The 72,089-nt window shown below is 40.6% G+C and overlaps 2 protein-coding genes, 1 non-coding gene and 1 pseudogene across 3 annotated transcripts; 2 read left to right on the top strand and 2 right to left on the bottom strand.

Moving 5' to 3' along the window:
• The first annotated feature begins 2,327 nt into the window (after nt 1-2,327).
• Nucleotides 2,328-4,586, top strand: LOC145164110 (uncharacterized). The gene has a single exon (XM_079082834.1). The coding sequence runs from the start codon at nt 2,328-2,330 to the stop codon at nt 4,584-4,586; it is 2,259 nt and encodes a 752-aa protein (XP_078938960.1).
• Nucleotides 4,587-31,511: 26,925 nt separating this feature from the next.
• On the bottom strand, nt 31,512-32,797 carry LOC145164108 (DNA polymerase-like). The gene is made up of 2 exons (XM_079082833.1): nt 32,104-32,797; nt 31,512-32,059 (listed from the first exon to the last, which is right to left on the bottom strand). Exons 1-2 carry the CDS (start codon nt 32,795-32,797, stop codon nt 31,512-31,514), a joined length of 1,242 nt encoding a protein of 413 aa, XP_078938959.1.
• A 1,938-nt stretch (nt 32,798-34,735) lies between these two features.
• Nucleotides 34,736-35,224, bottom strand: LOC145162641 (putative mitochondrial protein ymf1; annotated as a pseudogene).
• Nucleotides 35,225-43,139: 7,915 nt separating this feature from the next.
• Nucleotides 43,140-43,213, top strand: TRNAW-CCA (transfer RNA tryptophan (anticodon CCA)). Its single transcript has one exon. It is a non-coding gene; the product is annotated as a tRNA-Trp (tRNA).
• Nucleotides 43,214-72,089: the final 28,876 nt, after the last annotated feature.

Here is a 72,089-nt window from a genome sequence, read left to right as displayed (position 1 = left end):
GATTTTACCGACCCGACCCCGATCCAACCCGGGTTTTAGACCCGTGCTTTTTTTCGTATGTGACGTCATCAATGACGTCACTCGAACCAGATCCATGCCCAGTTCCGACCCGTTCCGATCCGAGATCTGATTCGTTTTATCTCACAGCCAAACCCGCGCCTTAACCCGTTTCCGACCCAAAATTCGATTCGGAACTATTTAGCTTAAAACGACGTCGTTTTAGGCCCCAGATTTGCAAATTCCGATTCCATTACGTTTTTAACCATTTTTTCCCCACTTTTTCCTATTGTAAACTCATTCCTTTCCAACCAATACTCAATAATTCACCACCTTTAAACTTTCCAACCATTTATTCCCATCTTTTTATTTCTTTTGAATTCTTTTTCATTAGATCCAATCTCAATTCATTTCTTTTTGGTATTTAGTTCTTCCAATTTTTACTATAAATACCACCATTTTTCACCACAAAAGAGGAGAGGACATTCAAATACACACTTTGATACACAAATTCCTCCATACAATTTCTTACCATATCACCACTATACCAAATTCCATCCAACCTTTGAACCACATTTCTACAATTGGGGATTCAAGAGTCAAAAAAGCTAAGGAATTGAAGATTGCAGTGGCATTAGGGACTACATCGGGTTTGTTTTATCGAAATGTTTAACATTCTCAATATGTTTTCTATGTGTGTTGTAACTTTAATTATGGGCTAAATTCTCTTTGCTTTCACTTGGATAATGAAACCTTGAAAATATGATTTGATTTATATTATTCCAATATTAATTGTTATTTATTTTATCATGCATATTTGATCATTTATTTTTATATGTTGAATTTTTGTAATTAATTTTCCTATAACTAAGTTAATATTTTTAAAGGATCAATTTAAATATATTATCTTGAATCATAAATTTTTCATGACCATTGATATTTATGACTAGTGATGGACAAAATCCTAGGATTAGGCAAAATAAAATACTACAAATTTAACATGTATATTTTGTATCGTATGACCAACTTACGATTCCTATTAGTTTTACTACCACTAAAATTAATAGTTTGATCAAATGTTTGCATGATTCGAATTAATTATTGTTAATAAAATTGGTAATTGCATGACAATTGTTTTTAATTATTTTTATTATCAAAACGGTAAAAAATTAGATCATGATTTTTAACCAATTTTAGAAATCGGTAAATAACTAATAATATCCATTGCACTTAATATAAATCATTCATTGCTAAAAGGTGGAATTAAATCTAAGTGAAAACATCCTTATCATTCTTGATTTTTTTTTAAAAAGCAGTTCTTGTTCTATATTTATTTTACACTTTAATTGTTAAAATTCTCATTATTGTCTTGTTACTAAAAATTCCCTCAAGTTACTTATCTTTTAAGTTAATTAGCGACAAATAGTCTAAATGTAAATCATACTCGTTTCCCCAAGTGTTCGACATCCGTTCTTACCATTGCTATATTACAAATTCAATTAGGTACACTTGCCTAAGTCGTGTAGTAAATTCTAGCATCGGTAATTTCAACCTTATAAATTTAAGACTAGATAAATTTCACATCAAGTTTTTGGCGCCGTTGCTGGGGAAACGGTTTTATTTGGTTTAGTCTTACTGTTTGTTAGTTAACGTAAAAAAAAAATTTTTAAAAAATTTTTAATTTTTTTTTAAAAAAAAAAATATATTAAAAACAAAATTAATAAAAAAAAGACGAATTTGATTTAAAATATTAAGTTTACTTATTAACAGTTTAAAAAAAAATTTTAAAAAAATTATTTTTTTAAAAAAAAAAATTATTTTTTTTTCTTTTAATTTAGTTTTGCATAAATTTCTTTAGTTGTAAGTTAATTATAGGTTGTTAAATTTCCTTAGTTAATTATAGATTGTTAAATTTACTTATTAAAAAAAATTTAAAAATATTATAAAAAAATATTTAAAAAAAAATGGTATCAGAGCCATGTTTATATTGCATGAATAACCTTATTTAATTCGCGTGTAATACGAGTAATTCTACTTAACAGAACGGTGTTTGGATTTGGTACGTTGGCTTTGGTTGTTGGATTCCAGAAAAGTTATATTTATAATATACACCGAAATGATCCTGCCTCCCGACTGCCTCTCTCTGTCTGTTCTCTATTTGATAGTCAAAGTATTACACAAAAATTAAATAAATAATTCATGCAGTATAATCAATTCACTTTAAGATAGAATTTCCCTAATAGATGACCCGAAGTTCAAATTTCACTTTCTTTCCACCTTTAGAAGAGCCCGAACGCACGTTTCATCAACGAATCCGAGAAAACCAAACAATGACCGATCTAGCCCTCCTTTCATTAGAGGAATATGCAAGTCGTACTAGAGACGGAGATGATCATGGAGTCATTCGTCCCGCGATACTAGCCCAGACAAATTTCGAATTGAAAGGACAATTTCTTCACCTTCTACGAGAAACTCCTTTTATCGGAAGAGAAGATGAAGATGCGAACCAACATGTCGAAGCTGTACTCGAAATAGCTGACTACTTCAACATTGTTGGAGTAAGCAAAGATGCAGTCATGCTTAGAGTGTTTCCAATAACACTACAAGGAGCTGCAAAACGTTGGATAAAATCTGAACCTACGATTACCACATGGGAGGGTTTAAGAACAAAATTTACAAAACAATTTAGCCCACCATGCAAAATTGCTAGGATGAAAATGAAAATTCAAAATTTTCAGCAGCTTGAAGATGAGATATTGTATGATGCTTGGGACCATTATAAAGAAATACTGCAAAATTGTCCGCAACATGATCTTAATCCACATCAGGTCGTGCAGACTTTCTATAACGGGATCGATGTTTGTACCCGTCAGTTAGTTGACTCTCAAGGACCCATTCCTAAGAAAAATCCAGCTGACGGGAAAGCAATAATCGAGGAACTCGCCCAACACTCACATCAGTGGCATTCTTCACGAGATTCATCTTTCCGAAAAAGATCAACAGGAGAGAGCTCAGATGGATTGGCAGCATTAAATGCAAAATTGGATGCATTAGGAAGAGACATGAAAAAGGTCAATCAAACAATTCATGCTATGCAAGTCGGTTGTGACAACTGCAGTGGACCACATCTCGAAAGAGATTGTCCATTAGATCATGATGGGAATCAAAAGGTTGATGTATGCTACTCATCTGGAGATAGATACGATGAAAGGAAGCCTCAGAACAACTGGAAACCATTCGATGAATACAAGAAGGAAATGGAGATGCAAGGGAAATGGAGACAAAGCGGTCAAGGTTTCTACCAAAAAGACCCACCATTGGAGCAAATTGTGCAAGAAAAGAAACCAAGTTTCGAAGAAATGATGGCCAGAATTGCAGAAGCATCTGATAAAAGACATCGAGATACAGAAGAGTTGGTGCAGAGAATCGGATCAACAACTGAAACTGCTCTAAGAAATCAGCAAGCTTCGATTTTGAACATCGAAAACCAAGTCGGGCAAATTTCGAGAGTACTACAAGAGCGATTTCCTGGAACATTACCGAGTAACACTGAGACAAATCCGACTGCTCATGTCAAAGCAATAACAACTCGAACTGGAAAAATTCTTGAGCCGTTAGTTCCAGTTCATACTAACGAACCTTCTACTATTCCACAATCCCAAGAGAAGGAAAAAGAACCAGTTCCGGTTGAGACAACTCCATCCACTCCAGTTGTCAAACCATATAGGCCACCAATTCCTTTCCCTCAACGCTTGAGGAAGGAAAAAGAGGAGGAGGACTATCGCAAATTCATCGATCACATCAAATCCTTGCATATCAACATCCCATTCATTGAAGCTATGGCTCAAATGCCCAAATATGCAAAATTTCTGAAAGATTTGCTTGTTAACCGAAAGAAAATGGAGGAAGCTTCAAGTGTAGTATTAAACAAACAATGTTCAGCAGCCATGTTGACCAAACTTCCTCAGAAAATGAGAGATCCAGGAAGTTTGACTTTACCGTGCCAATTTGGTAATTTGGGTCTCACCCATGCTCTGGCTGATTCAGGAGCAAGTATAAATCTTATGCCATATTCATTTTACAAGAAACTTGATTTACCTGAACCAAAACCAATTCGAATGGCAATCCATCTGGCAAACAAATTAGTGACGTATCCAAAAGGGATAGTGGAGGACTTACTGGTGAAGGTTGACAAGTTCATATTTCCTGCAGATTTTGTAGTGCTTGATATGGAAGAAGACAATGAAGTTCCTATTATTTTGGGAAGACCATTCTTAAGCACTGCAAGAGCATTAGTTGACATTCATGGATCAAAGTTGACACTAAGAGTCGGAGCTGATGCTATCACCTTCGGTCTTGATAGAGCAATGAAGCATTCCAAGGTGAGTGATGATGAAGTTTTCTTTGTTAATGTTTTTGATATCTTATTGGAAAATGAGATATTGGAAGTAAAAGATAAAGACATAGAAAGCATGATGCAACTTGGAGAAGATACGTTTGATGCTGAAAAAGATCTGGAAGAACTGGAAAAGCTGCTGGCGGAGATTAATCAAAATAAGAAAGAAGACTACACGGGTAGTGAACCATAAAAAGAGGAAGCACACCACAAAGAAACACCTCTTGACTCCGATGTCAAAAGTGAGTTGAAAGTTTTACCTGATCATTTGGAGTACGCATACCTAGTAAATAATGAGCAATTCCCTGTGATCATCGCTGCAAATCTCTCACCGCATGAAAAAGAGAGGTTGATTGAAGTTTTGAAAAAGAGGAAGCAAGCTATAGCATGGAATATTTCTGATATCAAAGGAATAAATCCATCCTATTGCTCTCACAAAATTTTGACGGAAGAAGGATCAAAACCAGCAGTCCAACCACAAAGGCGATTGAACCCGAAAATGCAAGAAGTTGTGAGAAAATAGATCGTAAAACTCTTAGATTCGGGAATGATCTACCTTATTTCGGACAGTCCATGGGTAAGCCCCATTCACATTGTCCCAAAGAAGGGAGGAATGACCATCATAATCAATGAAAAGAATGAGCTGATACCAACAAGAACAGTTACAGGGTGGCTAGTGTGCATCGATTATCGAAAGTTAAATGATGCCTCCCGCAAAGACCATTTCCCCCTTCCTTTTATCGATCAGATGCTAGAACGTCTTTCTGGAAATGCTTACTATTGTTTCCTAGATGGTTTCTCAGGATACTTTCAAATTCCCATCGTTCCTGAAGACCAAGAAAAGACAACATTCACTTGCCCATACAGAACTTTTGCATACAGACGAATGTCATTCGTACTTTGCAATGCTCCTGCAACCTTCCAAAGATGCATGACAGCCATTTTCCACGACATGGTGGAAAACTTCATGGAAGTGTTTATGGATGATTTTTCAGTGTTTGGAGATTCTTTTGATGCATGTTTAGCTAATCTAGACAAAATGCTTGCTAGATGCGAAGAATCAAATTTGGTTTTGAACTGGGAGAAATGCCACTTCATGGTGCAAGAAGGCATTGTACTCGGGCATAAAATCTCCAAGGAGGGGATTGAGGTGGACAAAGCGAAAATATAGACAATATCAAAATTGCCACCTCCAACCAACGTCAAAGGGGTCAGAAGTTTTCTAGGTCATGCAGGATTTTACAGAAGGTTCATAAAAGATTTTTCAAAAATCACACGCCCTTTGACTCAACTTCTGTTAAAGGAAACAAAGTTTAATTTTTCTTCAGATTGTTTAAATGCTTTTAACAATTTAAAAGAAAAATTAACAACAGCCCCGATCATGGTCGCTCCAAATTGGGATTTGCCATTCGAGTTAATGTGTGATGCTAGTGATTTTGCAGTGGGAGCAGTCTTGGGACAAAGAATTGAGAAACATTTTCAGCCAATCTACTATGCCAGCAAGACGTTAAACCCCGCTCAAGCAAATTACACCACAACTGAAAAAGAATTTCTTGCTGTGGTTTATGCTTTTGAGAAATTTCGCTCTTACTTGATCTTGTCAAAAACTATTGTCTTTACTGATCATGCTGCCTTGAAGTATTTATTCAGAAAAGAAGATTCTAAGCAACGATTAATTCGTTGGATCATGTTACTTCAATAATTTGACATCGAGATTAAAGACAAGAAAGGCATGGATAATGTGGCTGCTGATCATTTATCCAGATTAGAGAATCCCAACATCGAAGAACTCAAGGAGTTTGAAATAAATGACAAATTTCCAGATGAATCCTTGATGATGATAGGTGAAGAGGTACCTTGGTATGCAGACATTGTAAACTACTTGGCTGCAGGAATTCTTCTTAAAGGAATGACACATCAACAGAAGAAGAAATTCTTTTCTGACCTCAAGCACTATTATTGGGATGACCCTTACTTATTCCGAAGTTGTGCGGATAATGTAGTAAGGAGATGCGTATTCGGAAAAGAAAGTCGCAAAATCATGAAAGGATGTCACGCTGGACCGACTGGGGGGCATCATGGTGCTAATTACATAGCAAGAAAAATCTTTGATGCTGGATTTTACTGGCCTACGATTTTCAAAGATGCTCACATCTTCGTGAAAGAATGTGATGCATGTCAAAGGGCCGGTAACATCTCTTCCCGAAATGAGATGCCCCAAAAGAGCATCCAAGTATGTGAAAATTTTGATGTTTGGGGAATCGATTTTATGGGACCATTTCCTTCCTCACGAGGAAACAAATATATTTTGGTAGCTGTTGACTACGTATCAAAGTGGGCTGAAGCGAAAGCTTTACCCACTAATGATGCTCGTGTAGTAGTCAAGTTTTTGAAGAATCTGTTTTCACGTTTTGGTTTCCCTAAAGCTCTGATCAGTGACAGGGGTACACACTTCTGCAATACCCAACTAGAAAAGGTTTTGCAAATATATGGTGTTCACCATAGAATCGCAACGGCCTATCATCCACAAACCAGTGGGCAAACTGAAGTCACAAATCGAGCTTTAAAAAGAATTCTGGAACGATCAGTGGGAAGTAACATGAAGGAATGGGCATTTAAGTTTAATGATGCGCTGTGGGCATTTCGAACTGCATACAAAACACCTATTGGTAGTACACCATATAGGATGGTCTTTGGAAAAGCATGTCATTTGCCAGTCGAAATCGAGCATAAAGCATTTTGGGCATTGAAATCATGCAACTTTGATCCTGTGGAAATTAAAACTAACCGTCTTATGCAGATGAATGCTCTGGAAGAATTAAGGGATGAAGCTTATGGAAACTCTCAAATCTACAAAGAGAAATCAAAGAAATGGCATGATAAAATATTGAGCAGAGACAAAAAGTTTACCCCTGGAGAAAAAGTATTGCTATTCAATTCCAGTTTGAAACTTTTTCCAGGTAAACTGAAGACGCGTTGGTACGGTCCATTCACAATAAAAGAAGTCTTTTCACATGGTGCAATCGAACTAATTGGAAAAGATGGAGAAAGCTTTAAGGTAAATGGACACCGAGTGAAGCATTACCAGGAAGGAATGCTAGAAGAAGAAGAGAAAGAGGATATACCCCTCCAACTCACTGAAAACAATTAAGTGAGGGGTAGAGTCTGGCTCATGACTCAGTTAAAAAGAAGCGCTTGCGGGAGGCAACCCGATGTTTGTTTTGATTTTTGAATTTGGTGTGTTTACTTTCTGTATGTTTGGTGTGAATTTTCTTTTTAGTTTGTGTTTTTGTTTTCAATAAAAGTGCTTTTTAATGGTTTTATTTTTCTGTGAAAGTTAATTTTCAGCTTAGAAACAGGTGATGGTCAGAATGGTGTAAAGTAAATTTCTGAAGTGCAAATTACAATAGGAGCAGTGGCATCACATAAGTATGGGGTGATTCCCCACAAAGAGCAGGATGGAGAACTGAAGCTGATACTGACCAACGGGAGAGCATTATTCGAAGGATGAAGCAAGTGTTCGGCCGACACAAGTCAAATCCAATTCACTCAGCGAAAAGGAGTAATTGATCTAATAACGCAATGTGTACTTGGCCAGTATACAAAGCGTTAAATTCGAGAATTGCGAAGAGAATCCCAACAATTGCATTACGCGACGCGTCCAAATCTTATACGCGACACGTAAATGCACATGTTCAGAGAAATTGTGCGGAAAAAGATTTAGATGCCACACTTGCCTAAATCTCCAGCTGGTTCAAAAAGAAAAGATTTACATGCACTTCAACATCACAAACAGAAAAGTGCACTCAACACTTGTCCCACGCAAATCAGGATTTCGACCTCATATTGTAATACCCCAGGGGAGTCTGTTCCTTTTTCTCCCTTTTTACTTTTATGTTCTTTAATTTTGCATACAATGGGGACATTGTATGATTTAAGTGTGGGGTAGGGGGTCGAATAAGGAAACCAAGTATAAAAAAAAAAAATAATAAATAAATAAATTGAAAATTTTTGCTAGATTCACATTTATTGAATAATGGTTTAATTCAGAAATCTAGTAAAAATTAAAAAGTTTTATTGTGTTGAAACTTAAGTTGCTAACGTTGTGTGAGATGATCCAATAGGAACTCAAATGTTTAATTGAACCAATAGTATGTTATAGTACATTTGTGGCTTCCCTATCCTAGTGAAATCATGGAACAAAAACACAACCTTGCTTAGTTTGAGGGCCATAATATGTTTAGCATCGTGTACCAGAAATATATCCAGGAGAGCTTATGTAGTCATTGCACTCTAGACTAATATCTCTAACCAATAAGAGTTGAAGTTAAGTTCCCTTGCTTAAGCATATGTTTTTATTTTTAGGATTTTTAGTTTGAAAAAAAAAAGTTACAAAGTTTGAGAATAAGAGTCTACAAAGCTATGAAGATCAAGAAATATCATGAAGAAAAGTTCCAAAAATCAATGAAGACTCAAGAATAAAGGCAATTTGCCAAGTTATTATTTATTGTAATTTTTATTTGTAGGTTATTTTTCCATATGTATGCTTGGGGACTTAGTCAAAAATTACCTTGAGGTTAAGAAAGATTTCTGAGGATATATTCGGAGGGATGCATAAAATAAATGTTGTTCAAAAGAAGTGGACAAGTGTTTATGAAGATTGTGAATATTTAGGATTGGGGAAGTTTTAAGAATCATTAGACACAAATGTATGCATTGAGGTTTCGATGTAATGGTTGGGTTCAAGTTTGATTGTTTTGTGCGATGTTGATGATGAAGGTTTTGATATGATGACATGCTAAAGTCATTTTGCTTGAGGACAAGCAAAATTCAAGTGTGGGGTATTTTGATATCGCAATAATTATACATATATTTCGAGCGATATTTATGTATTTTTAGCTATATTTTGGTATGATTTAAGATAAAAGGTATTTATAAAGTTTGAAATACCATTTTACAGCTAAAAAGCATTTCTGAGGAAAAAGGACAAGAAAACGTGCAAAAATCCGCAAAAAGAAGTGAAAGAAATTACACGAAGAAAAATGAGATCAAAAAGTTAAATAATTCAAAGATAGCCGCGTTGGAAAGACGAGAAAACAAAAAAAAATATAAAAAGAATTTAAATTAATTAATGAGGTTTGATTAAAATAAATTATTGGGAATTAATTATTTAATTTCTAAATAATTTATATTAATTAAATCAATTTAATTTAATTTAATTTGCAAAAAAAAAAAAAAAAATTCGGATTTAGCCCAAAACCCGGAGCCCAAAAACAGGCCTGATCCGTCCACCCAGATCCGGAAGAACCGAATCCGAGACCCGATCCGAGAACCGCTCCACCCCGTGATCCATTTTCCCTCACAAGCTGATCCGATTTTACCGACCCGACCCCGATTCAACCCGGGTTTTAGACCCGCGCTTTTTTTCGTATGTGACGTCATCGATGACGTCACTCGAACCCGATCCATGCCCAGGTCCGACCCGTTCCGACCCGAGATCTGATTCGTTTTATCTCACAGCCAAACTCGCGCCTTAACCCGTTTCCGACCCAAAATCAGATTCGGAACTATTCAGCTTAAAACGACGTCGTTTTAGGCCCCAGATTTGCCAATTCCGATTCCATTACGTTTTTAACCATCTTTTCCCCACTTTTTCCTATTCTAAACCCATTCCTTTCCAACCAATACTCAATAATTCACCACCTTTAAACTTTCCAACCATTTATTCTCATCTTTTTATTTCTTTTGAATTCTTTTTCATTAGATCCAATCTCAATTCATTTCTTTTTGGTATTTAATTCTTCCAATTTTTACTATAAATACCACCATTTTTCACCACAAAAGAGGAGAGGACATTCAAATACACACTTTGATACACAAATTCCTCCATACAATTTCTTACCATATCACCACTATACCAAATTCCATCCAACCTTTGAACCACATTTCTACAATTGGGGATTCAAGAGTCAAAAAAGCTAAGGAATTGAAGATTGCAGTGGCATTAGGGACTACATCAGGCTTGTTTTATCGAAATGTTTAACATTCTCAATATGTTTTCTATGTGTGTTGTAACTTTAATTATGGGCTAAATTCTCTTTGCTTTCACTTGGATAATGAAACCTTGAAAATATGATTTGATTTATATTATTCCGATATTAATTGTTATTTATTTTATCATGCATATTTGATCATTTATTTTTATATGTTGAATTTTTGTAATTAATTTTCCTATAACTAAGTTAATATTTTTAAAGGATCAATTTAAATATATTATCTTGAATCATAAATTTTTCATGACCATTGATATTTATGACTAGTGATGGACAAAATCCTAGGATTAGGCAAAATAAAATACTAAAAATTTAACATGTATATTTTGTATCGTATGACCAACTTACGATTCCTACTAGTTTTACTACCACTAAAATTAATAGTTTGATCAAATGTTTGCATGATACGAATTAATTATTGTTAATAAAATTGGTAATTGCATGACAATTGTTTTTAATTATTTTTATTATCAAAACGGTAAAAAATTAGATCATTATTTTTAACCAATTTTAGAAATCGGTAAATAACTAATAATATCCATTGCACTTAATATAAATCATTCATTGCTAAAAGGTGGAATTAAATCTAAGTGAAAACATCCTTATCATTCTTGATTTTTTTTAAAAACCAATTCTTGTTCTATATTTATTTTACACTTTAATTGTTAAAATTCTCATAATTGTCTTGTTACTAAAAATTCCCCCAAGTTACTTATCTTTTAAGTTAATTAGCGACAAATAGTCTAAATGTAAATCATACTCGTTTCCCCAAGTGTTCGACATCCGTTCTTACCATTGCTATATTACAAATTCAATTAGGTACACTTGCCTAAGTCGTGTAGTAAATTCTAGCATCGGTAATTTCAACCTTATAAATTTAAGACTAGATAAATTTCACATCAATATCTATCTCAATCTTGTGGAAATTTTATCTTCAAATAACATTTGAAGGAGTAGGGAAGGCTACACTTGGAATTAGGATTATAGTGGGGTCATAAGAGATGGAAAAGTGCTGTCATGTGGAATTGAATAGAGATCCCTTCTAGGGATCAAAGATGCAAACTTTGCTGAAGCAGAAACTCTCCTGCATGGCCATGGTTTTGTCCAAACTCTTGATTCTTTTCAAGTCATCATATCAAACAAAAAGGGGTTCTCTTAACTTAGATGGACGAATGGTAATAATCAAGAACCTGGGCGCCTATGCTTTATCCTGAGAAAACATTTCTCAATAATTGTTTTAAGTTCAAATTCATCATGTGAAGAAGGAAGGGACTCATTTAGCTGACCGTCAAGCTAACTTGGGTGTTAGGCTGCAGTCTTGTAGTCAGTGGACGGGAAGTCTTCCATTCCAGAAGAGATTGTAATTTCACTCTTTCCCCCACTTCTTATCTCTCTGTGGGACTTGTTCCCTCTTCAACTCAGCGCTTTATAGATAGGAATTTTTATTGATAATGTAAAGATCCCACCTTACCTTAAAAAAAAGTAGCCGAGCCGAAGGAGCTGTCACAAATAGAATTTGAGTACCACGGGGAAAAGCTAGCTGGATAAACAAGACAGGGATCGCCCGCTCGGCAATGCTACCTTGGGGAGGAGACAAAAGACTTTAATATAACAATGGAAACTCATATTCTAAAGCTTTTTTGATATATGAACAAGATTACTATAGAAGAGTTGGTGAACATTGTTCTGACTCATAGCTCTAAGATGACTAGCATGAATGAGCCAGCTTCAACACCACCTAGACTCTTAATCAAAGACAAACTTGCGACATCAACATAAAAGGATGAGCCTGGTCTGTCTATTTGTACGCATTGGCTTAATTCACTCCTAACCTCCCGTGAAGAACACATAATGAAAACAGCCTGCCTGGTAAGGCTGTATAAGGGGAAGGGCTTTGATAAGAAAGAGTTTGGGGGTGTCCCGCTTAGTTAACAAACATCGAGTTTAAATTAAAGTCGAGGCAGCATGGATACGAGACTCTTTAAGTGAAGTTTGGAAAAATTATGGTTTTCTATCTTCATATTTCAAAATGGGAGAATCACCAAGGCCTTTCAGGGATTCAGCGCCCCCCCCCCCCCCCCAAGCTAGACACTTCACCTACCTGGCCCCAGATAGAATGAGGTTTCCTAGCCCTAGTCTTACTAAGAGGTTGAATTGCTCTATAGGATAGTAGGCAAATGAATCGCATTAGTGCGATTTGGCTCGCTGAATCGCCCAGCGAATAAATAACCTCCTTGCTTTCTTAAAAAAAAAAGCAGACCCGTGCGAATCGCTTCTTCGATCTTGCATATAAATAAATGAAAAAAAATCTTTATTTATTTATCAACCAGGTCAACTGACGCCAGCATCACCACTACAAAAACTCAATTTCATTAGTCCTTTTTCTGTGAAACAAAGCCAAGCCTTTTCCGCCTTCCATCCTGCGTTTCCCTGCTTGAGACTCTTTTTCTTAGCCCAGTCATGAACCACGTGGTTGGAGCCATGGTCTACCCAGCAGTGCTTCATATCCTCCTTGCTCTTTGTATAAGATTGGACTAAAGGTACCAAAGAAGGCAGACTGTTTTCTTGTTTTTCTTTTGTCTAAGAAGCCCGTAGGCTATACGCCAGCCATACGTAGCTGGAACTGTGATGGCCACAATGCTTAGCTATTGCCGATCCCCAAGACGCCTTTGGTTGAATGTTCACACCTGATCCACCGTCTGCACTTCCTACATTCACTCCTGGAAATTGAAACAGGAAAACAGGAATTGTAACCTCCCGGTCTGCTGTAGTCAGCCTCACGGTGTGCCTGACTGGCGAGTCTGCCGTCTCCACGACTTTTCCTTTTTCGGGCTGCTCCTTAAGCCTGCGAGTGCCGATCTTCGCTTGCGCCGGCTTCGAGGCTCTACCCTGGCTTTTCATTGGTTTCTCCCAGGGGCCTTTATCGTAACGTGCGCATCTTCCAGCAATCGGGGGAGGCCCCGAGTACATAGACGGGGCGGTACTGGGGATGAAAGTACATTCCCTCGTGTTCTGGAACTCCTTTTCTTCGATTGAACAAAGAAGGTTCAATCTTGTGAAACCGTAGCGTAGGCGAAACCTGGCATCCCGCCCAGAGTTTTACCTTCTCCGGTCCTGGAAGGAAACCCTACTTTCCTTCCTTCCCCCAGTAGCTACAAGATCTAGCCTGATCAGATCTATATATCTCGTTAATGTCATAGTTATATTCCAGATCAACCAAATTTTGCCGTTCTCGGCATCATTCTCCACAGTAATGGCTTTACTACAATCCTTTCTCAAGCATCTGGTAATTCTGGCCGCCTTTCCACTCCTCACTTTGCTTTCCACCAAGCCAATAAAATCTACCTCTTGTGCTCTAAAAGGCCTCTCTAAGCTTCTCGACCTTACCGATCTTTCTGGCATTCCATATAAGGACCTTAATGTGGAACTATTGTTGTTTTTACATTCCCTTCGCACCTTAGCGCTGCCTCTGGTTTTTAGTCGTGTGCAGCCCTTATTTGTCTTTTTGTTGAGTCTATTTGTGTTGCGTCTTGGGCCATAAGTTTTGTAACCGGATTGGGCCTGTCCATCCGTGATTATCTAGATTAGTTTCGTTGTTATCTAGATTAGCTATTAGGGTTATACTATAAATATGCATGCATGTATGCGTATATCAACAGTTGTTCATCACGTTGATTACTTGTAACCCTAAACACCTCTACAGTTGAAGTTCTTTATCGAGCTCTTCTGAGGTGTTAAAGCATTAATCATACGACATATTCAGTGCCATTCTTGTGTTCTTTATTACGATCATAATCAATAGCTTGCATGGAATCATACGATCCTAAAAGAACTTAGTTCTAACAATTGGTATCAGAGCAGGAGACTGTGTGATCAATACACATTCCTTCTGTATTCAGAATACTTTAGGGTTTCCGCTTTTATCGTATAAATAGAAGTCGTCTTCTCCATATCGACGACTGCTCTATTTCTGATAAAACCCTAATCTCAAAGATTACAGGTTTGATCCTAGCAGCTCACCATGTCTCACGATGATTCACATACAAACCCCATCAACATCTCAAACAGCATTGGATCTACAACTAGAGTACCCATACTCTATACTCAAGACTACGAAGTGTGGGCTCATCACTTTGAAGACTACGTGTTTGGATCTGAAGACAATGGCTATCTCATCTGGGAAGCTATCACTCTTGCACCGTTTGTACATTCGGGAACAAACACGACTGTTAAGTCTCAAACGGATTACAACAAACTGGTGACAGATGTAGAGAAGATGCCACATGATGAGAAGGATAAGCTCTTGTGTAACGTGAAAGTCATGCGAATGATAAGATTCGCCCTGCAATCTGACACCTTCCGGCTAGTAGGTTCATGCACAACTGCTAAAGAGATCTGGGATAGGTTGACGGAACTTTATTCAACTGATGAAGATCTGGAACACTCCATTCAAACTCTGTTACTGTCAGAATTTGGAGTTTTTGAACAGAAACCTGAAGAAAAGCTTATACAGACTTTTGATCGGTTCAATCATCTCCTAAGTAAGATGATCAAGCATGGGATAGAGAGGAAGCTGATCGAGCAGAAAGTGACGTTCATGAACGGGCTGAGACCAGAATGGATGGCTGTAGTTTCCACTGTGAAAGCGCATGAACAGTTCAAGTCGTACTCGCTGGCGAAACTAGTGGGGATACTAAAGTCCCATGAAAGTGTAGTAACCAAGGAAGCGAAAGTGGTCTCTGGTTTGGGAACGTTGGCTCTTATCTCTAAAGGAAAAAGTATTGTAGAAGAAGAAGAAGAGTCAGATATGTCTGAGTGTGACCTTACAAGTGAGGAGTATGCCTTGATGGTCACAAATCCAAAGAAGTTTGTAAGGAGAAAATTTTCTGTTAGCAAGAACCGAAACTGGTAGGGAAGTTATAGTTCTGAGAAGATGAAGGATGAACCGAAAGTCTCTTCTCAATAGGATGAAGAGAAAAAGGAAAGCAAGCTTGTAGGAGACTCTGGACACGACTGCAACTACTGTCATGGCAAGAATCATTTTGCCAAAGATTGCATGTTAAGAAAGATGGATGAGAAGTGAGAGGGTGAAGATGATGAGGCGTACTATATGCACAAATTAGAAGAATTCAAGAAGAAAAAGGCGACTAACAGCTCAATGAATGCCTTAATTGTACAGGAGAATGCTGGGGAAGATGAGTTCGGTGGCGTAGAAGTTTGGTCGACCGACTCTGAAGACGAAGAGGTTAGAAGGCCCACTCATGGAAAGCCTTATGTGGCGAAGGAAGAAGGTTCGGCTGGAAAGTGTTTTGTTGTCACTACTGGTCCATCAACCGAAAGTGCAAACAAGGAACCGAACCTGACCGAGAACAAGTGTTTTGCGGCCAAGCCGGTGAGTGAGAAGATCAACGACTGCAATCGATTGATCAAAAAGGTACAATCTATTCTTGAAACTCTTAAAATTTCAAAAACTGATTATCAAGAAGAATTAAATGAATTAAACTTTAAATTTTCTAACCTAAGTAGTAGCCTCATGCAAACTCGCTTAGCGAATTCTAACCTAACTGACCAACTCAGCAGGGTGTCTTCAAAAAGTGAGGAAAGAAGAATGTGGATTGAGCTGAAGGAAGCAGAGTTAGTTAGAGCTAGGGACGAAAGTATTTATTTGCAAAGAGACAATTTAAAGTTTTTAAAACAAAGAAATGTTTTCTGTTTAATTGCTAAGCGTCTTTATACAAATATTGCTCCATTACATTTAAGCTGTGAAATAGGAAAGCAAATTCATAAAATGATATTGCCCTTTCTTGAATTTAAGGAAGATGAGATCATAGCAGAATGTGAATCAGAAGTGTCGTCTGAAGAGACATCCATATCTTATAGGCTAGGTCTGGAAAAGATAGAAACCTTCATCGATTCTAAGGAACACAAAAGCATGCTAAAAGATATCTTAGATGAAAATGATAGGCTAAAAATTAAATCTGAAACTATTCAAACATTCGATCTGTCAAATGCTAAACTTGTAAATGAAAATAAAATAAACTTAGATAATTCGTCTGAATTTGATGCGGAAAGCGAGATGAGTGAAATCTCAGTAGAGGATGAAGTTGACTGCTCTAAGTTTATGAAAAGAGAAACCAAGAATGAAAAACCACTAATATCAGAAAAGTCGGTTGAATTTGCTCTTCTGTCAAAAGAATAGAAATCGAAACTCATGGAAAAGGCCATGGTTTATCAAAAGGGTCAGACTGTGTCAAATCAGGTTTATGCAGTTACCGGAGTCACTCAAAGGCAAACAGCAGAATTAAGGATCTTGGTCGACAAAGATAATGCTGAAGGATGCGAAGACTACTTCTGGTCTGCTCCTATTGATAACACAGACGAAACCGTAGGCCTGTCCGAACAGACTACGTGGAGGGTTAGAGGAAGATACATTCCAGAACCAATCAACAAACCCTCAAGTTTCGACAAACCGAGCACAAGTGGAACCAAAGACATCCCTGAAGAACCAATGGAAGAACCGAAAGTTCTACTCAAGAGGGAAGAAGAACCGAAAGTTCTACTCAAGAGGGAAGAAGAACCGAAAGTTCTACTCAAGAGGGAAGAAGAACCGAAAGTTCTACTCAAGAGGGAAGAAGCACCGAAAGTTCAAACTAAGAACAGTGCAGAATCTAAAATGGCGGGTAAGACAACTGAAATTCAAAAGGAGAAGCCAAAGGCCAGCTTCAATATCCACAAATCTCAGAAGGAGCTAGTTGAACAGAAACGCATGAGAAATTAAAGATATGCCAAGAATCTGAATGAACGAAAAAGGCATTGGAATTTACAAAACTCCAACTTTGAACCTCCCAAGAAAGGAACAATGGACAAAGGAAAAGAGAAATTGAAGGAAAATTTCAGTCCAAGTTCTTACTATTCCAAGTCCCAGAACCGAAAGTCTAGTTTCGGTTCCCAATCCAGTTTCGGTCCTAAACCAAGTTTCGGTCCTAAACCCAGTTTCGGTCCTAAACCCAGTTTCGGTCCTAAACCAAGTTTCGGTCCTAAACCTAGTTTCAGTTCCTCCGAGCATAAAGGCAACACAAATTCTTTGAAGGACATCAAAGGAAAGGGAAAGTTAGTACCAGACTCTGAGTTGGAAAATAAGAAATCCCCTACTAACCCTAGGAATCAAAAGAAAAATCCTAAACCATCAAAAACAACACCAACTGATACACCAAAATTTAAAGAAGATAAAACTAAAATCAAGGTGTATACCATTAAAAGAAAAGATCAAACAACTCTTATTAAATGAACATATTTGGTTGATATTTCTTCTGTTATTCCCTTCTCTGTGATAAACTCACCAGGACCCAAGAAACTTTGGGTTCCTAAATCTGCTTGAATTTGCAGGTAATAAGTGACGAGCAGTTTGACGACGAATGGTATATAGATAGTGGCTGCTCGCGTCACATGACAGGGAGGTAGGAAGAGCTAAGGGAGTTTCGGTCCCTGAAAGATGGTGGTTCTGTAAAGTAAGGAAACAATTCCTATGGAACGATTAAGGGATATGGAATGATAACCAATGGAGACTTCTCAATAAGGAAAGTGGCCAACGTGGAAGGATTGCAACACAATCTCATCAGTGTGTCCCAATTAGTTGTGGGCACAGGTATGAAGGTATCATTTGATGATGAGGGGTCTGAGATTATTGACAAACAATCCAAAAAGGTTCTGCTGAAATCTGCACGTAAAGGAGAGATGTACCCTCTGAATCTAAACCCAATTCGAGATACACCAGCAATTTGTCTGCTGTCAATGGCAAACACTGATGAAAGCTGGTTATGGCATCGACGTCTATCGCATCTAAACTTCAAAGACATCAACAAATTGGTGCTTGGTGATCACGTTCGAGGCCTTCCTCTTCTCAAGTTCGATAAGGAGCATCTATGTGATGCATGTGAGATGGGCAAACAGAGCAGAAGAAGCCACCCTAAACGCATCAATACTAAGATTGTGGAAGCACTTGAACTATTACACATTGACTTGTGTGGACCTTCTGCTATAGAGAGTATCGGTGGAAGTAAGTACATTCTTGTTGTAGTAGATGATTTTTCACACTTCACTTGGGTTTTCTTTCTTAAGCAGAAATCAGATGTCACTCCCAAACTGAAGGCATTCATCAAGCAAGTGGAAGTGCAACTGAGGAAGACGGTGAGAAACATCAGAAGTGACAATGGTCTGGAATTCAAGAACAAGGATTTTGAGGACTTTCTGGCTGATAAGGGGATAACTCATAATTTCTCCGCCCCTTATACACCACAGCATAATGGGATTGTTGAAAGACGAAACCGTTCGTTATGTGAAGCAGCTAGAACCATGCTTAGTTTCGCTTCCTTACCATTATACTTCTGGGCTGATGCAATTGCCACTGCTTGCTATACTCAGAATCGGTCCTTGCTCAACAAGAGATTCTCCATAACTCCTTATGAGATCTTAAACAATAGGAAACCGAATGTCAAATTTTTCCACATCTTCAGTTCAAGGTGCTTTATTTTTAATTCTAAAGAGAACCGAAATAAGTTTGATGTTAAGGCCGATGAGGGCATATTTCTGGGTTACTCTCTGTCATCAAAAGCATACAGGGTGTTGAATAAACGCTCCAAAAAGCTTGAAGAAACTTATTATGTCACCTTTGATGACAATTATATGAATAAGGTTCAAAGGACTAAAAGTGACTTAGGTGATATATTCCCAGAATCTGGACAAGTTTCGGTTCCAATATCCAATCTGTTCGAAGAATACATTCGGCTGTTTGATGAACCAGAGAAAGCGATTCATTCAGAAGCGAAAGCAGCAGATAACAAAATCGATAATCTCAAGAAGGTCATAGACGAAGCTGCTAGAGAGATGGATAGTGAACCTAAAGAAGCTACGTCATCAACTGACTCTCCAACCAAAGATTCAACGTTCAAGGGGGAGAGCTCGACAGCATCAAAGGCAACTGAAGTCTCTGTTGAGGGGGAGAATCTGATTCCCACCCCAACTCCTAAAGATCAGGATGAACGGACAAGTACTGATCCAAAACCAACAAGTGCTAGTTCAATCGAGGGGGAGAAACCAACTTCCACAGGAAATGCTGACTCTAATGCTGAAAGAGATTACACTTCGCCAGTCTAGGGGGAGAAGGAGAAAGAGAGTGAAAATTCTACTGACGAAGGCGAGGGTGATCTATCGGAAGTTGAAATAGAAGTAGAAGCTGAATTGAATCCAGAATATGATCCAAACTATCCTCCATTAGTGAAATGGACGAAGGACCATCCCAAAGAACAAATTATTGGTGAATCTTCAGAAAGTGTTCTTACTCGATCTCAACTGAAGGCGAAACAAACTGCATTATTCTCTAAAGTTGAATTTTGTATGTTTAACTCGTTTATTTCCAAAATTGAGCTGAAAACTGTAAATGCTGCACTTGATCATTCTGATTGGGTTCAAGCAATGCAGGATGAGCTCCATGAGTTTGAACGCAACTGAGTTTGGAGGTTGATTCCTAAACTGAAAGATGCTTCTTTTGTCGGCCTGAAATGGGTGTTTAGAAATAAGTTAGATAAAGAGGGGAATGTCATTCGTAACAAGGCTCGGTTGGTGGTAAAAGGATATTGTCAAGAGGAAGGGATAGATTACGAGGAAACCTTCGCTCCAGTAGTTAGGTTAGAATCTGTCAGAATCTTCCTGGCATATGCTGCTCATAAAAACTTTGAAGTTTTCCAAATGGATGTCAAATGCGCTTTCTTGAATGGAGAATTAGAAGAAACAGCCTACGTTGAGCAACCACCTGGTTTTGTGAATGAAAAATACCCTGATCATTGCTATGTGCTAGATAAAGCTGTCTATGGGCTAAAACAAGCACCAAGGGCCTGGTATGAAACGCTAACTCGCTTCTTGAAATTGTCAAAATTTAAACAAGGTTCGGTTGACCCAACCTTCTTTCGTAAGAAGGAAGGCGAACATTTAATGATTGTTCATATTTATGTTGATGATATCATCTTCGGCTCTACGAATCCCAGCTTAACTGCTGAATTCAGGAAGTTGATGGAGACTAAATTTGAAATGAGCGCAATGGGTCCAATTAATTTTTTCATTGGTTTAAATATTAGACAAGGACCAGAAGGTATCTTTATAAACCAGGAGGCATACACCAAGAACTTACTGACGAAATTCGGAATGAAGGGTGATTCAAAAGTGAAGGTTCCTATGGCATTTGGCACTAAGCTAACCCCATCTCTGGAAAAACCTGTTGTGGACATAACACTTTATCGTCAAATGATAGGGCCCCTTATATATCTAACAGCTAGTAGACCAGATATTATGTTTTCTGTTTATTATTGTGCCAGGTTTCAGGCCATTCCAAGAGAACCTCACATGATAGCTGTGAAGAACATTTTTCGATATCTGAAGAGAACTTCATCTCTCGGTCTCTGGTATCCTGCAAGACCTGGATTCTTCATTCAAGCCTTTTCTGATGCTGATCTAGGAGGATGTGGACTGGACAGAAAGAGCACTACAGGTGGATGTCAATTTCTTGACGGGAAACTTGTTAGTTGGCAGTCCAAGAAACAAACCTGTGTTTCACTATCCACAGCCGAAGCTGAGTATATAGCTGCAGCATCTTGCACCTCTCAAGTGGCGTGGATTCAAAGTCAACTGAGAGACTATGGGCTAAGTATGAAGAAGATTCCTCTCTATTGCGACTCTGAAAGTGCAATTAGGATTTGTCACAATCCAGTGCAACACTCAAAAACCAAGCACATTGCACTTAGATATCATTTCATCAAGGATCATGTAGAAGATGGGAACATGGAAGTACACTTTGTTCGATCTGCTGATCAACTGGCTGACATCTTTACTAAAGCCTTACCTGAAGCTACATTTAACAAAATCTTACAAGGCTTGGGCATGATGGAAGGAGAGTCGGTACCGAATCCTCAAATCTCTCACTAAAAATTAGACAAGCGAAATGGAGCGAATGCTCGGTCTATTTCGGCTCCATAATTTTCAGGAACCGAAATTAACCGACCGCTCGGTCTATTTCGGCTCTGGAATTTTAAGGAACCGAAATGAACCGAACGCTCGGTCTATTTCTGTAACATCCCAAAAATACCGGCTAAAAATTTCATTTTTAAATTAGGTTAATACATAAAAACATCGTTATAAAACATTCATAATAATACTTCATGTCTGAAAACCGGTAATATCATAATAAAATATTCAGAGTACATCCCAGAAAATCCATAGTGCGGAAAACATGAGAGTGTGTGATATGCCACTACCGCGCCGACTCCTTTCCCCTAGCTGAAGAGGTACCTGAAAACAAAACTATGAAACGTAAGCATGAAGCTTAGTGAGTTCCCCCATAATGCCACATACCATGCAATCATACTATGAGCAGCTAAGGGATACGGGCCTCGCCCACACCCATAGAGATACGGGCCTCGCCCACACTCTGCTAGCTAGGAGATACGGGCCTCACCCACACTCCACTATCTGAGAGATACGGGCCTCGCCCACACTCTGCTAGCCATGGAGATACGAGCCTCGCCCACACTCCGCTACTAAACCATAACATACAAGTATCACACATACAACAAGTATAAGCAGTTCTATCATACTGGCATATAACACAATCAAACTCAGCTATGAGATACGGGCTCCGCCCACACTCCGATACTAATATATCGTCTATACGGGCCGGCCTTGGTGCCTTAGACCCATCCCTACTGGAAGGAAACTCACCTCGAGGGTAGCTGCTAAAAACCCGCTCAACCTACGCCTGGCTACCGCACCGGTAACCCCTCCGGCTATAAATCCGTAAACATGGATTAGGTACTCATAAATACCCCTTAGGTCAAATGACTGGTCAAAGTCAACTTCTTGGTCAAAGTCAACTCTCTGATTGACTGGACTCGCCGAGTCCATATAGCGACTCGCCGAGTCCTTCTATGTCTAGCCCGGCTCTGACTCGCTAAACGGGGACAACTAACAAACCCGCGATTGGACTCACCGAGTCCAAGGGGGGACTCGCCGAGTCCGACGAACAGATCTCACAATTCGCTCCAATCTTCCATCAGAACATCAACCTTGGAGATTTGGAGATTCTGGGACTATAGCTACACGTTAAATTGCTAATTCCACGTGCGACTACGAAGGGTTGGACCTCCTACACTTAAACCCTTCTTATCCTAGTGACAGTTCATATGACTCGCCGAGTTTGAAGAACAACTCGCCGAGTTCAAGGCTATATTCAAGGGACTCGCCGAGTACCAGGCAATCTTCATAGGACTCGCCGAGTTTGAAGAACAACTCGCCGAGTCTAAGGCCATCTTCATGGAACTCGCCGAGTGCACTTTGGCACTCGCCGAGTCCCCTTCGACTCTTCACCCAATCTGGACAAATCTGAGACATGCAACTGATCCAACTCATGGGTCTCAGTTCCTAGGGTCTGGTTATCACATATACACACGAAATCTGGGGGTTTTAAGGCTTGAAGATCAACCATTGGGGACAAAAAGGAAAATAAAGAGCTAATGAGCAAAGTGAGGGTTTTATTACCTGATTTGATGCCTTCCCCAGAGTAGATTTCGGATCTACCTTCACTTCTGGAACACTCCAACTTCCTCCTTCTTCTTCTAAGCTCCAAAACCTTCTTTAGAAGATCAAAATCACTCAAGAACACTAAAGGGGCTAGGGTTGCTCTCTACTGCTCTCTGGGAGGAAATGGGACGAAATGGGTGTTTTAGAATGGGTAAAATAGGGTGCAATGTCTGAAATTAGAGTTTCATCCAGACAGGTGGACTCGCCGAGTCCATATGTCGACTCGCCGAGTTCTCCGCTTAAACCCCGTGTCCACCTCGCTGCTACTCGGCGAGTCGGGACGCAGACTCGCCGAGTTCATGGCAAAAATTAAGAAATACTTAAATAAAATCGTACCAGGAACGAGGCGTTACAATCTCGGCTCCGTAACTTTCTGGAACCGAAATGAACTGAACGCTCGGTCTATTTCGGCTCTAGAATTTTAAGGAACCGAAATGAACCGAACGCTCGGTCTATTTCGCTTCACTCATTTCAGATAAGGTTTCGGTTGTATACCTTGTACATTCGTTTCTCATGTCTTTTATTTGATTTAAACTTAATAATTTTATCTTTCTGTTTTTATTCTTTTTCAGAAAATTTCAAAAATCCAAAAATATTTTATCTTTCTGTTTTTATTCTTTTTCAGAAAATTTCAAAAATCTAAAAATATTTTATCTTTCTGTTTTTATTCTTTTTCAGAAAAATTCAAAGATTCACAAATTTTTTTATCTCGTTTGTTTGTCTGTTTGGTTTGTGTGGTGTGTTTCTTTGTTCTTCTTAGGTGATATGAGTACCAGTACAACATAATGTGGATCTAAGGCAGGTACACTTAATTTCAATAAGAACTAGTTAAGAGTCCCTAGAAGCATGCTGCTGCATGTTGACTTAAGCCTCTACGACTTTGAGCGGGCCTTAATGATTCGATCTATACCTATCGTTTCTTCCAAATAAGGCTGATCACATCTACTCAGTCTAGAGCTACCTTTCTCTTCTCATATGAGTTAAGAGTTTTTCTGCTTTGTCATATCTATCTAGCAGAAGGTACTTTCTGTTCTTTAGCCACCTCCCTTATATTCTCCATTTCCTCTCGGTTCACCATTGTAACCCTTGAGAGTCTCGGTCCTTACCACTGAGGTTTATGGTTACACAACATCTGTGTTTGTGATCTTAGATATGTATACCACGTGCTAAGTGAAACCCAATATCCAACACCAATAATGAATTGACGGTGAATTAATTATTCAAGAACTTACTGGTTACCTAATGAAATCTCCTTTTAATTATGTGTGATCTTTTATGAAATTGTCTACTACCAAGGCGTTTCTTCCCAAAGAGATCCAGTTTAAACTTTTTTTGAGATTTCTGCTTTCTCTATAGTCACTATATAATATATCCAACCTACCTGTTTAACAGACAACATCGGTCTCACAGGTACTTCTTCCAACGTTCGGTTTCATGTTAAGACTCGAAGTTCGGTTGAAGATAAGCTACCCTAAGCCTATGATTAAAAGAAGCCTTTCAATGTTTATTAACAAACAGTTGATCGTATTTTTCGGGAAACCACTCAAGCACTTCAAGTCTCTCTTGACTTTGAAGGAAGTGATTCTTGCCCGGAATCCTCTGCTTTTTGCCTAACATAAGACATCACTCACATTCCATACAAATTTGCTTTATTTCTTTATCTTTGTCACTCTAATGCACGAAAATTTCAATTTTCCCACATTCTGGTTACTGATTGATTTGAATTTTGGTCTATTTATTGGAGCCAAACAAGGGGTTATCATGGAATTTCAAACGCCGATTGAAGATAAGATTCAGGCGCGTGAATTTGAACGGTTTCTAAACCCATGCGTGCTGACGTATTCCAGGGAGTAACCACACTGTCACATCGCGCTTTTTCAGGCGACGTTTTAGTGATCACGTCATTATCATCACGGTTTTCTCTCTCCTGGCAATGGTATATAAAGTGTTTCTCGTTTTCTTTGTCTTTTACCAGCACTAAATTCTCTCAAACTTAAACGACAAGTATACACTGTTCATCTTCCTTCTTCATTCATCAATGGCGACTTCTTCTTCTCATGATCAGACGGTTTCGTCCAACTTGCTCACCATTAAACCTAACCAAAATATGATCATCGAACTTAATCCGTTCTTGTATGATTCATATATGCTGCATGTTGTGGAATGTTTGAAATATTCCCCCTGGTTTTAGCCCTAACCCAGGTTGAAGCAGTACCAATGTCGCTATTATCACAGGTTTATTCCACGGCGTCTTATGATAAAAACAAAGAACGAATCTACTTTGTCATCCATGATAAGAAGACATCGATTTCAAAGGTAAAGTTCTGTTCGCTTTTGAATCTTGCCACTGATAATTCTGTCATCTCGCCGGACTTTATCACAACGTCTCAGTTATTTTCGATGATATACGAGATGGGATATACCGATGTGCTAACCACTATCACCAAAGTGAAGAAATCTTGTTTACCCTCTCAGTGGAATGGATTGCTCACCCTACTGATTAAGGGTTTGGCAGAAAGAAGTGGGGGTTCAGACGGCACAAGCAAGGGTTTTCTTATCATTCTTTATGGTCTTTACAATGGGCTCAATCTCGATTATGGGTCTATAATCTGGTCTCAGGTGGTGCAGAGTCTCAACACATCCACGAGGCATTCTGAAGTCTCTTGTGGAAGATTTTGGACTTTAATTACGAGGAAGGCAATCAATTCTTTAGATATTCTTGTTATGAAGGATGCTTTGCTTGCATCTATCGCTACTTTCCACACAAAGAATATAATCCTCTCGGACCCAATCAAGTTCCCTCATAATGGCTCTATTCCTGAATCGATGTATCGTGGTGTTACGGAAATGAGCATTGTTATGGCTGACTATAGGAAACTTCCTCCTACCGGACCGAGAGTTCTTTCTCCAGAACAGCAGGCTGCCCTAGATGCATTGGATAAACCTAACAACAGAGGAAAGAGAATTTCCAAGAAAGAACCCACTGAGGACAAAAAGTCCAAGTCCTCTAAGTCTACAAAATGCAAGTCTGGTGAAGGGGATTCTTCTCAACAGAAGAAGAAGAAGAAGATAAAGAAGATGGCTCGCAGGTCTAAGAGTCCCACTCCTCCAAGCTCAGAACAAGACGATGAGGAGCGTACGGAAGAAGAGGTTCATCATGTCTCACCTAGAGAGAACACTCCTCCACGTTCACCTACTCCACCAGAATCTCCAAATCATAACCGAGTTCCAACTCCACCCCACTCACCGAAACAGACTATTCCTCTCTCTGTTCCTATTGTAACTCCACCCATCACAACTTCAGAAACTACTCCACCACCACCACCCATTACTTCTGTTCCTTTTTCCACAATTCCTTTATCATCTCCAATTCTTACAGCATCCACAACCACTACCATTCCCAACCCCACATTGGAAGTCAATGTATCTGATACAGGGGCTACTACTGCAACGGAAACTCCTGTCATCCCCAAACCTCCTTCACCAACCAATTCCTCTGATTCTGGTGCCACTCTTGGGGGAAACGATGAGGACTTTGATTCCACCTACTTCAGTCCTTACAGGCTTCCAACTGATGATGATGCTGATGTTCCTGTCACAAGTCAACATATACAGGGCATAAATGAAAAGTTGGATCGATTGCTTGAAGACAGCAAAGCCTATGGTGGTGTAGTTCTCAAAGCCTTTTTGGAGACAGCTGTTGAGCAATATACACAGGCCATTGACAAATCTACTCAAGCAGTTGATGAGTCTACCTCTACTTGTAAAAGGGCCGCAGCAGAGGTTACTGAGGTTGTTCACACAACTCAGATTTTCCTTGATTCGTTGAAAGTTGATGCTGACACCAATGCTGCGAAGGTACAATCCTCAGTGGAATATTTTTCTAAGTCCCTTAAAGATGAGAGCACTAAGTTCGAAGCTGTACGCTCATCGCTTCAAACCGAGACCACTTCTTTTTTACAATCAGTGGATTCTCGTTTTGATGCTCTGGCAACTGAGAGTGCCTTGAAGAAGGATCTGGCTAAACATAAGGCAACCATTGATGTTCAAAAGGTGCAGCTGGCTCAAGCAGAGAAAGAAATTTCTTTGTTAAAAACTCAAAGGGCTGTGTATAAAAGCTGTGCAGGTGACGTGAAGGATTTGTTGATAAACTTGATTGAAGCTCATGATCCAATCCTGACTCTTACTATTTGCAATCATCTTACCTCCAAAATCCTCCCTGCTATTGCCATATTAAGTGAAATGAAAGGTGTTTCGGAGGGGGTCGTACTTCCAAAACAAGGGGGAGAGAGTAGTGCTCGTCGAGTTGTTCAACCGAAACTGATTGTGAAAACAGAAGGTGCACAACCGAAAGTCACAACAGAACCGAAGGTTAATTTAGCTTCAGGTTCTGGTTCTCAATCAAAACCAAAGGAGATTAATGATGAAAGTGAGAGTGACGTTGAAGAAACCATAGCCGAAGCTCTCAAACGAAAGAAGAGAGACAGAGAGCTGGATGAAACGATGAAAGTGGCTAAGGAAGCAGAGGAGAGGGAAAGGAAAAACAAAGAAGAAGAGGATGCCTTGAAATGCAAGAAGGCTTTGTTTCCTGAATGGACCAGAGAGACACTTATCAATCAGGCAATTGAGTTTCCTTCTGTTTATTGGTTGGAACCAGTTGCTTCGTTTGACTGTGATAACTCTAAGGACTCGTAGTTCGATATGCCTATTACCAGGAAAGCTTTTACGTTTCATTGCTTTGAGGCGACTGCTGAGGTTCCTTTTCCTCACCCGAAGGTTGACAGGGAATTGATTGATTTCTACTTGAAGTATGGTCAACCACAGTACTAGACTTGGAGCGCACAGAAAATTATTACAGTCAAGGTACTGAAACCTTCTCCTGCTTGGAGATTTACTAATGTTAGTTTCAAGATCACTCGTGGTTCAGCAAACACGGTGTCAATCATCTCTCTAGAAGATCTTCCCAATCTCAATCCTCATGATTGGATTTTGCTATACAACATTCTGTTCTTTAATCCTAAGGAGTATGAGCCTATATTAGAACATCTGAAGCGAATGTTGGCCTCCTATATCCATGAAATTGCAACTATGGATCAGGAGATAGCAAAGGTGATGAACAAGAAGCCGACTGTGAAAACAACGCCTAAACCTGGTGATGTAAACAAGATGAAAATGGGACAGATAGATTCTACAAATCTTACTGTCATGTTCACAAAAGGTGAAGCTCACAGGTTTCTGTTTGCTCTGGTTGACAAGCATCTCTTTTCAACAGACTGCTTGGAGCATATCATCAACATCATACACCGATGCAAGCAGAACTCAGCGGCTGATAAGAAGAACTTTACTGACATGCTTCGGTGGTACATTACTTTTCGCCAACATCTGTTAGCCATTATACCGAAGGTGTTCAAAACTGTGAAGAAGCCTTCTGTTGTTAAGAAGGAATGAGGTTTCGGCTCCAAAGACGCAAAGGGGGAGATTGTTGAGTCCATTTGTGTTGCGTCTTGGGCCATAAGTTTTGTATCCGGATTGGGCCTGTCCATCCGTGATTATCTAGATTAGTTTCGTTGTTATCTAGATTAGCTATTAGGGTTATACTATAAATATGCATGCATGTATGCATATATCAGCAGTTGTTCATCACGTTGATTACTTGTAACCCTAAACACCTCTACAGTTGAAGTTCTTTATCGAGCTCTTCTGAGGTGTTAAAGCATTAATCATACGACATATTCAGTGCCATTCTTGTGTTCTTTATTACGATCATAATCAATAGCTTGCACATAATCATACGATCCTAAAAGAACTTAGTTCTAACACTTTTGTTCTTTGGCCTTGACTTTCCCCATCCCCCCTCTTTCTTAGAATTCAACATCTCTTATATGTTCTTCATTTTATTCGCCCACTCTTCATTCAGGGTGGTTAGAACCAGGGGAAGATCTTCCACCTTTAAGGTCATAGCACCAGCACCTGAACGTTTACTCTTACTGCTCTTCTCAGGTTCACCTCTTTTATTAGGATTGGCTGCCTTGAGGTTATTGTTTGGAGTCATTTGTTTATCACAGAGCAAGTCCCCCTCAGTCACTGCCATAGTTGACCCAGTATCAACCCTCTCTTCCAGATCCTCCCTTCTTTGTTTGGGCCCAATTACTCTCCTCGGGAGTTATCTCCTTGACTACACCTCCTCGGCTTTATTACCCAGACATTCATCCTGAGCAGTCTCTTCCGGTTCCTGGGATATCTTTATTCTCTTTAGGATGGTCGGAAAGAACTCCCTTTGGGGAATAAGGAATCGATCCTAAACGTCTTTGGTTCCCGGCTTTGATAGCTTGAAAGCAAAGGTGAAGATTCCATCTTAGCCATGGACCCCCACTAACCAGCCTAAAGATCTCATCCTCCCCCCCCCCCCCCCCCCTTCATCTTGATCTTGACGGAGGAACATGGATTGGGTCTATTGTAGCTTCACTCCTTGGGATAAGTTATCCAATAAATGTCGTGGAATAGGAAGAGATCATTTGAATACCGAAACTCTTCTACGTCAGCCTTTGAGCAAAACCTCTTTTGTTTCGAGATGCAAAGAATCATATCCCAAAACTAAGAAGGAATCAAGTTGCAAACTTTCCTCCTCAGATGAGGCTAAGTTCAGCTAGCCCTAGACAGATCACATCTCATTAGAAAGGTATTGAATTATCATTAGAAAAAGGGCTTCCCAGAAGAAAGAATTGGATTATCTAAGTCAGTAAGAATGACTAGGACCTAGCACAATACGTTCTTTGATTCGACATTCCCGGTCAAAGCAGTGATTCTAAGCCTTTCGTTAGCTCGTTACTTCAGGGTATTCTCAAATACTTTTTGGTAGGAGAACTCTTCCTATTACGTACGGATAGTACTACTACTCTTTGTTATCCACGTAGTATCTTCGTAACAACCACAGAGGGAAAGAGCCTTAGCTTAGGTTGAGTCTTTGTTTACGTTGATTGTCCGGGAAGCCTTCCCATTTGAAAAAGGAGAACCGAGCAACAATGGTTTCGGGTGAACAAAGGACAACGAACCGGATGCAGTGGTGTAGGACTGCAAAGCCATAGCCTGTGACAACGATGAAGACTCGATGCTTGAGTCTGTCATGAGTGAAGATGCCACTAGGGAAGCAGAACACACACCAGTAGTTGAGGCTGGAATCAAAGTAGAGTTCTCAGAGGAGAGGAAGAAGGAGCTGTTGAGTCAGATGTGGCATTAGACTAAAAATAGGTTCTACTCGAAGGAAGAAAGAGGGCTTTCGGAGACCTTCTTCAGCTCAGAGACCCAGTATGTAAACTCAGCACTGAAACCCTGGTATTCGACTAATGCTTGGAGTTGGCGTCAAAAGATGAAGGTTCAGACTCCTTACTTCAAATATCAGTAGTCATCTCTATGACACTTCTATACCGACATGACTGGGCAGGTAGGCTCCCCCGGATGAAATCTATGGCAGGTACCTGTGGACCAACCTCTTTCTGCTACCTGATTGACAAAGCTTTCAGCCCTATCAAAGCCAGATCCCTCTCCTTTCACTCGACTTACTTCGTACCTCTCGCACTGTAGGAATTAAGGTGACTGACTTACGTACCTTATCCCTTCTCAAACATATCATGTCTCTTGCAAAGCCATATCTTCTTTCTTTTATGCTATCCTTTTTCCATGAAGTATATTAAACCATTCTTCAGGTTGATGAGCCAGAACCTGAAATAGTTTCCAATGAACCAGTACCCACACCAGAAAGATTGCATGGGGCTGATGCTTACAGGGATGTGGCCTACTTGTATACTAGTTTTCTATGGGGCTACCCAGAATCTATATGGGCTTAGGCCTGCCCAAATGATGTTCAGCGGTCTCTACCCAAGTAGTTGTGGCCCATGATACAAAAGACCCGCAACTAGTTAATCACTCCGTGCCTTACCTTCTAACTAACCTCTTCGATTTCGCTTATCCTAACAGTAATTGATTAGGCGTAGCTGTTGAAGCTGATGGTTGTTCACACAGGCAGGCAGTGTTATGTGATTATGAGGGTGTATTTGCTTCACAAGGTAGTTAGTTTGCTCATGAAACAGACATGATAGTCTTCACTCACAGTAACTTGAGTGCGGAGAAGGGGTGGTCTTACGGAAGGTCGAAGAAGGACCACTGCTTTGTTCCAGGGGTGAAGTAGCTATTTCGAGTTGGACGTTCGTGACTAGTGCCTATGCAGCCTTCACTTGGTCAACGGATTGGTTGGATCTGCTGCTTCAACTCGGTCAAATGAAACTGCTATATGTTGTTGGGGCTAAAAGTGAACTATGCCAATCACATTGATTAGGACCCATCGCATCATTAACCGGTACCAATCAATCATCCACCCTATCTCATCTTTTCTAAGCCAATTTTCTTAGGGATCACCTGACCACCCAACCAAAGTACTGAAGGCTCTAGTCCGGGGGTTTCTTCTTCTTCTTCTTGCCAGTATTAGGTTTCTTCACCTTCTTCTTAATGTCAGTATTAGGTATCTCGTCTATAGTAGGGTTAGTGCCCTCTGTAGGTTCTTCTTTCATCTCCTTGTCTCTCCCCTTTTTCTTCTCTCTTTCCTTATGATATAATTTTTCATGGAGAAAGAGATTCTCGTTCTTAAGATGTGTTACATCAGCCATTAGCAACATGACTAGTTTTTTGCTAATGTTATCTAATCTAGACAGGTCTTTGACATCAACAAGCTTTGTATCAACCCAGTACTCCCCCTCATAGACTTTTATCCTCTTAGGCTTTTGATTAAGCCCAATCTTGACATTTATGTCTTTCTTGAAGATGTTAAGTGAGGACCACTCAATCCTGAAGTTGGCTTCCACCGCTACTTTTAGCGTACGATCAGGGTCAACGTACTGTGAAAGAAACCATTCTGGAGTGATTTCCTTATTCGCAGGCCCTTTGTACTTGACATTATCCTTTCCTTTCTCATTCCAGAAGTAATAGGCCTTCGGAGCTAAAAGTATCCTTTAACTATTCTGTCCTCTAGCTTAAACAGACCTGAGATAGAAGATGAAATCAATTCTTCAGGTACTGGCTTACTTAGCACAACAGAGTCAGTGTCCGTGTAGTAAGAGTCCTCTCTCGAGGTGTAGGGGTACATATAGATCCTAGCATAGGCTGTGATTGCAGCAGCAAGTTGGACAGCAGAGTTCTTCAGTGGATCCCAATAATATGTCTCTGTATTGCTATGATAGTTAATGATGTATTTGGAATCGCTAAGCTCATCAGTAGATATCAAATTAGTCTTTCTTATTAAAATTTTGCGTCTTTCGTTATCGCAGATCTCGGTTATTGTGCCCTTAGGGTTAATGCCGAATCTACCATATAGCGAATTCATAAGCATCTTATACACATAAGACAAAGCATCATTCCCTGACTTTTTAGCTTCTAACCTGCTTGAAAAGAAAGAGCTTACAAACTCCCTGAATGGGCTTTCCTTCTTCTCAAAGAGGTAGCCTGAGATTGGAATCACTGTGTAGCCAATCTCTCCAGCAAACTTCAATTCTTCGCTATAGTATACACCTACAAATTCTCCTGTTGGAAAGATGAGAGTACCCTCCTTCTCTCGATAGGGTAGAAAGGGCTTCTTGATAGTTTTCGGACATACTATATATGCTTCAATAAAGCCTAACATGCCATCTAAGTCCCTGTCTTCCAGATTTCCATACCAGACTGGTACACCACCAGGCATTGGGTATTCCTTCATGACAAATGGATAGAGCGAGTTCACATCGTAGTAGTATAGGTCCTCCCCATAAGGCTTATACACATCCGTATGACCACCATAGTATTCCTTTGTAGTGAGTAGGGCCTCTTTCTCGTTGATCAGTTTGCCTCCGCTCTATTGAAAGGTCTCCATTCCTACGGCGGTTTTGTCAATGAACCCGTGGATAAGTAGGCCTTTCTTGCAGACCGATCTTCTGCCGAGTTCCTTCCTTCGTTGTCAAATCTGATGATACGCTTTGGCGATGTTACCTACCAAAGAAAAGGCCTGCTAGGTGATCGAAATCGCTCAGGTCAACGAGGACTCACTCACCTACTCCTTATCTCATACTTTCTTCTATCTGCTGAATTAAAAAGGCGACCCGCCGCGCCGGGCTATAAGATAAGAGACAGCTGTTGTACTACTTGACTGGTAAGAAAGAGCTTCTGTAAGAACTGGAAGACTCTTGTATGTACGGTAACCCTATCTTCCGCAACTGGTGGACTGTTGCACATAAAGGCCGACAGAAGCAACCTTTCTTAGCGCGCTTTTCAAGCGCTTAGCTTCTGCTATAAAAAGGTGGCAAGGCCATAAAGTAAGTGAAGTTGCAAGCCTAAGCCAAGAAGGTACGAACGAAGTGACGGGCCCTTTTAGAGAGAGGGGGCGGCTTTCTTGTGGTAGTCATTACGAACATCTCTCCTCTTCTCTTAGCGTGCACAGTTTGCTTATGCCTTAGGCACATCTATCTTTCTTAGTTTCACATTGGCCTAATGAATTGAATATGAATAAAAGTCAGTCTTTTAGTAAGCGTATATAAGCAGCTGTTTAGTGTATAAGCAATTCTTTAGTGGTCGCACCGGTACGATGGAGGTTGGTTGAAGATGATGTTACGCGGCGTTCAGAACCAGTCTTGAAGTGAATGAATTAGAAAGAACGAAGAAGTAAGGAAATGAGACGACTCTTTCTTGAACTATATTATAAACAGACCTTCCCCTCCACACCAATCATGAGTTTTTCTCCATTCCTCTCATATATCGTCGTAACGCCCTTAATTCTAGGTTTTGAAAAAGACTTTTCATGTCATTCCCATTTAGGTCCGATTCGGATCCCTCCGTTGTTTCCTTTTCCTTCCGCACCATTTCCTCGAAATGAGAAAGAAGATGGTACACTTGAATTGTATTATTTAAGTGCTTATTGCTTGCCAAAAATCCTACTTCTACAATTGGTAGGTCACCGGGTTATTCAAATAAGTCGTGTTTTTCGTGGTTTTCCCATGTTACAACTTCCGTACCAATTCGGTCGATCCAGAATGGATCGGTTAAACATTCCATTAGGGAGCCTGGTCTTGACTTTTCTGTGTGGTATTCATTCTCGTTCGGCTCTTGGAATCACATCCAGCAGTGGTGGGAACAGCTCGCAAAATCCAACCACTTCACCTACTTCATTGCCCCCAACCCTTTCTCGTACCTCTATTGAAACAGAATGGTTTCATGTTCTTTCATCGATTGGTTATTCCTTTCCGTTCGTATCTATTTCTCAAATTTTGGTCTCGATTAGTTCACAAGATTGAATGGCCAATTCTCCTCCGGACCCTCGATTCGATTGTTTTCCAAGAATGTTGAGCCGGGTATGTAAGCCATGTATCTGGGAGGAACTTAAAAGAAGGGCTTTCGGATTTTTTCACCCCGTTTTGTGGTCTTGCAGCTATTTAAATAAATAAGAATATAAAATTATATATATATATATATATATATATATATATATATATATATATATATATATATATATATATAAGACTTTTTTAGAAGAAAGATTCTATATATGTCCAATCCCCAGTGGTGGTGGGACCAACCAAGATGTATGTCGTCCAACCCAACGTCAGACTCTTTCTTCCCAACCTATTTCACTCTCTGGCCGCAGTTATAGTTATTTAGGTGGTATCCCGCGATTGAAGAGATCGAATTCCTCCGGGGAACGCACGAAACAAAGATATGAACTGGGTAAATAGAAATGGAAAAGAGATGTTTCAAATTCTTCAAAATGAGAAGCTTTTTCTACATCCATATGATCTACTAAAGTAGATCGATATTGCCCATATAATAAAAGCAGATCTTGGTCCATGGAATCCCAAGAAGGTAAGAACTCCAACCTGTCCGATACTTCTTCGGCCTAATACGATATACAAGTGGGACCTACACTATGCGCAAGCTGTGCGAAAAACCGCTTCTTTTTTCCGGTTCTGAAACAACTTGGGCGAAATAGGGTTCTACCGGGAAACCATGGATTTTTTAGTTTTCGCCATTGGTTACTGGTTAAGCCACTGGAATGGAATGAGATAAGAACCTCTGGAGATCTTTCCTCTCCACTTACTCGTAACAGGCTTTCCCTCTGTACAAGACTTCTTCCGAATGGCATAATTGGGAGATGATTCCTCGATCTTCAAAGAAACCGACTCCTCCTACTCCTTCTTCTCCTTTAGGATAGGATCGTCGTTGGTCCTTCTTTCACTAATGATCTAATGATCTCACCATTTTCTAGTAGTTCTCGCGAACGCGCGAGGGACTATCCTTTCTATCGCTTGCCCTTTCTTTTCACTCTCAAGACAAGGCTCCCTCTCTTTTATAAAGCGAAGCAAAGTGCATGGCGCTGAAAGCTCAATAAACATAGACAAACACGATGCAGGGCATAGCATAAATGAAACCGCTGATCATTTCATAAAACATATATGCTTGACCTTTCTCGATGCTTTTTTTGGGTGACTTACCAACCGACCCAGCAGTGATCGATGACAGAATGGTACAAACAAATCAAAGTCATTGGATTTGGTAGTTCTCCATGGACTTCTCTCTTTAGCCCTTTGTATATGTTCATAAATGGGTGTGCACCTCCAGATGGGCGGGGGCCGGCCTCCCACTCTCTTATCTTATGCAGTATTTATTAGCGGTTAGGTGGATCGTGCAATAAGCCTCTCTCGACCCTCCGTTTCTCATACGTCTTTATGAAAGCCTCTCGCCTTTCGAGATCCGGTCCATCATCAACTTAGTCAGATCTTCTTGTTTGCCCGCTTTGATTAGGCTTCCTTTAACGGATTTGATGGGCATTTCGTGCCTGCAGTCTTGTTGAATTCGACCTTTTATCAGGGTAGTGTAGTAAGGTTAGAGGCAAAACTAGAAGAGTTGGCCCTATTTCTCTTTTTTGATCAATTCGATTGCAGTCTCCGAAGTCCTTCTTGATCGATGGTCCCCATTAGCATTAGTGCTAATTAGCAGCCGCTTTTTTTGGAAGGCGAGATACTTATGTGTGACCGCGGATTCCACGGTAGCAGTAGTTCTAGCTCTACATTAGGAGCAGGGGGCTCTATCTAAAGGAGGTACGGACCCCTCCCATAGTACGGTACGATGCAGCTGAAAAACTTAATAGGCTACCGCGGCCCGCTTCGCTTTTGTTGTGGAGCTCACTGCTTTTGGAGTAGTGCTTGCAGCTTGCTGCTTTCTGTTCAAGCGGAGCTCGCTGTCTACTCCACGAGTCGTCACAGCTTCACCTACGCCACTTGTATATAGACAACAATAGCGCCCAATATTTCCCCTTCGCGTAGTTCATTGAACCTTCCAACTTCACTCTGTGGTCTGTGCTAAAGAAGCGTGTCTTAACTAATTCCTTTGAACTCATTTCACCTATTCTACCTCTCGATATCTCCTCACCTTGCAACTTTTCTTTCTTTTCCTCATCCCACGATCCTTTCCCATGTCGTGGAAGTGAGCTCCTTCGTCGCTCCTTCATTCTTCATAACGACTATAACCAAGCTGCCAACCAATAAAGTAAGCACCTTCATGGACTGAGACCGTGGAAGCTCCGTTAGCACCGTAAGGCTGTCTTTATCCTGAGAACCCTTGGGAATATTCAGAGACTCGGCTAATGCTTCTAGGCCCACATTCGGAAACAGACCAAGCACCTCTCTTACCCACTCACTATCTAATAAACTGGACTGGCTTATTATCTGAATGAGATCGGAAAGAGAGGAGGTAGCCCAAATCTTCCAATAGGCGCATACGAAAGGTTCTGAAAGAATTGAAAAAGCTCTGAAAAATAAACAACCCGACCTGAGGAACTACCAACAACGGAAGAACTAGCAATAGCGGGAGAAACCGTTTCTAAGCTCAGCTTCACCCCATTCCCCGGGATTCTTTCTTTGATGATATGCCCTAAGCCCCTTTCAGAAGACCGAAGTCATTGGTGCTTTGCATAAGGGGTAAGAGCGCCATAAAGACTATTGGTACCTATCATAGACTTGACTCATTTTATGGGCTTGAACTCCTTTCCCCGAGTTAGAGGGGTTTTCTGAAGGTCTTCCTCAAGGGCCACTTGGTTCTCAAAAAGACTGTTACCCCCGGCCAGAGTAGAAGTAGGCAAACGGATGTTTCTGGGGGGAACTACGGGAGACGGAGACAGGTGGTTAGGCGAGATTCTAACTTCTGGCTCATCGCAATTCCATTTCTTAAAGTGCAAGTCCAGTTTTCTCTTTTTATGAAAGTGAAAGTCAGGTTAGCCCCTTCTTTCAATTCCAAAGATGCTCTCAAATTGTTGTTCAAGATTATTTTACCCTAAGGCTTCTCGCCATCTGAACTACTTACTGAAGGGCAAGCACCAACGAATTACTCACTTCATTCACAGCGCGGGGGAGAGACAGAGAGGGGTCAGTAATAACTCACAGCTGGGGTAAAAAGGTCCTACTTCCTTATTCACTCAAGTCATTGCTTTGACCGAACCATAGGCCGAAAAGAAAAGATTTTTTAGATACTTGTTACAGGCCTGACCAAGAGCGCAAAAGAGCTTTATTTAGAATTAGAGTAAGGGCACGCCATTTGCAATGCATTTTCTTTCTTTCGACAGGACCCCCTTCCAACAGAAGAAAAAAGATTACGCCAATGCCAATTGCCAATGATATAGAGTTTCTAGCGATTACAACTATAAAGGGCAGGAGATAAATTAAAGAATCGTACTGCAACTGCTGAAGAGAGATCAGAGCTAGTACTAGAGGAAGCGATAGCCGACAAAAGAGCTCAGAGAGCAGTGCAACTAAGCGGGAAGATCTGTGATCTATTTGAAAGAGCATATCGCAAAGACCGGTATATTGCACATACTGATTGATTGATTGTATAGATTGAGTCTCAATTATAGAGTTATGATATATCTATAGTACCCCCGCCGATGAGACTTTCCAGCTCGAGGCTAGAAGCTACCAACACTTTAATACAAACAAAAACAGAAATCAGAATTCGTAGGGCCCAAGGCCTTACAGAAAAAGATCGATGAACGATTAAGCGAGACTTTGCCTTAGAGGCCAATGAAATGAGACCAAGAAGCTTTATTACACAAAAGTTCTTTGAAGACCTTTTGCTTCTGCTTCCCTGCTTACTATTGCTATCACCTCAACTTCTTTGACCTGCTCAGTTAGAGTGAAGATCAATAATGGGCGGAAAGGAGTTCACACAAGACCATAGAACGAGAGAGAGAGCCTTAGCTTACCTGTTTAACCGTGCCCTCCTATCACACCTATCTCCCTTTTCCTTCAGTCACATCCAGACTCAGTTCTGCTTCCAACTACCGAGCTTGGACGTATAGCAAGATTGAATAAGAGATATGGCATACGGGAATAGTATATGAAATCACAAAGGCTGGAAAGAGACTGGAGAGGAGCGTGGAAAATACTTAATAAAGCACCTTAGCAATTACTAGTAATGCCCCTATCGACCTCAGTCTTGTTTTTTGCTATCTTTAGTCTAGAACTAGACTATCTCATTAAACGTCGAATAACCCTATGATGCTAGCTAGTGAAAAAGGAAGGAGTCTACTTCTTTGTTGGCTTGACTCCAGAACTAGTAGAGGAAGGAAGCGATGATCGGTCTATACCATTAAGCGTAATCCCACTAGCCAATGAAAGGACTACTCTTCTTGGACTGTGAGCGACGGCACCAGATCAGAGCTAAGTGAGAGATGATAAATGCGATTAAACTGCTTTATAACTGCTCGATTTATAAGTCTTGCCTAAGTCCTAGACTTGAATGAAGTAGGCTGGCTGAAAGTCGTATTTGCTTTTGCGTTTCTTGTTCTCTTTTCTTAGTTCGGCCCAAGAAAGTACAAGATATAGCTTGACTAATATACTAAGATGATAGCTAGAGACTAGAGATGAGAGTGCAAGATCTAGATTTGTAACAAATATTCGACTTTGCTTATGCAAATTGTTATGTACCAAAACCAAAGAATATCGTCGATGGGATACAAAAAAAGAGGATCCTACTTCGCTCATGCACCGTCTTTTCACCCTCCTACCGCTGGTAAAGCTAGCAGTCTAATAAAATTTCAGCATGTTAAGACAGCACACTAGTACATTTTCATTGACCACTGAGACCAACCCCCAAGCCCGGTCTTTGAACTAATAAAGATGGCATAGTAGAAAACTTCAGACTGACTATCATCGCGCTTGAAGTCCACCCAAGAGAGTTCCCTGGGTTCTCGTGATGAGCGCAGCACAGCAAACGGTGTTTGCGCCAGAGGAAGGTGGTGAGAACCGTTGAGCCATTAGCTTGCTGAGCTTTTCTGATTTGGGTTTCTCACCCACATAACCGAGAGGAGGGCTTTTTTCGTTATAGAAAAGAAAGGTCAATGAAAGGATTCAGTAATTACGCCATGCATCACCATTGAGTGTTGTGCTAAAGAGAAAATAACCGAAAAAAGTTCCCCACATTGGGAGATAAAAGAGAAGACTGCGGTCAATGATCAATTGTGCACATCCTTTTTGGATGGTTGGCTTAGAGTGAAAGCATACGAACATAAACTTTGTGACTGACTTCGCCGTATAAGCATATCTTCACTGAAAGTCATTAGGGCTGCTTTTGCCCATGCCATGAATGAGAGTGAGTCCAGTCCATCTTCCTTCCCTGGATATGATGTGTCCTCTACATTCACTTCGTCCTCCGCCTCTACTGCGCAAAGATTTTGATCCCCCGTTTAGTGAGTCGTGAAAGCACCTACCTTATGTTTAGACGTATTGGTTTCAGTGAAAAGCCAAATAGAGAGTTTTGCGTGTGCCTGCTTTAGTAAGAGTAAGGAAAAGCTTGAAAAGCGTACTTGCTTGAACAACGGAAAGAGGTTCCTTTAGTGGTTCAGCCTTAGGTCTCGGTTCAGGTGCTTTTCATGATTGTGGTGTTTGATTGGGCACGGGCATTCCTGTCCTTACTTAGAGTTCAAGTTGCCACCTGTCTATCGAAGGGGGATTTCCCAGCCTATCTCGGTATATGTTACCGAAAGAAGGAAGAATAATCTAATGATTTCCCTAATTCTGTGAGAAAGAAAAACCAGTTTGTTAGAGCTGGGGCAGAGAAGCAATCAACAGAATGGGTCCATGTTGTTCACAAGTGAAGGCACTAAACGGATCAAGATCTCGTAAATTCATTGTCTTTCTTGATTCAAATCAGAAAGAACTTATTTCGCTATTAAAACCATGCTTGAGCTGTCAGCTTATTAGCATCCCTCTTCTGCGTTAGGAATTGTCCGAAAAGGTTCGATTGAATCCTATGCTTTCATGGTCCCTATCTCTGCCCCGGCACTGGCCGACACGTAGGTCTATTCCGCGCTTTCCTAGGTGCGAATCTCCATCTACTAAAAGTAGGGGTGGTTGCCATAAATAGATTGGGTCATTCGTAACCAGAGCAATAACCGATGCTACAGCATAAACTAAAGCTATATGTGGCGGCCCCTAAAGGCGTAACTGACAGGTTCTGTTTTATCTGCCCATCCGAGTCATCCCGTACTCCAAAAAAGCAGAGGTGAGCTCCGGAGAGTGGGACGGATCTACCTGGCCAAGGTGCCAATGTCAAGTGGTTATCCGAAGTGTTGGAATATGCTCTACCTACGGTACCTAACTAGTCTTTCTTTTTGGTAAGTAAGAATACATTGACCGATGGAGGAGAACTCCCGAAGTAAACATAAATGAAGGGGCATACCTCACCCCAGGCAACCAAACAAAGAACTCAAGACACTCCCCGAGCTCTAAAATAAAGAAACTAACTTATGGAAAAAATTATTGAAATTAGATTACGATTACAAAGGCTAAAAATAATCCAAGTTTCTACGTAATCAAAAAGAACCTAAGGATTAACCGAAACTAAGCACATACTAAGCCCAATAAGACACATTGGCCTAGATATACATGAGGCCAACTGAAAAACAGGTATACACATCAAATAAACTAGGATGAAACATAGGATTCGGTGGATGATTCGGCATCCTTTATTAATTGCGTATATAACGGTAGCCCTTCCTAAATAGTTTTTGAGTAGGCTAGGAAAGAAAGAAGAAATGATAGAGCGAAATGGGTTGGTTGCCCAAAGGGCTATCTGATCTGATCATGGGGGGATATCACAAGGCCTTAAGGCATTGGTTTGCTAAATCGACATACAAGAAGATTGCATCATGCATGGGTTCGAATCCTATTTCTTCCAGTCTTTTCCTACTGAACACTTTCCTGCTCAAGATAGGGTACTAGAAAGGGATCATACGAAGGCTATGTTCTTTTTTTATATCTACCCTGAATGACTCCTAAATAAAGGTTTTCATTATATCTAAAGTGTGCAGTGAGGTATCTTTATATTATAGGTAGCCAGTCTTTACTTCACTCGACACAAGCAATGCCCAAAGAGTCCCATGCCTTTCTTGGTCGGACCAAGCCAACTGGCGATTTCCGACAAGTCTTTCCTAATTTTTAGAGCAAGAAGCGGAACTACAGGAAAGCTTTCTTTATCTTTATGGATAACCAATTCATTTTCAAATATAGTTGGGAGACTTTACCCAATAAATGGGTAAAAAAAATGAAAAGATCGGAACATGGGAATAGCTCTGATACCAATACGGACTGCCATATACAAGGGTTCAAGTTTCGATCGATATTTGCGGAGTTGATCAACCCTCTCGAAAACGAAGATTTGAAGTGGTCTATAATTTACTGAGTACTCGGTATAACTCACGCATTCGTGTACAAACCAGTGCAGACGAAGTAACACGAATATCCCCGGTAGTCAGTCCATTTCCATCAGCCGGCCGGTGGGAGCGAGAAGTTTGGGATATGTTTGGTGTTTCTTCTATCAATCATCCAGATCTACGCCGTATATCAACATATTATGGTTTCGAGGGTCATCCATTACGAAAAGACCTTCCTCTGAGTGGATATGTGGAAGTACGCTATGATGATCCAGAGAAACGTGTGGTTTCTGAACCCATTGAGATGACCCAAGAATTTCGCTATTTCGATTCTGCTAGTCCTTGGGAACAGCGTAGCGACGGATAATTCAGAATCAGAATAGGTCCATGGGACAAATCAATAGGAAATGTAATTTGCTTCGTAAGAAGAAGAATTCACTTCTATGAAAGACTTTCATGGGAATTGTCTTGATCGTCGAGTATCATTTTAAAATAAATAGGAATAAGTGTTATTGCCTGCAATTCTTCCCAGTATGGAATAAGTAAAGAATCAAGCCACAAGTCTCGATATATACAAAAGGCACTGGTTTTTTTCTTTCTTTCGGTTTCATTGATAGCAGAATATCCTGACTCTATAAGGGCGCTAGTACTTAACTAATAGAATAGAAAAGGGGCCTGAAAAAGTAAGAGGTTGCGCTGCTACTCTAGGCTCGCTTCTTCCCGCCCCTTATTGAAAACGAAACTAACGAGCAATCAAACAAACTAAAGCGCTAACGTTATATTACTTAGTAAAGCAACATTTCGCTCTAGGCGCTCACTTTTTTTCTGGGTGGAAGCTGGCGGCGGGGCTTGCTTAACCGGGTACATAGAATTGTGATCTCTGTCACATGCAAATCTTTCTATTGGGAAAGCCTTGCTTATTCAATTCATTCAAAGGGCTGATTATTTAGAACCCTGCTCATAAGATAAGTAAGAAAGCGTTGGTGGGATCGGCGGGATGATGATGAGTATCTAAATCAATAAAGACAAAAAAGAAGAAATGGCAAGAGAAATTGAATATCGATGGAGGTACATTGCCGATGTGGAAAACAGGGCAGGGATTCTCTACAATGACACTGTAGACCAATTGAAAGGGATGTAGCGCAGCTTGGTAGCGCCTTTTTTTGGGAAAAAAATATCACGGGTTCCAATCCTGACATCCCTACCTATTCTTCTCCTCTGGGCAGTCACGAGGGATCCATTGAGATCGATTCGGACATACATAATTTTCATTTTCTGAGACTATATGCATGTTTAGTATTGGGGGTACAAAAAGAAGCCTTTTCTTTTTAGTCGTATCTACTATGATAAGAAAGCGTTCTTAGTTCAGTTCGGTAGAACGTAGGTCTCCAAAACCTGATGTCGTAGGTTCAAATCCTACAGAGCGTGATTCTGTTCTTGTTAGGTCTAATTAGAATTCAAGAACTTCACTCATTTGAACAGAAACCTTAATTGAACCTCCCGCGGATCAAAAAAAGGAGGAAGTCAATAAAAAAGAGATGTTAATGAATCAAAGGTCCAACAGATCGCCGCGTCTGTCTTGCAAATATGCAGTTACGAATAATCCAGCCAAAAAGTAATAGCAATTAGACCTAACACGATTAAAAATAGAAAAACTTCAATCATTTCTATTTATTTGAAAGGGGAAAAATATAGGGTTCCAAACCTAAATAAACATCCGAATCGCCCATGAACCTTAATGACCAAGAATTGGCAATTGACGCGGGAACGAACTCTAGAATACCTGGAATCTCACAGAAAGATTTCTTTTTTAAAATTGTTCATTCAATAAATTTCTAATAAGTCTTCCTCAGACCAATAAATAGAGTTGGGGTTATAGTTGAAGCCACCAAAATAGAAATAAGTAGTTCTATTATAATAGGCATGAAGGAGCTAAATGAGATACGTTTTTATATAGTTATAATAACTAGAACTCTTTTAAAAAACTTACCTAAGTTTCCAGATACGAGGATAATAAAAAATACCAATTGACAGTTTGTTTTTGATTCATCAGTTATTAATATAAGGAACTAACAAAGATAGAGTGACAGAGGTATAAAAAAAACATCATCTGTTAAATCTCGACCTACGCTTGGAATAGTGGCTTTCTTGTAGTAAATGAATCCGAACATATAGGTAGAAACTCTCTCGAAATAGATAAGTAAGCTCCCCCATTTTTGAATGAGTATGGGTGAAAGGCCCGCTTTCACCTACGACTTTATCATCAGAGGTTTAAAGAGGTAGTGATTCTAGGACTAGAGGGAAGTTCAAGTCGACCAATGTGATAGGCGAAGAACTAACTTCTCTGGTGTCCGTCAAAGGATTCGAAGGTAGGGGATGATCTGTAATTAATCTGGCTGTTCGGGTTAAAGGGAAGGGCCTAGCCGAAATCATCGGCTTTCTGCCCAACGCCACAGTCGTGGCCCTCTTACTTAAGAAGATTCCTGGATGTATAAGGCCAGCATAGGCTAAGTCTAATTCACCATCCTGGGATTTAGTTCTGACCATAAAATGCAACTCTCATGCTTGGATGGAAGGAGCATTCAATAATATCGAGGTTGGACGGAGCCGCCTCTTATCGGTCGGGAGTGAGTTGTGAATTCTGGTGATAAGGCTTGTGATGTTCGATCTAAGATATTCGGAATAAACGGATAGAATTGTTGGCTTTCTCAATAGCTTTATCGGTCGGAAAAGCAGCTTCTAATTCCTATCTCAGTAGCTTCATCTTCTTCAGGAGCTGAGAATGCTTATGCTGCCGAACCGGGAGGGACAAAGAGGCTTACATGCCTTATTTAAAAAATGGAAAACACGTCTTTCTGGGTGGGGGTATTAAATCTTTAACTTCCGTAATTTTAATTTAGTGAGAAAGCGCGTATACTTTAAGGAAGGCGGCGTATTTCACCCCTCATCCGAAGTAGTTTAGTTAGTTGTCAATAGCTTGTGATTCGGAGTTGTCGACCCGTCATTTCCAGTCAAGTAAAGGAGCATCTCCCTCTTCATCGCGGTCGCTCAATACGTTGTATCGATAGAATGACATTTGCCTTACCCCCCCCCCCCCTCTACCCAAGGGATCAATAAGCAACCGGGTGACGGGCGAACCACATCTGTTCCAATTCCAGAGGCTTTCTCCGATCGAAGTCGGATCAAATGCAAATATTCGATTCCAGAGGAATCGGTTTGGGGGGAACCTCGGGGATTGGGTGTTCGAAGATTTCGATGCCTTCTATTCCGGTCAATGAACCGATATTGTGAGGGAGCAGCTAACCAATCTCATTTATCAGAGAAGTCCATCGGTTTAGAGATTAGTTCATGCTCTTTCATCCCCTCGTTCAAGGAGTCGGAGATGGCTTGGCAGCAAGCGTAGTGGCAGGCAGGCGATAGGATGTTACAGGATAGGCTTACTAAAGCTCGTGTAAACAAGATTTCTAGGAGAGAGGGTGAGTTCTCCATCTATCTTAGGAAGGTCTTCTGTCTTTTTTAAATTCTATATATCTCTTTTTGATGTTCGAGATCGCCTCCGTGTGGTTCATCCTAAGTAGCTAATCGAATATGCTTTTGTCTCTTGGAATCGTATCACCCATGGCGAGGGTCTCGTATAATAGAATAAGAGAACGGTTGCTTTTAGGAGTGCTCTTTCTCGATTTCGGAAAGGAAAAGCTTGGTTGCAGGAAACAAAGTCTAACTAGAAATTTCTTAATTAAGAAAAGAAATAAAGAAAAGCCGCGTTGAAAGTCTTGCTTATTTTCTCCTCCATCTAAGTAAGAGAAGGGAAGGTTGAAGCTTATAGGTAGTATAAAAGCGCTAATAAGGGAAATCATGCTACTTAAACTATATGCTTAACACAATCAAGTTTAACTTTTCTAATAAAAAAGAAGCGGGGTAAAGGAATTGGTCAACTCATCAGGCTCATGACCTGAAGAGTGTAGGTTCGAATCCTGCCACCTTTCTTGTGAATCATCCTCTCACCACAGTAAGAGATGATGGAAATAGCAAAACATAAATTTTGAAATGAGACGACTCTTTCTTGAACTATATGAATTGTTTCATTATTCGTTATTTCTGGATCTTTTCATTACTATCATAGAGTAAAAGCTCTATAAATGTTGTTATCGATTTAAAAAATTTCTAGTGTTCTATTTAGACTTACATCACGATATCTTTTTCTTCCTCATTCTTATTTTGGTTTTCGTCTCACGGATCTTGGTTCGCGCTTTATGGCATTTCCACTATAATAAGTGTAGGGATTCATGGGTACCTAAGATTGAGAAAACTTTTTCCATTTCTACGTGTATTGTTTGTTTCTATATGTATTTCACAGGGGTCGTGCAAATATCGCAATGCGCTGACAATCCAGATCTGGAATTGCGCTTAGGCCCACCAGGAACGCCCCTAGAAAGGGGGGAGTCTCTTCCTAATCTAAATGAACTGCCAAAAGTAGTGTATGAACAACGGATTCAAATTCCAAACAATAAATTTATCAACGTTGAACTTCAGGACAACGAAATGGCTTCTCTAATAAATCGACTTCCTAAGGCATAACTTCAAGATGTAATTAGGGTAGACTCCATTCTAAAGCCACTAAAGGAGTTCAACGCAGAGCAACAAGCCCAATTAAGGGATATAACTATTCGACACTTTGAATTCAAAATGAAATCATCGCCAAAATGAAATCCCTTTATCCCAACGATGAATGTGAATTGACAAAAGTCATTCGAGAGAAATTCTTTCAAGGACGACAAAAAGATCGGGAGTCTTCCTTGGAAGATCTCCAAAGGATGCTTTCCACTTTAAACGAACAAGGAAATTCCGCAAGTTGTTCCAAAAGACTCCGATATAATATTTCCTATTGGAATTGGAAAAAATGATAATTACTATTTTCTATACAAGTCTATTCTACTTTGTACTTGGTCACGCAAGAGATCCCCCCCCCCCCCCCCGAAAACATAAAAAAGTAGATTCGCTACCTCTGAACGGAAGGGCCCCCGTTATGTAGTTTTTTTTCGCTGAATAAATGAGAGAGAGTGGGAGGGCGGGTCTCTTCTCATTGGGCCCGTTTGGTTTATGGTTGGGGCACGCCCCACTGAGGTTTTCTTAAGAAATCATATCAGAATGCTATTCTCCGCTCATCCATCAGAGAGAGGAACAACCCTAGCTAAGCTTTCACTCCTCGATTCAAGAAGAGTTCAAGGGTAGGAGGAGAATAAGAGGTTAGCAACGTACGAACGTTTTCCAAGCGAGCCATGGGAGTCTAGGTTTTGCGAACTAGCCCGGACCAGAAAAAAAGCAAGCCTGTATAAAGGGTTAAGTCCAATCATTCTCCTCAATTTAAATCGGGCATAACCGTGGGGGATAGGACATAACTCCCGTTGTTTAAGGGTAAAAGGTTCATGAATAAGGTAGTTAAGAAAAAAGTGGGGTTGGGAAGGGAAGAGCGAAAGGCTTAGAGCTTTTTTTCAAGCAGCCTACTCTTTGTTTGGGTTAACTATTGATTCAATAATAGCGACAAGAGCTTTTTCTTTCCTTTCAAAGAGGCATTCGATGCCATTATCATTGACTTATGCCTCCTCAACCTATCTGGAGTAGGTCTTTGCCGAGAAGTCATATATTATTTACGGGATAGAAAGTCTGTATAAGAAGATCGCCCGGGAGGGGGTTTTGCTACTAAATGCTAAATCGGATACTGTCTCCGAAGATAAATAACTAGGCTTTTTCGATTCACCAGTCGCGGAAGCTGAATTAAGAAGATAGACCGTTGAAGGGTATGTCTCCCGATCGGATGATGTCCTTCTCAAGCTCAAGATACCCGATTTGGTGTTCGTAGATAGCACCTGACAGAGTTTAGTCAATTATCACGGATGAAAAAGTTAGCGAGCACAGGAAAGAGAGAACAGCTAGTCAAATTACAACCTTCTTCAACTGCTGAGTCAACCCTAAAAGTGGATCTGGCATCAAGCCTATCCCTTTAACCTTTTTCTGGGATCAAGTACTACTTATAGAAATAGAAATCACCAAAGGTAAGGCGGGTTAAGTTAGGGCATCAGTTGCTTCAACTAAAGAATCAGTCAAAACGAACCCTGAAACTACATCCGCAACAGAGCGAGTAGCCAGGTGTGAATGTTATGGATCTAGCTCTTCACGAGCAGCAGAGCTATACAAGCAAGCAACAAGGATTCAGTCGGGTGTTTATCGTGATGAAATAGAATATATGTATATACAGGCTCGCTACTACTACTCGAACTACCCGAGACAGAACCAGACTTGCATAGGAAAGAAAACAAAATAAGTCCTCTCCTTAGCTCTTAGGCTAGCTCAAGGGGAACTGTTGGCAAAGAATCCATGCTGGGAACAATATCTCTCCGCTTGAATGTTCTCGCTTCCTTTGCCTTAACTCGGCATTAAAAGGCTCGTCACTTAGACTCTTCCTCTTAGCTTGTAGCTGTTCGATTGTCCTCTGATTCTGCTCGGATCTTGTCCTGTGATGAAAAGGAACTGAGCTTCTGACAATGCCGATAGGAAATAAGATGATTACTAGTTGGAACTTCTATCCCGATTTGGCCTTTGGTCCGCTTTGTTGGGGTTTTGAGGGGTTTCTCCTTAGCGACCTATCAATATTAGCTTGGTACTTTCGCACGATCGGTACAAGCATCCGGTAGAGTTCTAGAGGAAAACATATCTGAAAAAGTAAAGTGTAGTTGATTTCGCATTTTCCTTCTTGTTTGGCAGGAGCAACTCCCCGCATAGAGGTTTTTTATGGGCATCGAGTGGAAAAGTGTTGGATGAGACCGATAGCATGAAAGCATGATCCCCAAGCTTCTGATACGAATGAATAAGAGACTGAAGCATAATTTAATTACCAATTAGACTAGTAGTAGAAGACTGAAGCTACTGAGCTAGCGAGTTAGCGCAACAACTTATTGTCTTGTTTTATTCGCTGCTTATTTTTTTTACAAAAGATTAAACGAAAGCGGTTGCTAATGCTTGTAGCTTGCTTCTGTCCTTAGTCAATTTTGGACTGAAGCTGTTCTGACTGCCATATCTTTTTTGAACCAAATACCTTCCTCTGTGATCTCTGGTCTGTCTCTTTTTGAGAGAAGATTTTATACCACGCCTGGCTATAAAGAGCTTCGAGTCTATCGGGAGAGGATGTGGTGGTAACCCCCTTTCGTCTAGAGCCGGGCGTCCAGCTGTGTAGGAAGACTCACCCTAGCCACTATAGCGACCCCACCCCCAACTCTAGCTGAGAAGCACCCTCCATCCACTTCCCCTTTTCCGTGTGCCCAAAAGCCCGCCCGGTTTATGAGCCCATTTCTGATTCCCTTACCCAATATCATGAGAAGCAAGCCCAGCAGGCCCTACCTTAAAATGTCCCCAGACAGCCAGCCCTCACCAGGCTGCTAGCATTGCTAAATGCTCCGCCACGAAGCAAGCTCTCCCGAATACGACAGATGCGGAAGTGGGGAAGCCGGAAGTGGCTAAAGAAGTCGGAGGAAGAAAGTAGTTGGACAACTGTATACACGAGGGTACATTAGTCTTCTGGGAATTGGCAGCATTGACAGAAAGGGGAAAGGGTAGGAATACACTTTTTTAGGTGTAGCTATACTAAAGTAGTTGGCCTAACCTTCGGTTCCTGTAACCAAGTTTTTCTTTATCATTCCTTATGTACTTTTTCTTACTTCATCCATACTTTTTTACTTTTTCTGAAGTGTGGGGCAAACGGTGCCCTCTACTTCTACTTCTAACTAAAGGCGAAGAGTCGGCATTGCAAGCAAATAGAGAGCCTCCGCCCGTATGATCGGTTGCGAGCCGGAAAGCGTACTAGCAGTTTAAGTCGCGAAAGGGCCGCTTGCTTCACTTCATTTTTCTAGATATTATTCTATATAATAATGTATTCAATTCTATATCTATCTATAAAAAATAGATATAGAATCTTTTTGTTTTTCCAATTGTTAATTCCTGGGGAGAGGAAGAAGCAGATAGAGCAAAGGCCTCCTCTTTCCGTTCGCTCTTCCCGAAGTGAGCGAATTGCATGTAGAGATCTGTAGGGGCTTATAGTTTAATTGGTTGAAACGTACCGCTCATAAGGGTGATATTGTAGGTTCGAGTCCTACTAAGCCTACCTTTTCACCTCCGGTGGCTTCTCTTCACCTCAGTCAAAGTACCCACCAGCCTGCAGATCTCAATCTAGCAACGGCATCTGTAACCACACTGCTGCCGCTGCCCTTCGGGCACGCCTCCTAAGCTTATCACTAACCTACGCTCTTGCAGCATGCCCCCTTCGGGCAATACAGTGTAATACGCGATGCATCCGAGCCATCGCTCTTCGATCGCTATATTCTTGTGATAACGAGATTTAGCAGTAGCGAGGGGAAGGCGTGGTTCATACTCTAAGAGAGAGTAGATGTGAAGGTTCGGATCGAAGATCTTCGCGAGACAGCCCCCGGGCACCATAGCATGTTGGGAATAAGGGGGGACTTACTTCACGTAACCACTCCCTTGGGTGTTGCATAAGGACTTCCCGGATTTTGTCAAAGCGGTCTGGAGAGGGGAACAAGGTTGGAATGAAGCTGTTGATGGATTCAGAGACCGTGTGACTAGATGGAATAAGGAAGTGTTTGGAAATATGAAATAGAAGAAGGAAATTTTGTACCGAAGATTGGATGGCATTAACCGAAAGCTTGCAGCTGGCGCTTACTACCCTGAAATTGACAGACTGAGAAATGATCTCTGGCTTTAATTGGAGGGATTGCTGGCTCAGGAAGAAGTAATGTGGGTTTATAATTCTCGTTGCAATTGGTATAAACATGGAGATCGTAATACCCGGTATTTCCACTCTTTAGCTAGTGCAAGACGGAAGAGAAATAGGATTGAAGATATAAAGCTTGATAATGGGGAATGGTCATATGATGCCAAGGAAATCATGGAGATGGGTACAAAGTGATTCGAGACTCTTTACACGGATGAAAGTGATCGGGATGCGAACTTCTCTTTTGGATGCACCTATCCCTCTATTGATCAGCACTTGTTAGTTGGCGTTGGGAGGGGAAATAAAGCAAGCTCTTTTCTCAAAGCCCCGATTGAATCCTTTCTTTCAAAGCCAGTGGAACCATGGTGAAATCCGTCTTTCTTGATCCTAGTGTTGTAAGACAGCTAAATGCCACGCAAATTGTTCTTATTCTTAAGGCTCCGACCATCAGAGATTTTCCATCAGTCTTTGCAACGTCATCTATAAGGCAAAATCATTACTAACAGGTTGAAGAGCATTATTCCCCTCGTTATAGCTCTGAATCAATGCAACTTTGTTAGGGAGTACAGATAATATTCTTTTTGCACAGGAGATCATTCACTCCATGAAAACATCTAAAGGGAAGAGAGGGTACATGGCCATGAAGATTTATTGAGAAAAAACTTATGATCGCACCAAATGGAGTTTGATCTTCCATTGCTTGAAGGAGTTGCAGCTCCCTGAACACATACAATCTGTCGTTCGTGAATGTATTTCCTCCCTGCGGATGAATCTCTTGTGGAATAGTCTTAGAGCTAATGATTTTGTTCCTTCACGTGGTGTCAGACAAGGGGACCCGTTATCACCATACCTCTTTGTACGGGCTGTTGAGCGGTTGGGTCATCTGATACAAAGTGAGGTTGATCTGGGTAGTTGGCTACCTTTTAGGCTGCATAAAAAAGGTACGGCCATATCGCATCTGTTTTTTGCTGATGACTTCATCTTATTTGCTGAAGCAGACATGGAACAAGCGGGTACTATGAAAGCTATACTAGATGACTTTTGTGAAGCGTCGGGGGGCCTCCAAATCCAGGATTTTATTCTCACGGAATGTGCACCAAAAGGAGATCAGCGATTTTCTTTAGTTCCAACAAGGGATGCAAGCAAAGCAAGGAAATAAGTCCCTCGCCCGAGAGGCTACTTTGTCTTGCCGATAGCCTAGAAAGAAGAGGCATCACGAATTAAGAGCTTCCGACTAGAGGAAACACTTGTACTAGCAGAAGATACATTCGCTTTGTTCGCTATTATTGGATTTTTGATCTAGTGGTACATGGCGCCAGAACCATTACTACTGGCACCACGCGCGCTTAGCGCACCAGACCTTCCAACGGTTCCTTCAGTAGGGGAATAAAGTTGTCTTATCCCCCTTTTTCATTTTAAATAAAGCATTGAAGAGGAGGCTTAAAAAAAATGACTAGTAAGAGCAGGAAAGAAAACTCAATTGAGAGATGGGATTCATACCCAGGCAAAGGGAAAGCTAAAGCAAAAGGGCCAAGAAACCGCTGCTGCAAGACCGGATCGGATGCCACAACCAGATTAGAAGCAGTTGAGTAGAAGAGACTAAGAATAAAACTTTGCTAGCTTTCGTTTTTTTGACACTTTTTCTTAGAAAGAGTCCAGAGATCGGAAGGAACCTCACATAGGCAACTCCGATAGGCTCAGCAGATACGGTGGGATTGAAAAAAAAAACGGCAATTCCTATCATCAAGAAACTAGGGCTTCGGCTCCATCAATGAATTAGTTTCCCCTAGAATTGCTATTCTTAAAACCCTCAAAGAGAATTCTTCAAGCGGGGTACACCTCAGGGCTAGACTAATCCTTCTTACTAAAGCATAAAGAGTCGCTCATTCAAATGTGAAGGGATCGGTGTAGAACTCAACCTCGAGCCTTGTGCGTATAAAATAACTAAGCAACTACTTTTAAGAATTAGCTGCGGATGCAGGTGCGTATAAATACTGAAAGAGTAAGGAAGTTATACAGGAAAAGACTCCATGGTATGAAAGCTGGTAATTAATTTCACTCTGTATCGAGAAGGTATACACAACCGAATCTTCTTTCTCTGGTTTCAAACCCCCAACCGGTAACCAAAAGAAGCAAGCCTCGGTAGTGCTAGTAGCTTCAAAGGAATTGGTAGTAGGTCTTGAATAGGAAAGCTTTCATAATGTATGAACTAAACCCATGTTGAAGAGCTTGAATTCTTCAGTAAAGGAATCATAATTTGTTGACGCAGACCCAGATATAGGCTTTTCTTCGCCCGTGCATATGGCAGTTTTAGTCTCGTCCTGGCAATAGAGGGCGTGCCATAATAGGAAGGGCTATGGGGTTTGGAGTTTAAGCAGGAACTGGCCCAACCAAGCTTTGCACCTTTTGTTGGGGACAAGTAATCCATTTGCTTTGTAGTTCTAGTTGCGGATTCCCAGATAGCTATAGTTTCACTAGCAAGTTTCGTAAGCCAGAAGATGGCCAGTGGGCAGGAGGAAGGTCGGTCTGTCTGACCTGTTGATGCATCACTCTTTATACTACGATATTATTGTATTAAACCTACTTTCTCGGAATATCTTTTTTCACCCAGCCCAGCGTGTCGACGTCATCGGATGCCAACAAAAAAAGTGTAACTATCAAGCGCTAAACCGGATCTAGACTATCATGGAAACAAGGAGAGGGCACATTCTTATCTGGCCTGGCTGGGATCGTTCACCATAAAGGTTAGGGTCCTCGGGCAAGGCAGCTCACTCATCAACAACAAGTTCTGGATCGGATGATGCCCATTTTTATATGGCTTTTTTTCTGCTTCTTCTTTCTCTTCAAGTTCTATCGATGCCCAACTCATAGGGAATCATGACAAGGGCTTATTCTCGACTATTTCCAATATCAACAAGGTAAGGCGAGGAGGCTCTTTAACTAGACCTCGGGGCTACGCCCATTTCTGCTTTAGTAGTTGTCTCTATTTCTCAGGTACGGTTGTTTCTGTAGTTGCAACAATTCCCTCTTTCTTATAGGATCCATTATCCGGGATATTGACTTTCTAGATAAGGGGAACTAGCTCACTAGCCAATAGGAGTCTAGGGCAGAGTCGATAAACCTTCTTTCTTCTTTTTCCGGTGAGTCGGAGACAAAGCACCTAGATAGGGGCCCGTAACGGCACACTAACTCTGTGGCAAGAGAGAGAACATAAAGGGCATCAAGGGGGTCATCGGATCGGATGGCAAAAGCACATATAGAATTGATTGATCTTTCTTCCTAGCCTAGTTCAATGATTCCATTATATAAGGGAACTTATTTCCCATGCCCATGCCCGGCTGCTCGTTCAGTCATTCATTCCATTCTGTCTTAATTGCTTTCTAAAGGCGGTAATCACATAGCAAGGTTTCCAGGTCGTCTCTCACTAACAGAATTTCCTGAGGCTGAGTCTCCGCCCATTGAGGAGTCTCTTTTTTATTCTGTTTCGACAACTTTTTTTGTTTTCGTTTTTGGTTCCCACCTATAAAGATCGATTTTCTAGTTGATGGATATTGACCACTAGTGGCACACTCGATAGATTCCTCATCTATACCTTTTGATGGGAAAAGAAGGTCTCGAGCTCCAGTTGAATCCGGAAAATAAGGTTATGGAGTCGTACTAAAGGCGGAGGAAGAAGCCCCTAACGCGGTCAAGTCTTGTGCGGCACTATTGGATACGCCAGTTGAAGATGCCCCATCAATAGCAAGAAGAGAAAGAGCATACTCGTCTGTCTAGAAAGCAACCTTGCCCGCGTCGAAGACAATTCTGGCATCGGATGTCTATAGTGCTTGAACAAGTCTGTCATCGGTGGGAAAAGAGTGAGCTCAATCTGTCTCTGGTGGCGCTCATGTTGGCAAATCCATATTGTAAAGCCGAGAGGTAAAGAGCTCTAGTGCATTTGAAACTGGTGATGTAGCTGCTGAAGCTTTCTTTGTGGCAGTCATAGCAGTATAGTAGATAAGAAATCTCCTTCTTAGATATATGAACCGAATGTCGGGGCAGTCTGGACTAGATTGATTAGAAGTCAAGTAATTGGAACTTGAACAAGGAAGGGGACATGGAATGCCTTCTCTATCGCTCTCGCCTCTGAACCCAGCGTCCAAGTCCACACATTCATCGGATGGGGCTCACTCATCAACAACTAGGCCTCCGTCACGTTCTGTTTCTGAATCAGGTTAGGATACGGCTCTAGAAGTCTGCTTTTATGCATTTTTATGATGACTTTTCTGGCCTCTCCCCTACTTACAAAGATTTCGTCCCTGAAATCCTGATCCTAACGCACATAGTCGTTATTTTATCAGAGTTTATTAAGATTAACTTGTGATCTAGTCGATGTTCTCGCATCTACATGATCTTAAGCTCCTCGCGAAGCCTTCGAAAACTGGGAACTCGTCGGTTGGGACTTTTTGAATTTATATTTTACGATGGATGGTTACCTTTAGGCGTGAAATGTTGACACAGTCGACTCAAAAAAATATCTATGACATCCTAACAGGATCCACTCTTCAGGAACGTGCCTTTAAAACGGCTTACAATGTACTATTTTGACTTTGTGTCCAATGGCATTTTCTATGATGTACCCTTAAAACACTTACGATCCTATATTATAGGTAGCTTATATACCTAGTTTAGGTGTCCTAGCAACTTGAAATTTAACTACTACAACGATTTTACTAAATCCTAAATATGGTTTGAATCATATCTCTATGTCTTGAGTACTTGATGCTTTTTATGGCGATCTACATGAATTGTTGAATTTCTTATCTATTGATCCTCTACTGCGAGGATATATCCTACATCCTTGAAAGCACGAACCTACCGGGTCCTATTGACCGTCTGAGCCGAACCTGGGAATTATGTAATTCCTAAATCCTATTTGATGTGTGGGAAGAAAGACCAAATCTTTTCTTGAGAGGAAAGAAGCTCATAGCCTATGGATAATCTTAGCAGAAAACTTCCTTCATTCTTTACCCTAATCCTAAATGAAAACTTATGTCTGCTTGGGTCGTATTCCTTACGACGAAACTAACAATTCTACCTAATTGAGCTACCACTCCTATACCTTAGAGAACAAATAGATCTGATGCGCAGGGACAAGGTTTGAAAACTCAAACCTTGAGTGAATGCTTAAGATCAATGTCTGCTTGCTAATAAATGTTCTAGTCAAGCTTGGATAGACCAGTCAAGTCTGAGTTAATATATTCAACAAATGATCAAGTCATAAATGAAGAATGAGACTAAAATATCAATGTAAAGTTAATAAATAAACAACAATAAGAATGTTTGAAAGAGAATTTAAGTAACTTAGTAAATGCCAAGAGTAAGTGAATGATCTGTCTTTTGACTTTTCATTGAAAGCTCCTTCAAATAGGAGTGAGTGAAACATCGTACAAACTAATAAACATACATAGGACCGGGTAAAAGGAATAATTATTACATGCTGATTGTCCAAGTTGACAAACATACTAAGTCCTATGAAATGTCTAATCATGCAAAGAGACAAAAACAACAGCGACTCCGGATCAACATACATTCCGGACACAATGTCCATTCCAGAATGTCTTCACTAATGAACTCCTCATCTTCTTCTCTCCAAGTCCGGATAGATTCCGGACTACTCTTCACTTCGGAACTCATGCTGACTTCGTAATTATCACTTGGATTTAGGATTGCTAGAGGTTTACTTTCAGGTTCTAACAATCTCCCCTAAGTGAACTTAGCAATCCATTCAGTTTATATAGCTTCATCCTTGATGAAAGTGTAGGCTCGGAATAACCATTCTCTGACTTCGATGTACCTGGATAGTTGACTTACAAACTTCGCTTTGACCTGTTCCGGAGCTTCAGACTTGGATGCAAGGGAAATGAACTTCTGAAGGGCTTTGGTAGGAACTAGGTGTTTGTCAAGGACTCGGAAAAAGTCCTTCTTGTTTGTCTTTCTGGTTGTGTAGACAAACCCTAGAACCGGGTCATCAATTGGGCCATCTGCAAGTAGTTCAGCTTCCGGAAGAACAAAATCGATTTTCGCAACGAAGTCTTCAGTTCCGTAAAGGTGTGCCAGCTCATAGTCGCATCTGCAAAACTCCGCAACATAATCCTTGAGGAAGCTCAGAGCAGCATGGTAAGCACCCATACTGATATCATCGTTTTGAATTCCTCGGAAGTGAGCAGCCAAAGTAAGAATGTCATTAGGATTCATCGAGGGGAAATCAACGTCAGTGATGGTCCGAGGTGTTGGTTTGTTCCGGAGAATGTGAAATCGAAATAATGGGCAGTTGAGTTCGAACTTCGCTAGAATTTTTCTTCCAAATCCCTCGATGTTGGTAATTCTCTTCCTTGTCCACCCTTCCTTAAGAGGTTGTGTATTCTTGGAATATAATGTTTCAAGCCTTTCACGCTCAGTCCGGAGAGTCACATCCAGATCGTCAGAGGGGTGAAGAGGAGCAAACTTGATGTAGTATTTTCTGTAAGGGGAGAGAGGAAGATCGAGTTGTTCTGATTCATTTGTAGGGACATCGTAATACATGAACGGAATGATTTCATGATTACGGAGAATGCCTTCTTGGCATAGAGGAGATATTCCATGCATCGGATCAGGATTGTCCTTGAGAGCTTGGAATCAGATGATGTCCTCTAGTGCCTTGTTAATTTCCTCTTGAGACCATCCATGTTTTTGCTTTGGAGGAGGTCCGAAGTGGAAGGCTTGTTGTTCGACTGTCGTAGGCTTTTTCCCTTTGTCGTTCTTCAGTGAAAACATGATGAGCTTCATGTTCTCATCAACAGCAAATTCCGGAATGGGATTCAGAAAGGGTTCTTCCGGAATATCATCAGGGATCCGGATGGGAGAACCATGGTCTATAGCAGCAATCTTTGGAGCCGGAATAGGAGGAAGCATTGAAGGAGTGGCTCGGAAGGCTTAGACAGTGAGGAGTGATTTTGCTTTGGCCATTTGAATAGCCCTTTTGAGAATGTTAGGCAAAGAGGATGGCCAAGAGACTGCAGACCATATCCTCTTTTCTTCCTCTGTCATTACCTTTGGAAAAAGCTTCTTCGGAGCCTCGAGACCAAGAAATCCTTTCGTAACATACTTCTCTTCATCACTGTCTTCATCATCATCAGAGTTGTTTCCTAGAAGTCCGGAAACAACATGGACTTCATCATCGGAACTAAGATCTTCATCTCAGAGTTGAAAAACCGAGGCAGGCTTCCATGGTTGGCTGGGACCTTCTCCCCCTCTTGCATCGGTAAACCGAGGAACCGGGGCAAGCAATAAAGAATCTTGTAACCCATCAAATTTCTCACACACCTTTTGAAGTCCGGTGTTGAGTTGTCGGGTAAGCGCATCATATGCTTCGGAAGTGGGAGCTTGAGTAACAAGATGATCGAACAGGTGTCCAAGGACAACTAGCATCTCATCAAACTTGTGATTCAGAACATCAACAATTTTCCAAGTTGTTCGAAGGAGCTTGATGAGGACCTGTTGAATAATCAGATTCATCTCGTCCTTCTGCTTCATTTCCTTCTCCAATCGCTGAATTTGCTTCTCATGACGAACATGGGTCTGCTTAATAAGATCGTTGGTAGCAGACACCAAGTCATCATGGACCTTTAGCATTGAGGTGATCGTGTCGAGATAATGCTCAACCGAAGCATCATACTTAGCTTCAACTTCTTCTATGGAGTGCTTGAGCCGAAGAGAGATGATTTGATCTAATTGGGCTTCTCTTTCTGCAATTGAAGGTCCGGACTGATTGGATAGTGATTGAATGATAGCATCGAGCTTGGAATCCAGTCCGGAAATCTTTTGATCTAATTTGGTGTTGAGCTCAGTTACGGAGGTTTCGATTGAAGAGACTTTCTTCATGGTATCGGACACGCTGGTTTGAATTTCAAGGAGAGCAAATGGATCTATATAATCACCAGTCGAGGATTCAGAGTCTGGATTGGAGTGTTGTGGATTTGCTTGATGCGATGAGGGATTTGTAGATGAAACAGGCTGAGTGGTGGCATCATCTTCATGTAGCTTGATGTTGGAGTTTGATTCATCGTTGGGAGTGGTTGAGGAGGATGTTCCGAAGTCAAAAGCAGTCTTGGAGGATGATGGCTTATATTGAAATCGGACAGAAGGCATGAAGTTGGGATCCGAAACCATTTTTCCTTCATCAGTTAGCATAACTTCTTCAGAGAGTTCTTCATCCGGATTGGTTTGGATGAAGTTGTTGTGAGGGTTGACTGGTGGTTGTTCCGAAGCAAGCTCTTCATCGGTATCAGCATCAGTGGGAGGAACGTATGGAAGATTGCTTTGAATAGATCTGTTACGCATTGAAATAAGTGTAGCCTCCACCTAAGCTCTTGTAAGATTCGGACGTCTGGATACAGCCCTGTTCACATAATCTTTCTAGTTGGGATCGTTAGCACCTGGTCGTCCTGTACACCTTCCGGGTATCAGACCAGTTATGGCATCCGAAGTCGGAGGGACTACTCCAGCTTTGGAATGCTTTTTGTCCGGAACATGGGTTTTGGAGTGTGTGGGTGAGGAAGAAACAATAGGAATATCAAAAGTGACACGTGGGTGTCTTCTAGGGGGTGCAAGAAACTATGTTCAACACCAACAACACCTTTTTGAGAAGGAGAGGGTGGATTTTGTGGAGACTCACCGTGAGTGTGTGCTTATGATTTTGAATCACCTAGGGGTACCCCGGATGAGTGGGCAGGAGGGGTGTTCGGATGGCCAGAATCAGCCTATATGTCATGTGTTCCTTCCTGTTGAGAGGAGGAACTGACTTTGGATTTCCTTTTAGGCTTTGACTTAGTAGGGGAAGTTTTCCTCTTGGCGGACTTTTTGGTCTTCCTTGGTCCGGAAGATGTTGGCATGGCCACTTCCGAAATGGGCTCAATGGGGACTTGGGCAGACTGTGTTGGGTCGAACACAGTCGAAGTCTCCAAATGTTTTTGTAAATTAATAGAATCGGAAGGGATGATATCCAACATATGTTAAGGTAACCTCCGGACAGGACCAAAAGAGGATTGGTCCGGAATTCTATATGATTTAACATCCTTGAAAGAAATGCATACCTCCGGAGGAATCACAGATACAGGAAGAGGTTCGGAAAGCTCTTTGAAGAGTTGTTGAATCGTCAGAGCCCAAAACCTGGGGCTTGAAATCTCATTCTCCTTTCTCTTGATGGAAAACTTGCAGAACTCTTGCCATAGCACTTCCGGGAGGTCAACTGCATTATCGCGTCCGGAGTAGATGATGTATACCACATACAGCCAGTCCTTGCTGAGAGTATCAGTATCGCCGTGCTTTCCGGAAACTCCTCGAATGATAAGATGCATAAGCACGGTCCAGAGTCCGAAAATGGCTGATTTCTTGAAGTATTTTTCCTTGTAGTCTTGGTTGTACCCAATGTGATTCAAGAACAATTGGAACTCTTCTGGAGTAGGTTCTTGAACTTTGAAACCCGTGGGGTTTTCTTTTACACCGATTGCTTTGAGGAACGTCGACTTGTAGATGGGTACGATTATGTCACCAATGATTTTTGTTTCCATTACACCGTCTTCTTCTTTGATTCTTGTGAAGGCCCTATGGAAATGATGAAGTGGAAGAGGTGGTTCAGGGACTTTAGTGAGAGGGATGGAGATGGGATGGTTTGCTATGAACTCTATCATAATTCTAATGGATTCATCGTAATCCATAGGGTTTAGTGAAAACAACTGATTTGTATCTTTGAGAAAGGGTTCAGGCGATGCAGATGACGATGACCCCTTGGAAGATTTCTTCTTTGCAATCGATTTCTTCGGAGTGAAGGCAGTTGGTGTGTTTTTCTGTGGAGAAGATTTGGAACCCATTGTTGCAGACAGATGAGTGCTTGAAGAACACGATGAACACAGAGAGGGTTTAAAGGTTTAGAGGGTTTGAGCACGTAAAGAGGTAAAAGGGGTTATGATGGGTATATACAGGTAAGGGAAATGGGTCGGGTCAAGGATGGTAATGATGAGGGTCCGAATTTGAACCGGGTTGCATTAAATGAAAAACGGCTTTTGGAGGTTGAGTTGACTTGGGAAGGGAAAAGTAGGGTTGTTTTAAGCTTGAAATAGAAAACCCAAACTACGATTGGATGGTTGCTTTTGAAGGTGTGCAGTCGTGGCATGGAAATCAAGGAGGATTGGATAAGGATCCTCACAAAGTAACCGTTGCAGCAGAAAACGTTTCGCCTTATAAACCTTTGGAATTCCGAATAAGCGGTTCCGGAAAGTGTAAGATCCGGAGGATAAAGAGTTGAGCTCCGGAACATGGTCTTTTGAAAAATGGTCCGGAATGGGAAATAATCCGGAAAGAGTTTCAGTTAAAAAAAATTCGATTCCAGACTCAAAAATTGATTGCGATTCCGGAAAAAAGTTTATGATTCCGGAGCAAAATTCCAAAATAATGATTTTAAAGAATTTCCAGAAGGGATTTGAAGACGTTTCCGGAACATGATTTGTAAAACATTCCGGAGTAAGATTTGAGAAAACTTTCGAAGTGAATTTTGAAATTTCCGAAGTACAGAATGCAATAACTTTCCGGAGTGGAATTCCAGGATGCCATTCTGAAGTATATTCCGAGATGAAATTTTGATTACTATGACTATGTGGACTTTAAACAATAAATAATCAGTATGAACTGTACAGCTTAAAACTCAAGTGATGGTCAGATATAAAGACAGGTGAAATGATCCTATGTATTCTGAGAGAAAGTAGTCCCGAGATGAAAAATACTTTTTAAGATCGGAACTAATTTTCCTTCGAATACTTCCATCAAAGAGAATAAGTCTCTTGAAAGAACTGAGGATCCGGCATCATCATACCCATCTTGTTCAGAAAACCATTGAATTTGGTTTCGTCTAATGCCTTAGTAAAGACATCAGCAATCTCATCGTCAGATGGAACAAAAATAAGTTCGATGTTACCATTTAGAACATGATCTTTTATAAAATGGTACCTTATATCAATGTGCTTAGTCATTGAGTGCTGAATTGGATTGTGTGAAATCGCAATGGCACTTTAAGAATCACAATAGATAGGAATGAGTTGAAAGCTGTAACCATAATCCAAAAGTTGAGATTTTATCCACAGAACCTGAGATGTACAGCTGGCAGCAACAATGTATTCGGCTTCGGCTGTATAGAGTGCAATATAGTTCTGTTTCTTGGATGACCAACTAACCAAACGACCACCTAAGAACTGATAGCCACTTGATGTGCTTTTTCTATCAAGTTGAAGACCACCATAGTTTGAGTCTGGATATGCTTGAAGTAGGAAGCTCTCGTTTGCTGGGTACCAGATTCCGAGACTCTTTGTACCTTTGAGGTATCGGAAAATTTGTTTCACAGCCAAAAGATGAGACATCTTTGGATTTACTTGAAATCTGGTACACAAACATGTAGAAAACATGATATCCGGATGACTTGCTGTAAGATAGAGCAAAGATCCAATCATTCCTCAGTACTTCTTTTCATCAACTGGTACACCTGAAGGGTCGGCAAAGATCTTGTGTCTGAAGCCCATTGGTACCTTGGCTGAGGCACAGGTGTCCATTGAGTATTTCTTGAGGACTTCTGAAATGTACTTCTCTTGGTGAATGAAGAGTCCTCTGTCAGTCTGTTTGACTTGGAGGCCAAGAAAGAAGCTTAACTCCTGATTCATGCTCATTTGGAAATGACTGATCATTAGTTTAGCAAAGTCAACAACCATAGATGAATCCGTAGATCCAAAAATGATGTCATCCACATAAATTTTAACCAACATGAGATGCTTTCCATTCGATCTTCAGAGCAGGGTAGGATCTAGAATTCCTCTTTGGAAACCGGAGCGCTTGAGAAAGTCAGTGAGGGTCTCGTACCATGCCCGAGGAGCTTGCTTGAGGCCGTAGACTACCTTCCGGAGTTTGTAACAGTAGTTTCGAAATGAGAGATTTACAAAACTAGGGGGCTATTGAAGATATACTTCAGTGTCAAGTTCACCATTAAGAAAGGCACTCTTAACATCCATTTGGTAAACTTTGAAGCCTTTGTGAGCAGCATAAGCAAGAAAGATTCTGATGGCTTCAAGATGTGCAACAGGAGCAAAGGTCTCATCGTAGTCGAGTCCTTCAATCTGTGTAAATCCTTTTGCTACCAATCTTGCTTTATTTTGAATAATAACTCCTGTGTCATCTAGCTTGTTGCGAAATACCCATCTCGTACCGACAATGGGATGATTCTGAGGAGGAGGCATGAGAGTCCACACTTTATTTCTGTCGAATTCTACCAATTCTTCTTGCGTGGCTGTAATCCAGTCAGCATGCTCAAATGCTTCATTGATGGATTTGGGTTCAACCATGGATATAAATGCCAAGAAATGGCATTTATTTTGGATACTTGTAGCAGAACGAGTCTGTACACCAACGTTAGGGTTTCCGATTACTTGGTTCGGGGGATGATCCTTTGTCCAGACGTGTAACCTTGGAAGTTCTTGTGCAACAGTCGATCCGATATCAACAGTAGGATTGAGTTCCTCCCCCTGAATGGTTTGAATATGAGGATGATGCTTCCGCTGAACTTTTGAACCGGAGAGGTTGACATCATCATCAGAAAGGAACTCAAAGAAATTTTCATTTACATCAATGTTGATAGGATTGGAGTCGTCGAAATCAGCAACTGCATCTAGGAAGACATCCACATTTGATTCAAGAGAGGGATGAGCATTCTCCCCCTTAACCTGAGAAGGTTGAAACGGTTCGAAATCAAATGGATGAAGGCTTGGGATTGGACCAGAGAAATTTTGAGAGACAGGAGCTTCCGAAGGAGAGATGGGAGTGGGGATTAGCCTTGTTCGAGATTCTGAATCAAGGGTTGTTTCGGAAGGTCCAAAGAGAGTTTCAAAATCAACTTCAAGAATTGTTTGTGGGTTCGGACATCCTTGCGGTGGAACATCGGACTCCATAATGTGAGTTGTAACATGGGTTGGGCCAGAATTCCGAACAAAGTTGTCATCGAAAGTAACATCAAAGCTTTCTTCCACAACACGAGTTCTCCGATTAATAACTCTGTAAGCTTTTGATTTAGAAGAGTACCCAAGGAAGATGGCTTCATCAGCTTTAGGATGGAACTTGGTAAGCTGATCTCGGTTGTTCTTGATGAAGCATCTACATCCGAAAACATGAAGAAACGAGATTGTTGGCTTCCGACCATTCATTGCTTCGTATGGTGTCATTTTGAGGCGTCGATTGATGATACTCCGATTTTGAGTAAAGCAGCCAGTTGATACGGCTTCAGCCCAGAGGTAGAGTGGTAGATTTGCGAAGTTTAACATGGATCGAGCAGCTTCAACAAGAGTTCTATTGCGTCTTTCGACTACACTGTTCTGTTGTGGAGTGTAAGGAGCTGAGAAGTTGTGGTCAATTCCTTTCTCGGTGAGGAAATTCTCAATGGTGGAATTAGTGAATTCCGAGCCATTGTTACTTCGGATTCTCCTAACTGGGAGTTTGATAAGAACTTCTATTCCTTTGATAAAATTGATGAGCTCTAAGGCTGTTTCGGATTTCAGCCTTAGGAAGAAGACCCAAGTGAACCTTGTAAAGTCATCAACAATCACAAGAATGTATTTCTTATGATGAAGACTTTCTACAGTGGATGGTCCTCAAAGATCGATGTGTAGAAGCTCCAATGGTTCCAAGATCGATTTTTCGATGATAACAAAATGACCCTTCTTCGATTGCTTTCCACACTCACAAGAAGCACACAAATGATCATTTTCAAATTTGAGAAGAGGTAAACCTCTCACCATTTCACCGGATGCGAGATCATTCATGTACCAGAAGTTCAGATGAGCGAGCCTTCGGTGCCATTACCAACTAACAACAGGAACAGATTTGGAGAGAAGGCAGAGTTGCGGTTTACCAATAATCATGTTGATGTCGAGTGGGTACATGTTCTTGTTGCGAAGCGACTTTATTAAACATTATTTCCAGTCTTCAATCATTACATAGTTGTACTTCTTGCAAAATCCCACACGTCGATTTGAATCAGTAACCTGAGCTACACTTATCAAATTATGTTTCAAATCAGCTACATAAGACACATTTGAGATAGAGTACTTTAAATTGTTGAGAATTTTGTAACCACAAATTTGAGAGTTGGAGTTGTTGCCATATGTCACGTAACCAGCGTTTGGAGAAAGCTTTAGATCTCGCAGAAAGTCTTTCTGCACCGTCATGTGCATGGAGCAAGCACTATCAATATACCATATTGTTTCTTGCTCTGAAGCACAAAGTGCCTGGAAAATTAGTGAGTTGTGGAGTTTTTAGGCTCCGAGTTAGACTTTGGGACATATGCACGGGCTTTGGACTTTAATTGTGACTTCGGAACAAGTTTGTGTTTCCTGGTGGTACATTTTGAGTTCTTTGGAAACAGACAGAATGTTAATGTCTTTTCATCTATCCAGTAGTCATATTCAATGACTTGAGGGTTGCGAACAGTCTTCTTCGGACCATAGACTTCCAGAGTGTTGGAAACAGTTGTAACCTCCGGAACTGTTGTTTCATCAATGTGAGATTTGACTTTCCACACAAGATTTTTCTTTGAAGATTTTGAAAAATTAGTTTTCTCAGAAGTTGTTGATTTTCTTGATGACACATTGGTTTTCGAAAGATTACGTTTAAAAATTGTGCCATCAGATTTAACAATAAAAACAGATGAAACAGTCCGAGGAGAATTGTTTTGGACAGTCATGGCATTCACACAAGATTTAGGCGGAGGAGTACTGACTAATTTCTTGGGTTCTACAGAACTGAGAGAATCAGAAGGTCTCTTGAGGATCTTAGTGGGTGTGAAGGTGTTGTGACTATGGGTTGATGAATAGGAATTCCGAGATACACTTTTTTTGGAGTTGTCAAGGAACCTGGAATTTTGTCTAATCTTAACTTCCTTTTTATGTGCATTTCGAGCTTCCACTTTGGGATCTATAATATCCTTCCTATTTAGCATTGGTTTTCTCTTAGGGTGAAACGAGGATTTTGAAGTTTGTCCTGTGGATGGATTACTAAACTCAGGGTTAATCAAAACCAATTTTGTTTTTGAGATGACTAAGGAATCTGATTCGCAAGAATCAGAGGAGACACAACTTGAATTTTCAACTTTGTCATCTAAGGATGCCCATACAAACTCAGAGGTAACAGTTTCAGTTGTCACAGGAATGATTTCTTCAACAACACAGTTGTTCGGATGATTATGCTTAGGAACGCAATTTGAAACAATGTGATGAAATTTCGTGGTCCGATTCAGGTTCAGGTTTATCAGAGGCGGAAGAGGCGTAGAATTGGGACACTTGACAATAATTGGTTGGAACTCGGGAATTAAGGATACAAAGTGGTCAGTGGTCTCATGAAGAGGTGACAAGGGAGAAACAGGGGTGTCCGAATGTTTGGTGTTCGGAACCTCTCCCATGAATGTCAAATTTTGCAATTCCTTCAAGGGACAAGCAATTGGTTTCGGAAACTCGCTTCCGAGACCAGGTGCTTTAGACCATGGATGACAAAAATTATGAGTCATCCGTTCGTTCGCTTCAAACATGTCTATAGAATTATGTAAAGCATCTATCTTAGCATTGAGACGTTTGTTATCAGAAATCAATACATTTCTTTCAGAATAGGTGATTTCACATTTATCTTTTAAAAATGATACATTCATCTTTTGACATTACAAGCTCACGCTCTAAAGACTCGATTTTCAACTTTTTATCCTCAAAATGTAACCTAACACGATTTAATTCACACTCCTTCTTCTCACTGGCTTCTATGGCAGACTCATAGGCTTTATAGATGGTGCTCATATCTGTTTGGATCTGGGTTAGATAAGGTTCACAGAGAGACAAATCAAAATTATTATCAGTAATCATAGATTTTACCTGTTGAACGATGCTTCAACCAGGTGGATCGTTGGTGGCCATGTAGCAGTAGTGGGGTTCAGCAACATCATCTTCATCTTCTGACCCAGATGACCAATATCCTTCATCACATTCAACAGTTTGTCTTGCCATCAAGCACATATTTCTTCCAGTTACCATGTCATCATCATCTCCGGATGACCAATATCCGTCAACATCCCTTGATACCTTTTTTACAAAGGCTTTTTCACTTTCAGCCATCTCTTGAGCTTTTCGGACGTAGTAAGCAAAATCTTGATCTTTGGTTTTTGCGGAGCATCAGCCAGGAAATCTTTAGCAAAGTGGTTTGCATGTCCACACTTATGACACATAATTTTCGGTTTGTCAGATTTAGGATTCTGAGAAGGTTCTGGAGTAGAGTTTGGCTTAGTGATGTTTGGTTTGTATGCAGGAGGATTCCCCGAAGTTGGTTGAGGTTCCGGAGCTGAATATGGTTGAGGATTGTTTTGGTGAGGAGCATGGAATCGGTTTTGGTATGGTTTGTAAGAGGGATTAAAAGGACATTTGTATTTCATGGAGAGTAAAGCAAACTCATGTTGGAAACGGAGTTCAGATTCCATGGCTTCGAAATCATCAACAAGATAGTTTTGTGTGGGTAAGATAGGTGTGGAGGGTTGAACAGATGGGATAATGGGTTTGAAAGGGTCCGAAGTAGACGAGTTCGGAATGGTTGGTTCGAAAGAACTGACAAGAGCAAGAGGGCCTCCGGAGAGTTCCCTTATAGTTTGAGCAACATTAGACTCGTGTCCTTGAAGTTCATCAAAAAATTGATAGAGCTTTAACTTTTTCAAAGAACCATTACTTTGGAGACAAGATTTCACATTTCCCCATCCTTTGCCGAGACGGTTTATGAATTTGAGATTGTATTCGAAAGGAGTTCGGACAATCCCATGAGCAGTCATGTTGTTGACCACGATTCGGTAACGGTTGGAGGCTGAGGCCACTGATTCACCAGGAGTAGTAATGAAGGTATTGAAGTCATTGACAACTGAGGTGAGGCGCTTGTCTTTCATATTTTCCGAACCTTCAATCAGGTCCTGAAGAGTGTCCCAAATCTCTTTTACTGATTTACACAACTTGATGTGCTCAAAGAGTGAAGGAGGAACACTGAACACCCTTTCTGAGAAAGCAACTTGATCAGCATGCAACTTCTCAATATCATCTGCAGTTAGAGGATCTGGACGAGTTTTATCTTGACCCATAAGCTGAGCAGCAGCATCTCTCACAACTGTTCTTACAGGAACATGAGGACCTTCTTTGACGGATCTCCAAATTTCTTCACCTTTCTCTTTGGCTAGTAAAAATCTTTCCATTCTAACTTTCCAGTGATCATATTCTTCCACAACTAGCAATGGGGCACGTGTAGGGCCACCCACACTATTTGCGATTTGCATTGAAATCATTTGTTGAGGATTAGAAGCAGCCATTGAAGTTAAGATATCTTCAAGCAAAAGTGGTATATAAAAGAACTTTTATCCTTAACACAGAAATCGTTGAAATACCAAGGTAATTTCAAACCAACTATAATCTGATCTTATGAATTCAAAGGACAACCACTCAAGCTCTGATACCAATTGAGAGAACAAATAGATCTGATGCACAGGGAAAAGGTTTGAAAACTCAAACCTTGAGTGAATGCTTAAGATCAATGTCTTCTTGCTAATTAATGTTCTAGTCAAGCCTGGATAGACCAGTCAAGTCTGAGTTAATATATTCAACAAATGATCAAGTCATAAATGAAGAATGAGACTAAAAGATCAATGTAAAGTTAATAAATGAAGAACAATAAGAATGTTTGAAAGAGAATTTAAGTAACTTAGTAAATGCCAAGAGTAAGTGAATGATCTGTCTTTTGACTTTGCATTGAAAGCTCCTTTAAATAGGAGTGGGTGAAACATCGTACAAACTAATAAAAATACATAGGACCGGATAAAAGGAATAATTCTTACATGATGATTGTCCAAGTTGACAAACATACTAAGTCCTATGAAATGTCTAATCATGCAAAGAGACAAAAGTAATTAATACACAAAGAGACAAAAACAACAGCGTCCATTCCGGATCAACATACATTTCGGACAATGTGTCCATTCCGGAATGTCTTCACTACTGAACTCCTCAACTTCTTATCTCCAAGTCTGGATAGATTCCGGACTACTCTTCACTTCGGAACTCATGCTGACTTCGGAATTATCACTTGGACTTAGGATTGCTAGAGTTTCACTTTTAGGTTCCAACAATACCTTAGTTTCGAAACCGAAAGTCTAGGTGCTCCTCATACTTCTTCCTTAAGGGTCGGTTCTCCCCCACTTGTGTTCGACCCATTATCTGCTACTGCTTGTCACTGATCAAAACTTAAGTTGGCATTGCTTATACAATTGGTAGTTCCTTTTTGACTTTGAAGAAACTCATGTTTTGCATATCCAATGACCTTCGCTATTCCTATTGAACTACTACTACTACTACTTGTATTCTTCACAAGTGATTTCCTTAAAATAGGATAAGCATACGTTCTTTGGAAATACACTAACACATATGTTTGACTATCTTTAACACTAGCAACCATATGTTAAGTAAACATCCCATACTATTATAAACTTTTTGTTGTAAATTTATTACATTAGTTGAAGCCTAAGAGCACTATTGACTTTTACGATGTGATCTCATTCATGTTGGAGCTTTCCCTCAATCCGAAGAGCAACCAGCTACAAACTCTGGTGCTTCCGTTGCTTCCTCAGCCATGAGTTGAAAGGCTCGCCCTTTGGTTCTTGGAGCTTCAACTCTACCCTGTCGTATGTCAGTTATCATCAATGTCACCGATGCTGGAACTTGTATTGTGCTTGTTGGATTATGAAGAGGACAATTGTCCTTGATGTGGTCTATCTGATTACAGTGGAAACATATACGCACTCCCTTTGTTTCCTACTAACAGTATCTATTGTAATGTCCCTCTTTGTTGCCCTTGAAACATATCAAAACTTGGCAAACTCCTTTGTGGGACTTCCCATACATGCTACACCATGGACCTCTCTATCCTCTGCACCTTGAATCACCGAGCTTGAATTTCTTGTTGCTGGCTGGGATAGAGTTGACATCTGCCTCTTTTCCTTTTGTTGAGTTTCCAACTCAATTTATATTTTCCTGGCATGCTTTTGCATTTATAATAGGGTCTTGTATTGATTGTTTGATACAAATTTCTTGATGTCAGTTTTGAGCATGCTTAAGTATCGAGTCATCTGAACCTATTCTCATGAGCCATATTCTGGGCAAAATAAGGTCCTCTTAGTGAACATCTTGGTGATCTCGATCATCGATTAAATGGTTTTTTAAGTGATAGATACTCTTGAGCAAGTTGCTCTTTCTCTACTGGTCGAACATACTTTGCCTTAAACCTCTCCACAAATTTCTCCCAAGTCACTGTGCTCTTCTCCGCTGGTGAATAGTTCTTAGTGACGAAGTTCCACAAGTTGTTTGCTTCTAATCATAGAAGATTTTGCGCATATCTGAACTTCAGGTTTTCCGGACAAGCACAAATGTAGAAGCATCCTTCCACATCCGAGATCCAACTTATGGCAAAAATTAGGTGTTCAACACCATCAAACTCTAGGGGCTTGGTGTTACTGAACTATCGATAAGGCATCTCCTTCTCTCCTAATGAAGATGCAGCAACGACAACCGTAGTTTCTATGGAGGAAACGGTATTGGCAGCAACAATGTACCATTCATCAAACAAGGTGATTATTTCATTTTTGATAGTTCCTAACATTTTTGAAATTATCTCTGTTACCACTACTGATACCGCCGCCTCTGTACAGTCGCATATATCAGCCTCGCTTGGTCCTGACCCTTCAGGTCTTGATCCCGGCCCATTTGCTCTTGTGATCATTACCTTGCTGAAGGTGTAATAAGAATGGGTTAATATGAATTGAAGTAACTCTAAAGGGATATTCAAATTGCTAGTTCCTTAGCAACTTCGTGGCTTTTCTTGATTCATGTATGGATCATGTGCTTCATGTAGTACATGCCCATACCACCTTCCACACCTATCCATACTAGACCCAAGAATTGCTCCAAGATTTATAGGTCACTAAAATCTGTTATTTGGTAGGCCTTTTCACACACACAATGTTCCAAGTACCCGATTCTTTCTTTCATAACCTTCACACGAACCTTTTGTCTCTACCGACATCCTATCTTACGAATATATTCCCTATCAAGCGTATATTAAACTTCCTAGACTATTCTTCTAGGATTCCTTTCCACTTTACCCTACTATTAGTTGAGGAATATCTTCGACCATTATTAACTAATTATTGGATGCATATAGTTGCATGCCGCTAAAATCAGACAGTTTTTCGATTGAAAGATTCGACACTACAACGGTTGGACTCAGACAAGAGTTGCGCAATATCACCAAATCAAGAAATTCAAAACTATTTAATTCTGGGAGCATGCAACCTAACATATTTTTCAAATAACTAATTAGTTATTAATATAGGTTCTAGGCAGGAAATAAAAAGCAAATCTCTAGGCTATAATAAAGTTGTTTGAAAATCAGAGTAATATAAATAATGCGAAATCTCCATTGATGTTGATAAGTGTGTACAGTCACACATTCTCCTTCCCATAATCACCAATGGTACCTAAAAAACATTTAATTCAAAACCGTAAGCAAAAGCTTAGTGAGTTACCCCTAAATACTACACACCACAACACACATACAATGAATACATGCATAAGCCTTCAGTCAGTCTGACCCACCTTGCAATGCCTACAACATCCATGGGCCACTCTCCTAAGCCTACAGTCTAACTGTACTGCCTCACAAGGCCTACAGTACATCTGGCCCGCTCTTTCTCATCATACATCTGATCCACACCTGGCCTACAACACACTATTGGCCTACCTGTGTATCCTGGCCTACAAGACAAAGCAGGACCGCCTCAATCCACCACCCAATATGTCGACATATAGGTCAAACAAACAATCAAAGAAACATATAAGCACATGCAATTATCTATAATGGACTACCTATCTAACAGCCCTGTACCACGTTAAGGGTATCATATAGTATTCTACATTACCACTAAAAGATCACTAATATGTACATAGCTATACGTAATCAGAGGTGAGATAGACAGTCGAACAGGTGATCCCACTCTAGAGCCACAACCAAACAAGGAACAAGCAAGAAAGCCTGGATCAAGAGTTCTCATGCTATCAAACACGAATACATACAACCCCTAGGACAGTCAACTAGATGATCACTGATTCTTAGTACTCTAACCAGCATACCACTACTCATATATCCTAACATATAAGGATATTATAATACCCGCAGATTCGGGCTAGTCAAATAAAATAGAATAGGCTATAAAAATGACATTTTTAAAGAAGATTATTTAGGATAAATAATCTTAACAAAAATATATAGTATGTGTGACAAGAATTCCACACACTTAAAGAACACTGAAATCCTACTTCGTATGAAGAAGTTATGTTTCTTCGAAGTTTCGCT

The sequence above is a fragment of the Lactuca virosa genome, chromosome 3 (assembly GCF_052849685.1).
Source record: "Lactuca virosa cultivar CGN04683 chromosome 3, Lactuca_virosa_CGN04683_v6, whole genome shotgun sequence".
In the NCBI taxonomy this organism is placed as follows: Eukaryota; Viridiplantae; Streptophyta; class Magnoliopsida; order Asterales; family Asteraceae; genus Lactuca; species Lactuca virosa.
The sequence above is the reverse complement of the archived record's forward strand: the minus strand, read 5'-3'. Positions and strand labels throughout refer to the sequence as shown.

Coding starts and splice junctions, on each gene's coding strand:
- LOC145164110 (XM_079082834.1), top strand. CDS start 2,328: ATGACCGATCTAGCCCTCCTTTCATTAGAGGAATATGCAAGTCGTACT.
- LOC145164108 (XM_079082833.1), bottom strand. CDS start 32,797: ATGCCTGGTGGTGTACCAGTCTGGTATGGAAATCTGGAAGACAGGGAC. Junction 32,060..32,103: donor GATTTCATCTTCTATCTCAG/GTCTGTTTAAGC, acceptor GGATACTTTTAG/CTCCGAAGGCCTATTACTTC.